The sequence below is a fragment of the Protopterus annectens genome, chromosome 7.part0 (assembly GCF_019279795.1).
Source record: "Protopterus annectens isolate FY-2018-M chromosome 7.part0, PAN1.0, whole genome shotgun sequence".
In the NCBI taxonomy this organism is placed as follows: Eukaryota; Metazoa; Chordata; order Ceratodontiformes; family Protopteridae; genus Protopterus; species Protopterus annectens.
Window position 1 is genome coordinate 1,459,422,161 of NC_056739.1, and position 72,089 is coordinate 1,459,494,249.

Consider the following 72,089-nt stretch of genomic DNA (forward strand, 5'->3'; position numbering starts at 1 on the left):
CATACTGCATTCCTTGGCTACCTACTCAGTAGTGGGGCATCTTGCATGTCACGGGCCTTCTGTATCCATTGGTTCAGTAGGTCCTGCTTCCATCTCTTCAGGTCTGCATGGTGGTGACGGGCCTGCTCACCAGTCCGAGGAATGCTTGTGGCACTGGTGAGATCATGAGCTAACCGGTTCCAAGCCTCTGCTTTGTACTCCATCCCTTGGAACTGGCCCTGCAGGAGTCTTGACTCATGACGGTGGACAAGGATCCAAACCATGTATTTTGACTCCTCGATGCCCCAGCGTTGTGCTTGAAAGTGAGTACCCTCTCTAGCACCAGCCATTCTAACTGCAGATGGGAGCTACAATCAGTTATGGTGAGTATTCCCACCTATGGGGCTTAAATATGCAGCATTTCCCACACTTTTTTGTGATTGGCCGTTTTTGAAAAATCTCGGCTGACTGCAGACCTGCTTAGCAATGATTAATCTACCATTTATAAGTATATGTATGTTAACAGTGGCTGTTTATCCTAAGCTGTCATGGCTTAGTGGTTCAGTACTTTGATTATGGTGCACAGTGCCCTGGGTTTGAACCTTGTCATTGCTTTTTATTTTACTACTGTCCAGACAGGCTAGGGGGTGTGGCTGTGTTTAGGCAACTTTGCTCTACGTTGCTCCACGTTGCCCTATGGTGCGCTGGTTGGCGTGGCACGCACCTCCATGCAAACCGATTGTGCTGGGTAAAGCGCAATTTAGCTATGGGCAACTATATTGTGCTAGGTAAACACTGCTTACCTATGGGCAACTATATTGCGCTAGGTAAAGTGCTGCTTACCTACGGGCAACTATATTGCGCTAGGTAAAGCACTGCTTAATTACGGGCAATTATATGTCAGGATCCTTTATAAATGTACATTTTGTTCACTGATACATAGGCCATTTCAATGCTTTTTTGTAAAATTTTAATCATATATGTCAGGAATACTTTCATATAAATTTAAAACATAAAATAGAAAGGGGAGTGGTGGGACTCGAACCATGAATGCCTCCTCTTTGTGCAAAGGCTCTACCACTACGCTGTTGCTGTTTGGTTTCATTTGCATAGACATTCCTTATTATGCTCTTCAATGCCGAGATTGCTAACTGCAGCTAAGCAATGGGCACACCCACGCAAACACGCGCAAATACGGGCAGCTATATCGGGAATTAGAAAAAAAAAATTTAAGTTTTACTTTTTGTAACTGTACTGGGGGTTTACAATGTCAGGGAGTGTAGTGTTGGGTACGTGGGCATTTGAGCGGACTCGTTCATGTGTGTTGACATTACACAATTCAGACACTTGCAGGGGCATGGACCTTTGGACTGCTCGGCAGACGGACATGCCCCCTGCCTTCCTGCATGGTCCGTGTTAGACTTGGAGTGGAGTCAGAGTGCCCTCATGAATATGCATGGCATGCTGACGTCATACCGTTCAACTGCAGTCTCCGAGTAAGACTTATTTAGTCTTACATGGAGGATTCGTGAATCCGGGGGATTTTGTGTGTGTGTGTGTGTGTGTGTGTGTGTGTGTGTGTGTGTGTGTGTGTGTGTGTGTGTGTGTGTGTGTGTGTGTGTTCATTCCTGATCTATTATTAATGCTTGCCATTACCTCCTTATATTGTTGTATAGTGATATGGTTAAGGTACTGGAAGAAGTAACATACTATAAAGATTTAGGCATCACATTAACAGCTAAATTCTCATTTGAAAACATACAAATATAATAACTTTGAACCACTAAAACAATTAGGTATCATCATGAAACATTTTGACTTAAGACACACCAACTGCTTAACATCCATTTATAAGCTGTATATAAAGCCATTTCCTGAGTATAATAACATCTTTTTGGACTTATAATAAAAATGAAGTGAATAAACATGAAACGACTCAAAAGAAATTTAAAAGATGGATTCTTTATCCAAAAAGAAGGGATTATAGTGTAAGATGCAAACGCCTCAAACTATACACACTGAAGTATACCTATATTAGGAGAAATTTAATTTTTGCAGATAAAGTAATTAGTAATGGATACTTGCAATTCATTTCAGATGCAGAAATATGTCAATGTAAGCCCTCATTTCGAGACAGCAGTTAGCAGCTTAATATATATAAAGCAAAGGTAAATTTAATGTATTCCTTCTTGAACTCATATTCATCAGCATTATGGAATAAGCTACCCCATATGTTAAGGGAATCTGAAAATATTATAAAGTTTAAGCAAAATCTGGACATATGGGTAGAAGACAAGATGTATGATGTGCATTTACAGGAACTGATGTTACTAGATGGTCTTCAGACATGAGTACCTTAATAAGCTTATTAATGATAGCTTGCTTCTTCTTCTTGCAAGAGGAAAAGTGATGTGAAAGCTATGCTGGTAAAAAGAATTAGGAAACTGCACCACATCTCCTACCCTGTTTTTACATTTTGTTTATGATGTGTCAGTGAAGGGAAGGGAAATGTTTCAGTGTCAATGAATGAGGAATATAAAACTGTTGAGATGATCTGATGCAGCAGAAAAAAATCAGAAAATCAGAAGTTTCAGTGCCCATGGAGGAAAGAAGCTACAGACATGGTGTATATAACTGAGGCTGACGTGCTTGATAGATCTATTGAAAACTGGACCATGTATTTGAGAGGCTGCAGCAGTGCTTTGCTGTGAATGATATACTCAATGATGAACATGTCCCTCTGCTACTAAGTGCCATGGCAACAATAGCTTACAGCCTTCTTCAAAGTCTAACTGCCTAGACAGGCCTACAGACAAAGCGTCTAATGGATTAGTCTGAGTAATGTAGGATCACTTGTCACCCAAGCCATTGCTAATGATGGGACATTTCAGGTACCAAAAATGCAATCAAAATGAGAGACAGGGAGATGACTGCAGCTTATGTGGCAAAAAAAAAAAAAATATATATATATATATATATATATATATATATATATATATCAGAACATTGTCAGTTTAGTGATGGCTTAAACAATGTATTTTGTGATTGTTTGGCATGTGGAATCGTACAAGAAGGAATCCAAAAGTGATAAGTAACTGAGGCAGGCTTGACATTTAAGCAGGAAGTGGAAATTGTGATTTCAATGAAGGCTGCAGTTAGACACACTACTGTGATAAAGTGGAATCAAAAGTAGTAATGTAGATAAAATAGAGGAAATAAAAAGGACAAATCATAAGCTATGCTATCATTGTGGATGTAAATGTCATTGTTCTTCTCAGTGTAAATTTAGGAATAAAAAGAGAAATAACATCATAAAGTGGGCTAAATTCAGAGCTTGTCCTAATCACAACGCAAAGATGACTGCAAAACAGAAAATGTCTCACAGAGAAAAGAAAATATGCATAATGTTTTAGAAGTCACTGACAATGTCCCTGAAGGCATGTTAATCAGTCAAGAGTTATTTAGTATTAGTGGAAAAGTTAAGCAGGTGATCTCATCAGAGAATGGCCATGTAGTTAGAAATGGAGATGGACACAGGGTCGATTGTTTTAGTAATGCCTCAGAATGCAAAGAAAGCACTTTTCAGCAAAGAAAAGCTGCACAACTCTCCCACTCTTCTGAAAGCATATTTTGGTTTAAAGTTTACCCCTTTTGGGGTAGCCTGTAATGGTGTAAGATAAGGTGTAAACCTTGTACATTTTCCAAAATTGTATTCAGGAGCTTCAGTGACACCCGTCAGCATGTTAAGGGTAAAACTGTACTTAAGGAAAATGTGACTCCAAAGTTTCACAAGGCACATCCAGTACCTTACATTATCTGACTACTCACTGCAAAGGTGCTGGACTGGCTGAAAGCACATGGGATATTTTCAGATTACACTGGAGTCCATGGGTGACCTCAGCCACTCCTATGTTAAAGTATGATGGCAATGCTAAACTGTGTTGGGACTCTAAGGTCTCAACAAATTCTGTGTTAGAATTGGATAAATATCCTTCACTAAGAACTGAGTGAATTTTGCCAATGTGTCTGGCGGGTAGTGTTTTTCAAAGGTGTATTTAGCTGATGCCTTCCTTCAAGTGAAGATGGAAGAAACTTCACCAGTGTCCCTGACAAGCATAAAATGAATGTTCTCAACCATTACTACAGATTGATGACTGGTATTGATTCTCCCCCAACTCTCTGGCAATGGGGAGAGGATCAAGTCTTCAGCCTGGGACTCATTGTTATGTTAATGACACCATCATCACTGGAGCTACAGATGAAGAGTACATAGAAAACCTTAAAAGGGTCCTGAGAATATTTAAAGAGCATTGCCTAAGAGCTAGGTCTGATAAATGCAAGTATTATAACCATGGGACATTTATAAAGTATTAAATGTCAAAGGATTCCACAAGTGCTAGAATAAAACTGAGGCTCCAGAACAACACGGTGTTTCACAACTGAGATTCTTCTTGAGGTTTGTAAACTATTACAGTAGGTTTTCCCAGAACTGGAAAGTGTGCTCTATTTCCAAATGAGCTACTACAAGCTGGAATACAATGAAAATTGACTAATGAATATGAGCACTTATTTCTTGATGCAGCATATTTGGTCACATTTGATATAGTCCCGGCACATGGCACATTATAACCCCTCCCTTCTGGTGACGATGGTGAGTGATGCTTCTTGATACGGGATTGAGGCAGTAATATCATATCTTATGGAAGATGGCAGTGAGAGATTATAGTGTTTGCTTCAGGCTCCTTGTCTGCCGCTACCAATATATATGAACTAACCGGTAGGCAGGCATTATGTCTCACATGGAGTGTAAAAAGATTCAACCAGTACTTATAGGGAATTTACTCTTCCTACAGAACACTAGTTGGTATTCCTCTCAACTTCTTTTCTCAAGAATTCTGAGCAAAGTCAAAAATAAGTCAAAGGCCCAAAATCAGTACAGTTTTGAAATATTACCCTAATTGATCTAAAAATGTAATAGAACAACAGGCGTTGCATCAACATTCATTTTCCAGGTGACAAGATGTGTGAAACTCTAATGCCAGGCATTACTGGCTGACTGTAATCATTAGTGACTTACTAGAAAATCAAACATTTTATGAGTGACAGGGCAAAAATACATGGCAAAATCAGGGATGCCATGCAAATCAGGAGAAGATGAGAGGTATGCCAGTAGCTGGACTCAATTTTCAGCCAAAGAAGGAAATTACTGCCATAGTGGCTGCCAGAATACAATGATGGGCATTGCTTTTGAATAGAAGCCAATATGATTGAGTATAAATATGTCATACAAATGCTAACAGCATGTCTTATCTGCTATTGCAAATCATAAAAGATGATCATAAAATACTACATATGTTTTGCTTCAGGTAAATCAAGAATCATGTGTCTGATGGTCACAGCAGAAATGGTAAAAACAGAAACCAGACATAACCAGATCTTTGTCATAAATGTATATTGCAACACAAAATGAGTTGACTGCCAAATGCAGATCTCTGTTTGCTGCCTGTTAGGATGAATTTACCTTAAATTCTGGATATATCACTTGGGGGTTCAGGATCATCATACCTACTAAATTACAATCTAAGGGGCTCCAAAAGATTCATAAAATCCATCTTGTAGTAGTGATGATGAAGGCACTAGCTCAATGGTGTGAGTGATGGCTGATAACCGGTCAAAAGAGAGACAACAGTTGGAGATAAAATGTTTGGCTGTCAGATGGTTCAGAATGAGCCAGAATAAGCACCACATCACCCATAGGATTGGCATACATCACTCTACTATGGATCCATGCTGATTTTGCTAGATCGTGTAAATATGTTTGCTGGGAGTTGATGCATGCTGGAAAGAGATAGAGGTCTTTACATGAGCTCCACCATGTCTGGGTTCACAATCAATAATTAAGGGATGATTTTGCCAGGACTGGAGTTCCACAGCAACTAGAAAGTGACAATGGCCCTCAATTTACTACCAGTGATATCCAGGTATTTATCCATAAAAAGGACAGTTGACATTTTACATCTGTACCTTGCCACCCAGCAACTAAGGGGCTTGTTGAGAGGTTTGTACAAAGCTTAAAATGAGCACTTTGAACCATGGCAAATGGCAAGCTTACCCACCAGCAAAAGTTGGGTATTTTTTTGTTTGCATATTGAAATGTCATTCATGGATAAGGAGAAAGTCATTCATGGATAAGGAGAAAGTCACGGTTAGTTGTCTGTCAGGAGCCAAAATTTGCCATATCACACATGCACTCAGGGTTCTCAACAACAGGTACTGTTATGATTCTGTTATAGTCCATGTTGGTATGAATGACTTGAGATGTACCTCCCTGGACTATATGAAGAGAGACATGATTGAACTCACTGAATATGTGTCCCAGGGAGGTATGTCCCTAGCCTTAAGCAGCATTCTACCGTCACCCGGAATGATGCCTGAATACAAACAGAAAATGATTGACTTTAACAATTGGCTTAGTTTCTGCTGTCATTCCAGGGGGATCCAGTACCTGACAGCCTGGGAAGATATGATCGACAGACCATGATGCTTTGCTAGAGATGGTCTGCATCTGTCTCACTTGGGCTTCTGGCAAAGGCCCTTCCCTCCCTCATAGTGCCTTTTTTAGGAAAAGTCCTGAGGTCGTTAAAACTAACATAAATATTTCAACAAAATGCAAATTAAAGGTCATGCTGCTAAATGCTAAGAGTCTAAGAATGAAACTGCACTCATTGCAAGCATTCTTAACCCTGGAAGATGCTGACATTTGTGCAGTCACAGAAACCTGGTTCAAAGCTGCAGAGAGCCTCCCAGCCTTACCTGGTTACTCATCCTATCATACATTCAGACCCCAAACTGTGGGCAGCAAAGCCAAAGGAAGTGGAATTTCAATGTATATTAAAGACACACACACATCCAGCCTGGTCAAACAGTATGACACACAGGAGACACTCCAGGTGGAGTTAACCATTGACAAGACCCCTATTCAAATCATAGCTAGCTACAGGCCCCCAAATTTGACTCAGGATGCCCTCTCCACCTATCTGGACCTGTTTGACTCTATCAAGATTCAACCCTTTACCCTGATACTGGATGACTTTAACTACCCAACCATAGATTGGAAAAACTGCTCATGCACGCAAATGCCCAGAGATTCCTTGATTTTATCAATGCAAATGCCTTAGAGCAGCTAGTTGCTATTGCCACAAGAGGTGATAATATCTTGGACGTGGTATTAACCAACATGAGTAACCATTGCAGCACCCCTACAGTATCATCCTCTTTAGTAATATCCAACCATAAAATGGTCACTTTCAAAGTCAGCATCTCCCCTGACCCCCCCCCCTTTAGCCAGGATCAAACAAAAAAAATTCTCCAAAGCTGATTACAACCTCCTGAGGCATGGTATAAAGAGCTTCACAGCCTCCTCCCCCTCTTTTGGAACTGGCACCAGTGTCTAAATCTACACCAAAGTACTATACGAGCACTTGAATAGATGCATGGAATCATGAATACCTGATAGTACAAAATCATCATCCACAAGGAAGAGTATACCTGTCTGGTGGACATCTGCAATAAATAAACTATATAAAAGGAGAAAAATTGATGTCCAGGACCAAGAAGGAGCAGGTGCCCAGTTGGAAGCAATCTCTCCTTAGCCTGAACAAGCAAATAAGAGCACTAGTGAAATCCTCTAAAGCCAACTTTGAGTCCAAATTGGCCACATCTACTAGATACAATCATAAGGCCTTCTTCACATATGTCCGCAATCTCAAAGGAAGCATCCAGATCTGTTCAGAACTGGTGGTCAAGGACACCACATACACAAATGCTGCAGATATAGCCAACCTACTGGCTGACAGATTCAGTGAAAACTTCACCCCTCTGTCCCCCTCCCATCAGTAAATCAGGACATCCCCAGTACCTGCCCCTCCCCTAATCTCTAGGGAACAGGTCATCACTGCTTTCTCAAAGGCAAAAAATACAGCCTCCATGGGACCCAATATCATCCCAAGCTACATCCTACATGAACTCAGGCATGAACTTGCAGCGCCATTAGGCACCCTATTCAACCAAAGCCTGAGTATTGGCTTTGTCCCAGCCAACTGGAGGACAGCCACTGTCATCCCTTTGCACAAAGGTGGAGCATCCACCAATCTGGGAAATTATAGACCCACCAGCCTAAGTAGCCTGATTTGCAAGGCCATGGAACAGATTATCATGGACCTCATTAACAGGGACATTGGCATCATCCAAACACCCGACCCCACACAGCTTGGCTTTGTCAAGGGGAAGTCACGTCTGTTAAATCTGGTCGACTTCTTTGAGACAGTCACCAAAGCAATGGACAAGGGCCACTGCAAAGCACATCGCCTACCTTGACTTGGCCAAGGCCTTTGACACTATTCCCCACTTGGGCATAGTAGACAAACTCTCTCTACTACATATTAATCCATATGTTATCAGATGAGTAGCAAACTGGTTTACTGATAGATCCCACTGAATCAAAATAGGGGAAGCCACCTCAAGCAGTAGACCCATAATGAGTGGCATACCCCAGGGATCGGTCTTGGGGCCTCTATTACGGATATACTTCTCTGAGGTGCAGGCCAAAACCAGTGGGCTATGGCTGACCAAATTTGCAGATGACTTCAAGTTGGGCTTGGTCATCAATTCCCCAAGTGATGTGGACGTCCTCCAAGAAGGTCTCACCCAAACAAATGACTGGTGCCAGAAACATGGCCTCAAGCTGAAGGTCAAAAAAATGCATCATCATCCCCTTTAGGGAGGGTGATGTCCCTACATATTATCACATTAATAACAATGTCCTAAGCACGCAATCAGTCATGAGGGATTTGGGCACCCAGGTTGATAGTAACCTGACTTTTTAGCACCATGTTGCTTCTGTTGTACGGAAAGCTTTCTATATGGCGCACCTCATACGTAAGGGTATCTCATCCAGGGACAAGGAGGTCATAACATTCATGCATTCTTCCCTTATAAGGCCAATTATTGAGTACAATGCCCCCTTTGGCATGTACCTTGCAAAACACATGCAGCAGCTGGAGAGACCAAAGAGGTTCCTCACCAGAAGAATCCAGAGCCACAAACATCTACCCTACACAGATAGGCTAAAAGCAGGTCTATAATAGAACACCAAACATTTGAAATGTTGAGTGTTCTACTATCGACCCATTTTCAGCGAACCCTGAAAATATCGAAGAAACAGAAAACCAAATTCTTTCCTAGGGAAAGAATTTGGTTGTCCATTTCTGTTGCTTTGGTATTTTCAGCGCTCAGGTGGAAAGTTACGGGTCGGGTTCAGGTAAGTATGCGATTGTGTGGATGTGTGGGTTAGGGCGGGTTAGGTGAGTTAGGGTTAGGGCTCGGGTCAGGTAAGTGTGTGATTGTGTGGACGTGAGGGTTAGGGCAGGGTAGGTGAGTTAGGGTTAGGGCACGGGTGAGGTGACTGTGTGATAGTGACGGACCTTAGGGTTAGGGTTTGGATTAAGGTAAGTGGATAGTTAGTGGTGTATGTATAGTTTAGTGTAGGTTTAGGTGTACGAGTTTAGGTGTATGTGTGTGGATTGCTGTTTGTTTGGTGTGCTTGTTTGTGTGTATGTGTTGTGGAACAGCAAATTTTTTCCCTAGGAAAAAATTTGCTGTTCCGAATGTTGGATGTTTTGTACTTTTGATTGCTAGGGTTCAATATTAGAACACTCGACATTTCAAATGTTCGGTGTTCTAATATAGACCTGCGAAAAGCCCTGTCTCTCTACTCAATTTCATACAGACTCCTCAGAGGTGACCTCTGTCTGGCATACAAAGCAATCTCAGACCCCACCTTGATGGGACTACTTCATATCCGCAAGTCAAGCTCCACTCAAGTAACCTGCACGTGTGACCTCAACCTGGTCTGTGAAATCAATAGGACTTGTTGGTGGGACATATTTGTGTCCCAGAGACTACCCCATCTGTGGAATAAACTCCCTCTCTATGTCAAGCAGAGTACCTCATTATCCCTTTTCAAGCACAACCTGGATAACTGGATGGGAAACAGAAAATACACCCCTTGGATTTCACCTGTGTCCCTGCTTGACAGGGCCTTTGGGTGCTGACTTGTCTAAAGATGGACTAAACTCTTGGCTAAGGCTTATAAGGGCCTCAGAGCCAATAGCCTAGCAACTTCTTATGATCCTGTAATCCTATTAGAGTTCTCAGTCCCCTCCCATCCAGCTTCTTTCAACTAATCCCCCCCCCCCAAAAAAAAAACTCTTGGAAACAGTACATCATTTGAAAATGCACTATATTTTGTATAATCCTTACATCGATACTCAGTATCATTGTGGTGTACTGCCTTCTATTTTCATAGGATCATAGGATCATAGGAGGTTACTAGGCTATCGACCCAGAAATCATTTCAAGCCTAGCAGTTTCATCTCAATGTAATACCATAGATATTCTAGTCAATACCCAGGGCTGTATTTTTAAATGACTGCTAATGTCCAGAAGGGTTGTGGGCACCATTCCCAGTAAGAATTTATGGTGCTCCATCTATTCGTCCATGTTCCTTTTGAACAGTGTCATAGAGGTGCTCTGCTTCACATGAATTGGAAGCCTATTCCAAAGATGCGGCAGTTGCTGGGAGACAAATCTTCCCTCCAGCATATCCTATTCAAGTTGCAGGTCATATTTAGGACCCTGGAATGAGTAGCTCTAGTCCCATTTGATTTACGGATGTGCAACAAATTCATTAGGTTTAGGTCGGAGATTGCTCTGTAAGCCAGACATAAATCTCCCCTAAGAAGTCCATATGATACAGAGTATAATGACAGGGACTTTAGTCGGTCTGTGTAAGGCAGATGCTGGAGTCCCTTGATCTTCTTAGTTAGAAAACTCTGTGGTCTCTCCAATTGCTGTAGGTGTTTTGTACAGTACATGCCACAAGAGGTGTTGTACTCAATTATGGGCCTGATTAGTTATGAGTAAAAAGGGGTTATAAACTCCTTTGCTCTACAGGCAATGCCTTTGCTAATCAAGTGTGCTACATAGAAAACCTTCCTTACTACAGTAGAGACATGGTGGTCAAAATTAAGGTCGCAGTTTACTTGTGATCCCAGATCTCTTACCACTTCATAGGTACATAGGGTATTGTTGTTAATTTGATAGTGTGAAGGGACATTGTTTTTACCAAAGGGAATGATGATGCATTTCTTTGCATTCAGTTTGAGACCATGACTAAGAGTTGGTCTGCATAAGACCCTCCTGAAGTATACTGACATCATCTGGGAATTGAATAATTGCACCCAGTTTGCAGTCATCCGCACACAGTAGGGGGCCCAGCACTGTCCCTTGTGGCAACCTGCTGGTGATGTGGAGTCACCCACTATGATATTTTGTGATCGGTTAATGAGCCAGTTGGCAACCCATCTTATAACAAAGGGTTTACACTCAGTTTGCTAAGTTTATTGATAATCCAGTGAGTGTGGGATTGTGTCAAAGGTCTTTGCCAAGTTGAGGTATGCTGTGTGCACAGATTTGCCCTCGTCAATTGCCCTGGTCATATTTTCAAAGAAATACACCAGGTTTAACAGGCAGGATCTGCCCTTGATGAAGCCGAATTGGGTCAGATCCAGGGTTTGAAGGTCACCTATATCTTTATTTGTGAGGTCCATGATGATATGTTCCATGGCTTTACAGATGAGGCTGGTCAGACTTATGGGTCTATAATTCCCTGGGTCTGTTGCTAACCCACCTTTGTGGAGGGGAGTAACTATTGCTGTTCTCTATTCCGCAGGAACAAAGCCAGTGGATAATGGTGATGCTAGTTCATGTTTTAGTTTGTTTAAAAGACAGCCTGGGATGCCGTCTTGTCCAATAGAGACTCTGTTTTTTGCCTTAGACAAGGCTTTAATGGCCTGCTCTTTGGATATATAGGATGGGAGGAAGTTGGGGGCAAGGTTTGTGATAGGTTTGGAGGAGATATGAAATTTTCACCAAATCTGTCCGTTAGCAAGTTTGCTATCTCTGCTGGATCAGTGTGTGTGATACTGTTAATCACTAGTTCAGCACATGCTTGGGTCCTATCTTTTAAGTTACACGCAAACATTACAAGCCCTTGTAGTCTTTTACTTATTAGAATTATGGTACTTTCTTCCTGCCAAGCCAACTTATTCCAGCTAAATATCATACCTTATCCCCATCTTTAATATTGCCTTCCCATTTCAACCTATTTTAAAAATACAATATTTGCTAATCTCCTGCAGACTTTCCTTAGGTTTCATCCTCTCTTTATGGCACGGGACACCCCTTATATTCTATGGGACAACAGAACACCTTCTCCCTTCCCCTGGTCCAAGCCCCCCCCTTCCTCCATTATAGACTGGACAACAAGTTTGTCCTTTGAAATGTAAGTCTCTGCTTTATGTGTGAGGATGGAAAGATGCTCTGATTTGTCTTTGGGCCCAGCATCATTACAGCTGGTGTCCTACATGTCTTGATACCTCTCACATAGTGTTCTCTGTAAAAATTGCTACAGTGTCTTTTGTACTCCTAGGCTACACTCCTTTTTGTACTACAGGAGATTCACCGCACCACAAAGACCTCCTCTATGGCTTCTTCTCCATTCCTTCTTTGTAATCTTTGTCTCCAGTCCATTGCCAATGTAGTGAAAATCCCCAAGACTCTCAGAACTCCTCTCTCTCTATTGCTTGTACTTCCTGCATCTTGGTGAATACCTCTTTTTCCTTCATATCCCATCTCCCAGTACACCCTACCACCAGCTTGAAATGCAATAGTACTTAGACTTGAGAAAGAATCTCAAGATGAAGATAAACAGCAGCAGTCCTCCTCCTATAAATTATAAAACATTATCATCTGCATCCTTCTGAGGAAGCCCTTGTGGTGTCTATCTCTACTCATTATGCCCCCCAAGCACACCATTGTTTCCTGGCCCCCTCTTCAGGCACCTGAATTTGATATAATAACAACACATTTTAATGCAATGAACTGGTATCCCCATCAGATTTCTTTTACCACCATATATATGACCATTGGTACTATGATAGAATTCATATTCCCTGTAACCCTGAAGAAAAAATAAAGCATGCATCAGTAAATTAAGGGATTCATTTTACTTTTCCATATAAGCCCTCTATGCTGACTTACTGTGAGCTGTTCCCTGTTTTTTTATCTTAAATGCCACAGTTTTGTGTTATCAACTTTTCATTTTCCTACCTGCCATTATGCTGGTTTGCCATTTTATAATTAGTCCCCTCCAATTAAATGTCTAACTTGACAAAACCTTTACAAAAACATGACACTGTTAATTACTTACTTTTATAACTATTTTCACATTATATGTGTGCCACTCTCTAAATGTCATCTTTCCACATCAACAGACAATAGAGTGTTAGTGTTAGTTTTGTTTCCCATAATCAAAAGGTACCTTTACTCGTTGCCTGCTCCTTTCTGAGTCTGATATACTCTAGGCAGCCAAACTCAATATGAACGAATATCTCAGACTATAATGGCAGAGTAAACAGAGCCTATTACCTAGTATCTACTACATTTGCTAGCTAAATCTACTCTTTCACCTGTATTTTACTGTACTGTTACAGGTATCTCTTAACTTGCCCCGTGTTCTCTGCATCTTTCTGTCACCCTTCACTTTGTCATCATATGCATGTGTAAAATATTTACTGCAGCAGTCTAAGACAGGTACTGGTAAATTCCATACATTTTATTTATTTAACATTTGACTTTCTATTTCTATTGCAATTCTGGCTACCGGGTGATAAAATTATCATTTTCATTAAACTAACATTACCCAGACTTCTATCCTTCCTTTTTTCATCCTTTCTCTCTCCTTTCTTCCAATTAAGGGTTGCCACTCTCCAGCACATTATTGTCATAAGCTTTCTTTTACTTCAAACCACAACTCACCGTATGGCTCCTAATTTTGCTGAGGGTTTTTTCTCCTGAGCTCCTCCCCTTTTAATGTATCAGTGCCACCATCTACTACTTCATTCTTGACCTCCATTAAAAACACTCCACATTTGCATATACATGTTCTTTGCTATTCTTATATTTGGCACTGCTCCCTGCAACACATCCTGCTATGGGTGTCTATACCTGCTGAATTTCTTCTACCTCCTCTCATTGTCATGCTGGGGAAGAAACCTGTGTCCTCAGTGTTATAGCTGAGCCTTAACAAGCACCATGGCCTCTGTGTATTCTCACAAGCCTGTCTTCATCCCTCCAGCACTACAGTCAGGTAGACTGGTCATGCTGCTAACTACATGAGTACCATCTCTTTTTAAGCTCCATTTGAACATCACAGTAAGAGCAAGCCTCTTCATATGTAACTGTTGTGAGTAGCTCTTATAGAGCTTAATGTTATCTATTTTAATATCCTTCAACACTGGCAGGTTATAGCCATTTTTGCAGTGAATAAGTACAGACAGCTCCCAGTCTATGGGTTTATCTGCCAGTTGAGCCCAACCCATTCAGAGAATCTAAATAAAACCAACAGTAGATGCTGTGAAGCAAGACAAGTAACAAAAAAACGAAAATCTGACAGTTGGAAGAGATGTTTTTGGATAAAATCCTCTATTTCTTCAGTTCTGTCTTTCCCAGGATTCCCATAATCCATCCACTTTTCCTTAAACTTTTATTATCAAATCTAGTTTTGCAGCCCTGACCATTAGCTTTTTTTTTTCTGGAGCCCTTCACTTCTGGTTTCTTCAACTTTGACAATGCTTTCTCCTGCTATAGTTTGCCTTTAGCTTCTCCTGTTTTGCTGTAACTAATCTTATGTTGTTTATGTGACTGTAAAGGTCACCCTGGCAATTCCCCTCAATCATTTCCACTATTTGTCTCAGGATCAGCGTGACATTTTTAACTCTGCTAACAACTTTTCTGGCACTTTTTCTTTCATAGTTCAGACTTTAGAATTCCTTACTATTCAGCACAGCCTTACTAGCACTTTTTCCACACCAGCTGAAACAGACAGAAGTTTAGTCTGTCACACTGCACTCAAAGCTATACTCCAATGAAACATATTCCAAAATAGTCATATCCCCATTAGCAATGTAGTATTTCAGTCCAACTCTAACATTGGTTTGGAATTTGTGATTATGCATATACCACAAGAGCATTCATTTGTAAAAAGCAGGCCATACTATATTAGAACAGAATGTAGCACAATGAAATTAAATTCCTGTTTATTTCAAATGTAGAGCTCTATATCATTTATGATGTTTTTACCTTTTCACTGCGTTTTTTTTCATGTGCACTGTTAGTAGTATTTCCCACAGCTTTGAGAAGACGGCATCATGTTTAACTTACACTATTTTCTCCTGACTGCTGCTGCGGTGCCGCCTCATGTTCTTTACTATTCATCAGCAGGTGTGTTTCTCAGTAGCTACAGGCATGCATTATGCTTCAGTGGCTCACTTACCCATCATGCTTAGCTGTAGCACTGAATGACATCTCAGAGATTGACCAGTATTTTCAAGATTTTAAGATTTTAACAAAAATTGCATTCCAGCAACAGCTCTCCAGACATGCCTACCACCTGGCAATTGTCTGCCATTTTAGACCACAGTAAATTATAAATAAAAGAAAAATAATAAAGCAGCATACATCACCATTTCCCCATCACCTAATAAATAAAATAAGATGGGTAAATGCTGCATGGGTTGTGTAACAATGGAGTTACACTACAAGAGTGGATTTAATAGAAGAAGGTATCATAGCTTAATAAAACAAAAAAGGAAAAAGGATACATTATGATATGGACAGTAAAAATAATAATTATTAAAATAATAATTATTAATAAAAATAAATAAAGTTAATTGTTAAATGTCATACATGATATTTATCTTTGAATTCTTTTACAGCATACATTGTCTTTTTAGATAGAGTAAGGCAAGCTATTTAGTCAATATGCATGCAGTCATCCTTGGCCCTCACTCTACTCCTAGTATGTTTAGCTGAATAAGATACACTCACCTGTGTGGTATTACGTATTGTGTGCTGCACTGCATCGCTACAGCTCCCCACATAATTCCCATGTATAGTTTTCTAGCATACCATGTGGATGAAGTAAAACCCGGTAAACCTCATAGTTCAACAGTATTATTGAGGGAAACAAGGCATGTGACTCAGAGGTAGAATCATTCATTTGAAAATTTGTCTGTGTGGATCAGGTTATGGAGGGAAGAAATGACAGATCATTTAAGGGATGCATATTTGAAGTGAAGCATGAGTACTTTAAACTGTTGGAAAAGTATGAAAATTCAATTTCTTACCTGTAGTATATGCAGATTTTGCAAACAAAAAACTAGGATTGTGTTTTATTAAATGTGTGTATGCCTTTAAATCCTGCATCAGAGAGGGAAGTACCAAGACAAAATTACAAGATATGCAACAGTTTCTGCATAAACCTTAAATGGTCCTACACTTGGCTCTTTGAGGTCATCAAAGGCTGTTCTCGGGTTGTAAAACTTCATTATAGCAGAAATCTGCTTTTCTTTGAGGTTTGCGTTATTAGCTGCTTAATGTCTCCTGAAATTTGTTGCTCTATGCATTACACACATCTGACAAGCTGTGCATTTCTGATGGAACCATTAGAACAGCTCCTTTAGAAATCAAAGTGCTTTAGATAATTAGTCAAAATTGTTAGAATAAAATAACGCTCATCTTCTTAAATTATCTTAATGGGCCTGTATTAATAAAAATACATCAACTATGTTAAACAAAATCAGTGAGCTGCTTTTTGTAGGCTGCAATTACTGCATGGTTTCCTCTATAATTCTATCTTGAAATATTATTATTGGCAATCTATGTTGATAAAGGTGTGATTGTTCAAGGTACTACATTTTAGAATTATTACATAAAGTTGATTAATACTCAAGAATCAGAGGAATTTTTGCATGTTATTGAGAATGCTTTGACCTAAATCATATATTTTTTTCACATGCTACTTGCTTTTATGTTCCTTTTTTTCTGATAACTGGAGTTTCTCACCTGTGCATTGGTTTTCAATGTGTTCATGTGTAGAACCAAACAAATGCTAGTTTTGGGCTACAAAGGTTTTTGCAGCATGGCAATTTTGAGCAGCTAAAGGTCAAAACTCTGTGTCCAGTGCTCATGATCTTGATAATTCCATGAAACTGTAGCAAAAACAGTATAATTTGATGAAATACAAGGCACAAAAACTTTAAGTAATTTTCAGGAAAAATAATGAAAAACTAGATAAAACCCATCAGAAAACATGGCATGCAGTAATTACTTTAAAAAGAGCTTCAAAATGAGTGACATGACGCACTAGCTCTGGAATTCGTAAGGATTGGCTCCACCCACACTAAATGGCAAACACCAGTTGGTCAATTAGTGAGAAGGAGAGAGTAATCAATTCAGAGACACGGGGTCTCATTATTAACAAGTTTGACAGCACTACTGTTCATCTTACCAGCCCATGCATTGCAGAAGCATAGGCAACACTCCATACATACACACACCACATGCACACACACACACACACACACACACACACACACACACACACACACACACACACACACAAAGAGGTCACTTAAGGTTAATCATTTGTTTAAACTGAGGGGGTGGAGCTAGGAACTAACCATTCTATTTAAGGGGTAAAATGAAACATTTCATAGCTTTACCAAAAAGGCTCATCCAGACTCTGCTACACTTTGCTGTGAATGAAAGGTTAGTTTGCTTTTAGTTTTTGTATTTTGTATTACTTTATTGCCTTTCTATATTTTGAATACTGTGGTTTGTTTTCTTTACCTTGTGTTTTAATTGCATTCAGCTTTAACAGCATATTCCAGTCTCACATAGACCTCCCACGACAGCAAACCAAACACATAAACACATAAACACACAAAAACATACACACATAAACACACAAAAACATGCACACATAAACACATAAACAGACAAAAACATGCTCGGAGGCTCTAAATAAAAATCTGCCTAAGCAGCAGAGACCTCCAAAGCAGACACCCAAGCAACCGCTACCCCAAAACAAAACACGTGCAACACATAGCTCACAAAGCCAGTGTGCCGAACAGTCACAGCCCTTAAGGCTAAACAACACTCCTGATACACTTGTAATAGGTGACTCTATCGTCAGGCACACTGATGTCCCGCTCACCAGGCTGAACAAGGAGAAGGTCATGGTGAGATGCCTGTCGGGTGCTAGGATCCGCTACATAACACAAGCACTCAGGTCACTCCAAGGCAAGTACAAAAATGACTCAGTCATTGTCCATGCTGGTGTGAATGACCTGAGACGTACCTCCCTGGACAACATGAAAAGAGACATAGAGGAGCTCTCTGAGCATGTAGCCCAGGCCGGTATGACCTTGACCTTGATTAGCATCTTACCCTCACCAAGAATGATGCCACAATATGAAGACAAGATGATCAATTTCAACAAATGGCTTAAGTATTGGTGTCATTCAAAGGGGATCCAATGCCTGTCAGCCTGGGATGACATGCTCGACAAGCCACGATGCTTTGCTAGGGACGGCTTGCACCTGTCACCCCTGGGCTTTCAGATATTGGCAAAGGCTCTTGCTACCCCCATAGTGCCTTTTTTAGACAAGGCTCAAAAGACAAACCCACCTCCATAGGTATCACAAAGGATAAGAAACTAAGAGTAATGCTACTCAATGCCAGAAGTCTAAACCTCAAGATGCATGCACTCGAAACTCTCCTTAGCATGGAGAACATCGATATCTGTGCAGTAACAGAAACCTGGTTCAAGGCTCCCGAGAGCATCCCAGCACTACCAGGTTATACCTCATACCATCCTTTTTGGCCCCAAAACTTGGACCAAACCACAAAAGGAGGGGGAGTATCAATATTCACAAAGATACCCACACCTCCAGGTTGGTGGCACAGCACAAAGCATCAGAGACTATCCATGGGCAACTAACAGTGGATAAAACTGCCTTCCAGTTTATAGCCTGCTACAGACCACCCTCCCAAACCCAGGAATCCCACTCGGCCTTCCTGAGAACACTGGAAAATATGAAGGTCTATCCAAACACCATTATATTGGGTGACTTCAACTACCCAAACATAGACTGGGAGCATTACTCTAGCTCCAAGACCCTAGCCCAAAGGTTCCTAGAATTTATAAACTCAAATGCTATGGAACAACTTGTTACCACTCCCATAAGAGGGGAAAACATACTGGACCTGATCATCACCAACATGGGGACTCTATGCTCCAGACCAGAAGTGTATCCCTCACTGGTAAGATCAGACCATAAACTAATCTCACTGGATATTCACATCCCGACCCCACCCCCTGCCCAGAAAACCACAGTGAAAAACTTCTCTAAAGCAAATTTCACACTCCTCAAAACTGAGGTGGAATCCTTCAAAGCCCCCGAGCCTGTGGAAAATATGGCCCAGACCGCAGAATCCTTTATAAACGCATTCTATGAACACCTTCAGGAATGCATGGATCATGCAATCCCAAATAAAACCAAGACCCAATCCTCCAAAGGCAGACATCCTGTCTGGTGGACCCCAGCCATAAACAAACTATACAATAGAAGGAGGAAGCTACTACATGATAGAGCAAAATCCCAAAATCCCAAAAAGGGAAGGCATCTCTGATCAGTATTAGCAAAAAACTACGGGCACTCATAAAATCGTCTAAGGCCAGCTTCAAGAGAAAAATTGCACAGGACACTAAGGATAATCACAAGGCTTTCTTTAGTTATGTTAGGAACCTGGGTGGGAATTCCCAGATATGCTCAGAATTAGTCCAAAATGACAAAAAATACACCGAACCCACAGACATTGCCAACATCCTAGCTGACAGGATCAGTGCAAACTCCCCCCCCTCCCCTCCAAAAGGGCAAATATCTATCCCAGCAGAGTGCTGACCTCCTGAATCTCAGATGCTCAGGTAAGAGCTGCCCTCTCCAAAGCAAAAAACACAGCATCAATGGGACCAGACGGTGTCCCGGGCTGCGTCCTACATGAACTCCAAGAAGAGCTAAACCCAAACATAAAACTACTGTTCAGTCTCAGCCTTACTAAAGGATATGTACCCAAAGAGTGGCGTACAGCAACAGTGGTCCCTCTCCACAAAGGTGGTGCCTCAATGGATCCTGGAAACTATCACCCCATAAGCCTGACTAGCTTGGTCTGCAAAGCTATGGAAAGGATCATCATGGACCTCATAAATAAAGATATTGGGGACCTACAGACACTGGATCCTACCCAGTTTGGCTTTGTTAAGGGCAGATCCTGCCTCTTAAACCTGGTCAATTTCTTTGAAACAGTCACCAAGGCCATTGACGAGGGGAAGGAGGTCCACACAGCCTACCTGGACCTCGTAAAAGCCTTCGATACAATACCCCACTCAGGCATTATAGATAAGCTCAACAGCTTAAATATAAACCCCTATGTCACTAGATGGGTTGCAAACTGGCTCAAGGACAGAACCCACATGGTTAGAATTGCTGGAGCCATGTCAGACTCCAAACCAGTTACAAGTGGCATCCCACAAGGCTCAGTCCTGGGACCTCTCTTGTTCGGTATATATTTCTCGGAGGTACAGGTCAACACGGAAGGACTGTGGCTGACCAAGTTCGCAGATGACTGCAAACTGGTGCCATAATCGACTCTCCAGCCGACACAAGCATCCTCCAGAGGGGCCTCGTAGGGGCAGACAACTGGTGCCAGAGCCAAGGCCTCAAGCTAAACACCAAAAAGTGTATAGTCATCCCCTTTGGCAAAAACAAAGTGCACACAAATTACCACATAGGTGGTAATCCATTAAGTACAGAAGAAGTAATTAGGGACCTGGGGACCCAAGTTGATAGCAATCTCTCATTTGACAACCACGTGGCCAAAGTGGTTAGAAAAACATTTTATATAGCCCACCTAATCATGAAGGGATTCACATCTAGATCAGGGGAGGTCATCGTGCCTCTTTACTCATCCCTCATCAGGCCCATAATTGAGTACAATGCCCCTTTTGGGATGTACCTTACCAGACACCTGCAGCCACTGGAAAGACCCCAAAAGTACCTCACCAAGAGGATCAAAGGGCTCAAACAGATGCCATATGCTGCCCAGTTAAAGAAACTCTAGCTCTACTCAGTGGCATACCACCTGCTCAGAGGCGATCTGTGCCTGACGTATAAAGCCATGTCCAACCCAGAATTAATGGACATGCTGCACCCCAGAAAATCCAAATCCCATCGAGCTACGCACTCAAGAGACTTGAACCACAGCACTGAAATAAATAGGACATGCTGGAGGGACAGATTCATAACCCAGAGGCTCCCTTCACTCTGGAATAAAATCCCAGTCCAGGTTAGGCAGAGTCCCTCATTGACTCTCTTCAAGAAGAATCTTGATGAGTGGATGGGAGATCGTAGGTTTACCCCGGGTATCACTTCTGTGTCACTGTTAGAAAGCGGCACAGTATACTAACCTCGAAAAAGGGCATAGCAAAATTAATTCAAAATGGGTGGCAAAAGCCAAATACACTCTGGCTAGGCTTATAAATGTCCTAGGGCAGATATCCTAGTATGAACCTATGAACCTATGAACCTATTAAAACTTCAAAGGAGACCACAGCTCTATCTCTTCTGAGTTAGGCAGAAATTTTTTTCTCGCCCTCCCACCCGGTTACAGTTGTCTTGTTAAATACCACTGTCTTTCTAGTTGCCTGCCTCTTATGTTAATCTGACCATATATCTCATTTCCTCTCTGCTTTCACTGGCTTGTGTGAGTAATCACAAAATCATCATTTTTGAAATCCCTCCCCTTCAGCTATTTAAATTTATTGGACATCCTACTGTATTCCATAGTACCAGAATACAAAAGTGGCCACCCCTTTCAATCCATCTTGCTGTTTTAAAAATAGTAACTCTCCACTAAAGCTTAACTTTTTAAACAGGTAAAACTTAAGGTACCTACGTTCACATCTAACTTCTCTAGTGCATACTGCAGTGTGCATTTTTTTCATCTTACCTTTAAGCATCCCTGTGACTAGCACTTGCTCTAATACCTGCTGGAAAGCACTAGGAAGACTTAAACTGATACAAGCACTCAATTCTCCTTGTTAATAAGGAGAAATTAATAGTAGGCACTAAGCCTATAATGTCCAAGGGTCAGCTTCCGGTGATTTCTCCTGTCCACCTGGTGAATCTGGGCATACTGCAGCAATGCAGCAATTGCCTCATGTACACAGACAACCCTCTCCTCCTACCACCCAACACTACAACCTGTGAGAGATGCACTTACTTAGCCAAAATGGAAGCAAAGCTCTCTCCACCCAAGATTGTGCTAGGCAGTCAAGAGGAGAAGGTTAACACCCACACTACACCTCAAGCAACACATAGCCCTTCTAAACCCACACCACTAACACCCACATATAGCAACACTAAATCCACATATGCAGAGGTCCTTAACTGTAACCTGCCCAAGCAACAAGGACCTCTGAAGCTGAAACGCAAACACCAATCACAACCAAAGTGTCACATAGTTCACAACACCAGTGTGCCACCCAGCAACAGCCCCTAAGGCAAGACAACGTACCTAACACCAAATGGAAATGCTCAGATCTGCTCTGAGCTAAAACAGAATGGCATTAAATATACTGATCCCAAAGATATTGCCAATATTCTGGCAGATCGATTCAGTGCCAACTTCACCCCCCTTTCACCTCCTAAATCGCCCATCTCAATACCAGAAGTTTGCCAAATTCCGGTAATAATGGCCACACAGGTAAAAAACGCACTCTCCAAAGCTAAGAATACAGCATCCATGGGACCAGATGACATCCCGGGCTGTGTACTGCATGAACTACAATATGAACTGGCACCTCACCTAAGTGTCATGTTTAATCATAGCCTCACCTCAGGTTTCGTGCCCACTGAGTGGCGCAGAGCTACAGTTATCCCACTCCACAAGGGGGGATCCACCTTGGATCCTGGAAACTACTGTCCCATCAGTCTGATGAGCCTTATCTGCAAGGCCATGGAGCGTATTATCATGGAACTTATAAACAAAGACATTGGCAACCTTCAAACACTGGACACCACCCAGTTTGGGTTTGTGAAGGGCAGATCTTGTCTCCTGAACCTGATTGACTTCTTCGAATCAGTCTCCAGAGCCATGGACAAGGGTAAGGTGGTCCACACAGCCTATCTAGACCTTGCCAAGGCCTTTGACACCATCCCCCACTCTGGAATCATAGATAAACTTACTAAGCTGGGCATTAATCCCTACGTCACCCAATGGGTTGCTAACTGGCTTACTGATAGAACCCACACTGTAAAAGTAGCTGACTCCAAATCCAGCTCCAGATAAGTGACAAGTGGAGTACCTCAGGGTTCACTCATGGGACTGCTCTTGTTTGGCATCTACTTCTCTGAAGTACAGGCCAACTCTAAGGGACTCTGGCTAACAAAGTTTGCAGATGACTGCAAACTGAGAGCCATTACTGAATCCCCAAATGATGTGGATACTCTACAAAAGGGCCTTACAGATTTACTATTCATTTATACTGCTCACTCTAATACTGTCTATCAGGGACCTTTTTTCTATATATATATATATATATATATATAAAATATATATATATATATATATTGTTTTATATTTATATTTTATTTTTTTCATTTCATATATATTTTTTTTTTTTTTTTTTTTTTTTTATATATACATATTTTTTTTTTTTTTTACATTTTTTAAATAAATAATATATATATTTATTATATTTTAGCTATTTTTTAAATAAATATTAGCTTCTTTTCTATTTCTTTGCTAAAATTTGTTAAAGAGAAATACAGTGAAGTTGATTTTTTTTTCTATTCATGTTTCTTTTAGTATTAGGGCTATAGAGCTATAGATATAGATATAAGTTTGTTTTTTTTTTTTGTTAACATTTTTATATATATTTTTATATATATATATATATATATATATATTTATATAAATGTTTCTGTACTTTTTTTTATATTTTTTTGTATATTTCATATTTATATATAGAATTTATCTTATATAAGGATGCAATGCCTAAAGATTTTATGCAAAGTGGAAGTTTTCGTTTTAACTTGTTTGTTGTATGTTTGTTTGTTTTTTACAATTCAGACAAGCTGCTTTTACAATGGATATAACATTATCGTGGTGGTCTTCATACTGGTGTTCTTCTACTCTACAAAAGGGCCTTACAGAAACAGATGCTTGGTGCCAGTGCCATGGGCTCAAGCTAAATGCCAAGAAATGTATAGTTATCCCCTTTGGGAAAAAACATGTATCCATGAATTACAATATAGGTGGCAGTACACTAAACACCGAAAGTGTAATAAGAGACTTAGGGACACAGGTGGACAGTGGTCTCACCTTCGATAACCACACCGCCACAACAGTCAGGAAATCCTTCCATGTGGCACACCTCATCACTAAGGTCTTTTCATCCAGAAAAAGGAGGTCATTGTCCCACTGTACTCATCCCTCATTAGACCCATTATAGAACACAATGCCTCGTTTGGTATGTACCTCTCAAGACATCTGCAACAACTAGAAAGGCCGCAGAAATACCTCACTAAAAGAATCACAGGCCTAAAGCAGATGCCCTACACTGACCGCCTTAAAAAACTCCAGCTAGACTCTGTCACATATCGTCTACTCAGAGGCGATCTCTGCTTAACATACAAGGCCATGTCAAACCCAGAGCTGCTGGACATGCTACACTTAAAGAAATCCCAATCCCTCAGAGCCACACACTCCAGGGATCTAAACCTTGTTACCACAATAAACAAAACATGCTGGAGGGATAGGTTCCTGACCCAGAGACTCCCCAGACTCTGGAATAGATTGCCCATACATATCAAGCAGAGTGCCTCTTTGGCCCTCTTCAAAAGGAACCTTGATGATTGGATGGGAGAAAGGAAATTCACCTCAGGGATCACATCAGTCACCCTGCTAGACAAGGGTCCAGGGAAGTAAATAGTGTGGGAAGAAATAGCCAGGGAATTGTTATGGCTAGGCTTGTATAGGTCCTAGGGCTGATAGCCTAGTACCAACTTATGAACCTATGAACACACACACACACAGTCATCATCCTCTATCTTCTTCCCATAGTTTGACCTCCTACACAGTGATAACACATCACATGCGCACACACACACACACACACACACACACACACACACACACACACACACACATATCCATTCAGCTGCATTCATGTAGCTACACACATGCACACACACATGTGCACGCACACTGCACATAAACACATACAAACACACACATACATGTATGTCCACACACATAAACATACCCATGGTTCAGTAATACCTACCTGTACCTCAGCTAGTCTTACAGGAGTGAAAAGGTGAAAGTCATGAAAAAATGACATTTACCTTTTCCTCCAAAAATAAATAAATAACTCTGCAAAATACCCATTTAAAAGGGAGAGCACATGGCAAATTATCATTAGCCACTCTAACAGACTATCATATTAGCATGCAGCTTCCCCAGTGAGACCACTATCCAAAACAAGGCCACCACTGGGGGAAAATTCAATCAGAAAGGCTTACTGTGATGCAGAAACCTTTGAGTTGAAGAATTTTACGTTGCAGTAAGCCTTTTTGAATCCCAAGGTAAGTTGTGAACCATGCATGCATTAGACAGGGCAGATTTTTTTTTTTAAGCTAGAAAGGGTCTCATACCCCAAAAATGAAGATGTGTTTTCTTCATCTTTATGCCTGAGGATAAATACATGATAAAGGTGACACTGGGACCCAGAGAAACAAATCATTTTGTGCAAACATGCTAAGCAGTTTTTTTTATTTAAAGTAAATAAACTTCCTTAGCCACATGACAAAGGCATTCTGTGCAACATAGCAAAATAAGACTTTCATAACCCATGAGTTTATTCATTGAGGAATATAGCATAATTCATTAATTTCAGTATTTAGATAGAAGTGACTTCAAGCCTGAATATCTTCTACAATACATGACATTGAAGGTGACATACTGAACTTCAGTCTACAGCAAAGCATAACTCTTAACTGTCTTCGATCTTCAGAGATGTCCCTGATTTTACATCAGAATATCACTTTGTGTGAGTTTTGTAACAAAACAATGTTAAATAACAACAGACATTACAGTCTTCATATTCTTTACAGAAAAACATACTAAAAACAAATCCTTTTATTCTAAAAACTTTCTAATTGAATACTGACAGTATCTCAATAGTGTCTGATTATGGACCATAATCTTTGATTCTAGTGAAAAAAGGTGTCCTGTTTGTTTGCAGTGTAAGTATACTGGTCTTCCTTAGACCCTTTTCAGCCACAACCAGAGCTACACAGGCAAGGTAAAAGCAAATATATATTTACAGTAGTCAAACAGCCAGCATGCTTCAGTGGTCAAACAAGAGCTCCTGGAAAAAGCCCTAGAAACACAGGGAGTGCATAGGAATTCAACAGAAACAGTGACTGAAGATCAGAAATGAACACTAGAACCTAAAGGTGAGAAGCAGAGATGTTAACTACAGAACCACCGTGCAAAATGACTGCAGAGCTGAAAAGCTGGAGTTTCTCATGATTTTAACATTGCTTTCTCTTTAGCTATCTAAACTGCCTTGTGTGTACACAAACTGTCATGCACTTTGATTTTTCCCACTAGTGTCTTCATTCATTGATTCCACTCCTTAATGCAGAAGCCTGGCTTATCACTGGATTGCCCATGGGTCACCCCCACCACACCATGGTAAAAGCAGGGCCCTGAGTCTACAACAGCAGCAGCTGAGATAGGAAACATTCTGCTTTTTCATCAGTAGTGTTCTTTTGATTAGAAGGGGCACTGGAGAGAGGAAGAGATATCCTGTTACTGTAATATCCCCAAGCACAGATTCTCTTCACTAAGGAAAGGGAGCTCAGCTTTGATAGGTAGAAAGCTCATTTCAGCTTTACTTATTGCCTTATCTACAGTACCGCATAGCAGGATATTAAAACATATTAATCTGTTTCTCTTTCTTCCAGCCTTGTGTCTGAGAAGCTGCAGGAGGTGTAAACTGTTTACTACCCTAGCACATTAGATAGCACAAGAACATTTCATTTCATGTGTGTCTAATTGCTCAGCTACAAATAAAACAGACTTACATTTCAATTTCTTATACTTATTCTGATTTTCTGAACTCATCAAAACCAGAGTCTTCTATTTCTCCTACTTTGTATCGCCATCTGACAGCATCCTTATTCTGTTCTACTTTCACCTCAAACAAAAAATCCCTTTGCACATGTTTGCATCTCAGAACATCCACGGACATTTGAACATGTCTGCAGCTCAGTAGAATCATTTTCTTGGATTCAGCAAACTTCCATGCAAGAATAGCTTATTCTTGCATGGAAGGAACCATTCCTGTGCAGCATGACAGTGTGCCGTGCATATTCATGAAGGCGTGCTTCCGTGCTATAATATGGACATGGTTCTGTGTACAAGCACAGGGGGTGTGTCTGAGAGCAGTCCTCTCATAATATACACACCCCCTGCATTCCATAATTGCCATACGGTAATGTAAATGTAGCGAGAGTGTCCGGGGACACCAGTCAACACTCAACCTCACAAGAAATCTAGACAAAGCCATGAAAACAAAGGGACAAATAGGGATAAATGTGAGATATGAGATATTGCTCTCACAAACTTATAAAGTCAATAGAATGTCAGGCTTACCATTAGCATGAATTACCCAAAAGGTATAGGTTCATAGGTTCATAGGTTCATACTAGGCTATCTGCCCTAGGGCATTTATAAGCCTAGCCAGAATGTGTTTGGCTTTCGCCACTCATTTTAAATGAATTTTGCTATGCCCTTTTTCAAGGTTAGTATACTCTGCCTCTGTCTAACAGTGACACAGAAGTGATACCTGGGGTAAACCTACAATCTCCCATCCACTCATCAAGATTCCTCTTGAAGAGAGTCAATGAGGGACTCTGCCTAATCTGGACTGGGATTTTATTCCAGAGTGAAGGGAGCCTCTGGGTTATGAATCTGTCCCTCCAGCATGTCCTATTTATTTCAGTGCTGAGGTTCAAGTCTCTCGAGCGTATAGCTCGATGGGATTTGGATTTTCTGAGGTGCAGCATGTCCATTAATTCCGGGTTGGACATGGCTTTATACATCAGGCACAGATTGCCTCTGAGCAGGTGGTATGCCACTGAGTAGAGCTGGAGTTTCTTTAACCAGGCAGCATATGGCATCTGTTTGAGCCCTTTGATCCTCTTGGTGAGGTACTTTTGGGGTCTTTCCAATTGCTGCAGGTGTCTGGTAAGGTACATCCCAAAAGGGGCATTGTACTCAATTATGGGCCTGATGAGGGATGAGTAAAGAGGCACGATGACCTCCCTTGATCTAGATGTGAATCCCTTCATGATTAGGTGGGCTATATAAAATGTTTTTCTAACCACTTTGGCCACGTGGTTGTCAAATGAGAGATTGCTATCAACTCGGGTACCCAGGTCCCTAATTACTTCTTCCGTATTTAATGGATTACCACCTATGTGGTAATTTGTGGGCACTTTGTTTTTGCCAAAGGGGATGACTATACACTTTTTGGCGTTTAGCTTGAGGCCATGGCTCTGGCACCAGTTGTATGTTTCTATGAGGCCCTTTTGTAGGATGCTTGTGTCAGCTGGAGAGTCGATTATGACACCCAGTTTGCAGTCATCTGCGAACTTGGTCAGCCACAGTCCTTCCGTGTTAGCCTGTACCTCTGAGAAATATATACCGAACAAGAGAGGTCCCAGGACTGAGCCTTGTGGGATGCCACTTGTAACTGGTTTGGAGTCTGACATGGCTCCAGCAATTCTAACCATGTGGGTTCTGTCCTTGAGCCAGTTTGCAACCCATCTAGTGACATAGGGGTTTATATTTAAGCTGGTGAGCTTATCTATAATGCCCGAGTGGGGTATTGTATCGAAGGCTTTTGCAAGGTCCATGAAGTATAAAACTCAAATGTCTGACATTATTTACTAACTGCAATCTTTAATGCTTTGCCACTAATCTGCCAGAAAGCCACAATTCTATGACAAATGGACCAAAACTATAAGGCAAAAATCTGAACATTCTGTGAAGATCTGTACAGTTGATAGGTATAGCAGACACTGTTAGTGTCCATGGAGCATACCTCTCAAATGCAATGCCTGTCATGTCATCACCGTTTGAAAAGCACAGCCCCCCACAGATAATGTTGCAAAAAGCAATGTACATACCCCTACATTGCAAAAATAAAATACAACAGTTTAATTATTTTTTCAGTCTGGAATAAGGTTTAAGTGTAGCTGAGCAGGTGTGCGCATTATGCAGCTCTGCTCAGCCTAGCTTACACATCATAAGGAGCTAAATAGGAATATACTTCAAAACATAGTGTTGTGGCAATAGCAAAGTGGTTAGAGCATTTGCTGTGCAAATAGTTGTTCATGGTTCAGTACCCAGTGAAGCCAATTTGTATTTTACATGTGAAAGCAGTACATAATTTATTTTTTTAATAATTAGGTAGTAAATAACATATATTTGTTAACCAGAGTAGTGTAGTAGGTCCAGATGTGAAGTGTCAGTGTAATAAAGTTGTGAAACCCCCATATAAACACAATTGCCCCATACAGTATAGTCTTATAAGAATAAATGTAATGAAAGCACATAGGGGATGTCAGGGAAGGTAAACAAAATTATAATATGTCAGGAATGATGAATCAGTCCCATACAGCTGATAGTCTATAAAATAAAACATAAGCAAGTCAAAGCATTGCACAGCTATGCTTACCGGGTGTAAGCATTGCTTAAATATGAATGCTAACCGATGAGTAGCCCAGCTAAGTGGATTTGCCCATTGGTAAGCAGTGCTGAACCTGCCCCTTGAAGCACTGCCAACCCTAGCTAAGCAGGTTTGCCCGTGGCTTAGCTTAACTCAGCATATTCAAAACCGTCCAATCACGGCAAAGTACGGGAAATCGGCCATATTTAAACCTTGTTAATGGGAATACAGCTCATAACTGGTTGCAGCTCCTCACTATGGGCAGTATGTCAGGTGCTGGAGAGAGCATGTGCTTTCCGGTGCAGCACTGGGGCATATAGGAGTCGAAGGTAATGGTAGGACTCCTTGTTAAAAAACATAACTTGAGACTGCTGCAGGACCAGTACCAGGGCTCCCAATACAAAGTGGAGGCCTGGGAAAGTCTGACCCATGATCTCACCAGTGCATATATATATATATATATATATATATATATATATATATATATATGCATACATGTCCCAAAATGCCCATACAAACATATGCTGTTGATAGAACACCCATAACTGAGGCAGCATGCACAGTTGGATACAAAAGGAGCCATGACACTTACATCTACCCCCCCCCACAGTCCAAATAAATAAGTGAACAGTACACTGCTACAAAATCATGATAGACCATACACAATGGCCAGACATACAACAACCTCTTAGCAAAACAACTAAAATGTCTGAATATAGCAAAGATAAATACAAGCAGCCAGTAATTCACAAATGTTTATTATACTCTGATGTCCTGGCCAAAGCCTTCAAGGAGTAAAACATTACAAGAAATACATGCCTTAATCACAAGAAGCAATTAACACTTGATTACATAATTAAATACACAGCCTGCCACCATCCACACACCATCCACATGGAAGATGGCCGCTGTCAACCCTCTATACAGAAATGAATGGAGAATAGAGGATTATGCAATCAAGTGTCCAACATTGTGGGGAATATGATAGCTCGGGGCCAGGAGTGTAATGCAAGCTATAGCCATGATAGCTTGAAGGGTTATTGTATAGTGTGGATTATTTGCAAGTAATAGCCACTGTTGATGTACAATTTGACAACCGTATGAGGTCCTGTGATCTTTTTCCTGTTTATTTCTTCCAGGTAACATGTAGAGGCCTTGCCTACCAGCATTCTCTGTTGGGGAAACTGACATCATCACACAATATGTGATCGGACTTTATGCCCTGTTATTTGGATGGAGAGCAGAAGATGTGCGGGAGAGGACTGCCCTGTGGAACAGTCAAGTCCACAGGATAAATGATGCTGGCCTGCACAGCAGAACTTATGAGAAGGTGCAGCGTCGAGCCACTGACCTCATCTGCCATGCCCATCAATGGGATGCTGCTGTAGCGAGGGACCGGCTAGACACAAGTGGAGGTCCAGTCATCCAGCCCCCACTGACACCCACCATGGAGCTCCTCATCAACCTTGGGGCACCTGCCCAACACACAAGCCATGAAGCTGAGGAAAGCATTGTGGAGGTGGGTTGCACACACACACACTGGACGAGGACCATGCAGGTAAGGGCCCAGTGGGGATTAGTACACTAATGTATCAGACATACATGTATATGTATTGTATCTATATCCATGTGTCAGGTCCGATTGTAGTTGTGAATGGGGTTTTCTAATGCACAGCGGTGCACATCTATGGTGAGGACAGAACATTGTGTATTATTGGGGTTAGTACTGTAAATGTGCAGACATGCTGCATCCATCCTGTACCAAGGCCACATGTGAGTCTGTTGACAATAACTCCTTCTCACAACTACCTAGGACCCTCTGGTCTGCATATGGGACAGTAGCCTGAAGCTGGTGAGTATGACATTGTTCTGTTGTTGCCTGGCAATACCCCAGGCATGTGAAAGGCATGCAAGTTACTATGCACACAACCATCAGTAATAGCTATATTGCTTTATGTAATACCTATATTGCTTTTTGTATATATTCACTTGTGCTGGAGTTAACTGCATTGCATCACAGTGGTCACCACTGGGGCCTATCTGACATGAATTCAACATTCCTGTAGCATACCTCAAAACTTGTCAGTGCAAAGATGTCTGGACAGAGGCCAGCAAAATGTGCTGGACAAATGGCCTAAGGTAGGGACATGTGTGACACATTAGTGGTATGCAGTGGACATAAATTGTATACACACCCCTGTTAAGATGCAAGGTGTTCCTGTTACATACTAATTAGGACCACAATATGTCAGTCTACACCTCTTCCAGCATTTAATTGACACATAACATGAACAGTTCACTTATGAAACCAAGCATTTGGACTCATGTATTGCACCTACAAGGCTGGCCACCTGTGAGAGTGGCAGACATCATATCAGCATGATGTTTCAGTCAGGTATGATACCTCATGCTGCCATATGTGTCAGTACACTCACTGTGGCCTATTTGGCTATAATATCACATACATGGGCATTATTAAGGCACACAGACCACTTTCAACCACGTATAGGTTGCCAACATATGGATATTCCACACACATTTGTACAGAGGACTATACAATAGTTTAACCTGCTGCATGTGAGGCAGATGCTATCACACTATATAAAGTAATGGCAGTGGGAGGTGGTCACCAGCCATGTATAGTACAAACATCAAAATGGTATAAGCCACATAAGATATGATCCTCACCCACACACAGAAGCAGTTGCTAACATTGAGATTAGATCTTGTGTCTATCTAGGTATTTCTACTATAGTGCTACACAGTTATCAGATGCACCACAGAGCTTATACATTTCCGCCTAGTCCAAAGGTACTTCTATGGTGGATAACATCAACACGGCTACTAAACTGGAGTGAGGGGAAGTGTAAAGGGTAGTACACAGGTCAAAAATGGTGTAAGCCACACACTATATGATTCTCACACAAACACACATCCAAACAGTGGCCAGTAGGGTGATTAGAACTCCTACCTACTTAGTTATTGTTACTATAATGCTATACAGTTATCAGATGTGCCACAGAGCTTATACATTTCCACCTTGTCCAAAGGTACTTCTAAGGTGGATGACATCAACAGGACTACTAGATTGGGGTGAGGGGAAGTCTGAAGGGTAGTACACAAGTCAAAAATGGCATAAGCCAGACAGTACATGATTTACCCGTACACACTTGCCAGTACTGGGATTAGAACTCCTACCTATCTAGTTAGGGCTACTGTATTTTTAAGCAGTTACCGCATCCGCTACAGAGCTTACTGAATCTTCCTTTGACCAAAGCTGCTGATAACTGCACAGCTGAGGTAAAGTAATACAGGTGGTAGAAAATCTGCCTTCTGTTCAACCCTTACATCATGCTAGTTCTTTCTGTCTTGCACTTCAAATAACATTATAATTTGGCACTTTACCAGGTTATTATATCAAGAAGTGTGGCTCACCTGGGAGCTGTCAGCAGTACTCGTTCATCACAGAAGTAGCCCCAGTACTTACTAGTTATGTCCACCCCTCCTGGCATGTTTGAAGGGCAGTTTTCAGTGCTTTCACCCATTAACCTGGTGCACTTGTCCATTCTGAGGCACTGTTGCAACTGCTTCATGTACATAGACAACCATCCCTTCTAAACTCCAAAAATTCAGACCTGTGAGAGATACCCATATATCACACAATGTGGACATATGCACTCTCCAGCAAAGACTGAACTAGCAGGTCAATAGGATAAGATCAACACCTGCACCACACCATGTGGAACACATAGCTCACCATGACACCCACTTCAACAGCCATGACATACAGTGAAAGGCCACACACCCACCTTCCCAGAGGCACCCAATTGACATTTACCCAAACAGCACAGACCAGCAAAACAGACACCGACTCAGACACCATGACATGGCACATGCCAAGGGACACATATTTAACCTACACAATGTGCCCCTCAACCTAAGCTCCTAAGGCTAACCAACTTGCACAATACAGTGATCAAGGGTAACTCACTACTGAGCTACACACATATCCCACTCACTAAGTTGAATATGGAGCAGATAACAGCCAAATATCTATCACATGCCAACATCCAACACATGACACAGCCATTCATGGCACACATCCCTGGACTACATGATAAGAGACATGGTTGAAATCTCTTATGTTGTCCAGGCAGGTGTGACAGTAGCCCTGAGCATTGTACCGCCATCACCCAGAATGATGCTGTGGTACTATCAACAGATGATTGACTGCAACATTGATTTACATGTTTTGTGTCATTCTCAGGGGATCCAGTACCTTTCTGCTTGGGATGACATGATTGACAGAACCCAATGACTTGCCACAGATGCCCTATATCTGTCAGCACTGGGTTTCCAGGTACTGGCTAAGTGTCTTGCCACCCCATGATGCCTTATTAGGCAGTGTTCCTAATGTAATTACCACCATAACCGCTAGACTTGTATGCAATCTGAGGGTCTTGCTGCTCAACAGTAGACATCTAACTGTCAGGATGCAGTCACTCAAAGCACTCAGAGTGGAGGACACATGTCTGCTGTAATGGAGAGGTGGTTCACAGCAGCAAGCAGCAACCCTGCAGTATCAGGCTATGATGCATTCCACAGCTGTCAGCCCCCAAACATGGACCACACCACATCTCCACAGGTGGTGTTGTCTCCATATTCATTATGGCTAGGAACACCTCCAGACTAGTTTGTCAGCATAATGCATTGGAGATACTTCCAGTACAACTGCCTTGGGGTAATACTGCAATCCAGACCATAGCCTCCTATGGGTTCACATCTATGTCCCTAGACTGTCAATGTATATTCCTCAACACCCTGTCATCTATGATGGTCCAACACAACACTGACATAGTATGAGACTTCAACTACCCCTCCACCACCTGGGGAAAGTAGCCAAGCACCAGTACAGTGGCCCAACACTTTCGAGATTCATCATATCCAATGCCCAGAACCAGCTCATACAGACCCCCGGTAGAGGATGCAACAACATTGACCTGTGCTGACTACTTAAGTATGGGACTGTTGCTTATCTACAGTTGTCAATCCCTGCATGGTGAGATCCACACAGGCTGTAATCAACATTGAACTCAACATGTTAGCCACACCCTCCACAAAGGTAACTACCTTGCAAAACTTCTCCAAAGCTGACTTTGCAGCCATGAAAACAGAGGTGGATGACTTCACTGCACCCATGGCAATGGGATATAGCTGCATGACTGCGGAATCATACACATAATGCACTGTACAAACAGGTACATGAATGCATGGTACTAGCCAAAGCCAACAGAACCCAGACACTGTCCTCATAACACAGGGAGACAATGTGATGGTCCCCTGCCATTACTAAAGTGTACATCAGAAGGAGGACATTGTTGCAGTGAAAGGTAGTGTCCCATGACTGTTAAACTCCCTTATTAGCCTCAAACACAACTTTGGATCCATCATGGAATCCCCTACAGGCATCTATAATGGCAGACATGCAGTAGACACTGACGACAATCACAACAGCCTTTGACAATTACATCAACAACCTCCACAGCATGTTGGCCACAGTCTTGGCAACACAGTCAGTGCCAGCTTTACCCCTCCTTCCCCCACAAGTGAAGTGCTGAGTGAATGTGTCCTTACATGCTGTATCCTGTTTCTGTTCTAGGCATCTGTCTGTCACCAGGATGTGGCCCTGCAGCAAGACCACTGGGTATGGCAGTGTGGTAACACATCCACCATGTCTTAGGTAGGGTACAACTATATCTGCACAGAAATCCCTGATCTGTAACGCAGTGATATGCCTCACAGATTATAGGACTGAGGGTTGTACATAGGTATATGTTGGTTTACATCTGTTGTAGACTGGAGAATGGTATGTGATGTAGTTTTGACACACCTCTGATTGTTAATAACCACAGCCACAGGGGATATTCATCAACCAAACACACTGAGATTACTATTCACACACACACACACACACACACACACACACACACACTTTCCAGTACTGAGATCCATAGGTTCATTGCTTCATAGGTTTGTAGTAGGTGAATGGACCTGAAGGCTCTACAAGGGGGTTGCCAGTGATGTGCCCTGCTTTGCATGTATGTGATTTATATTCCATAACATGGACAGTGTCTGCATTGTGCACATGTCCCACATGCATGTTCTTTGAAGTGTGGAAGTGTGCTTGAGGTCTCTGGTGCATGTTGTGTTGGCAGACTGGTATCTTCAGAAGTAGCATTCCTGGCCTAGTTTGGTTAGACATGGCTGTGTAACTGAGGTAGTGATTGCACCTACATAGACAGTATGATATGGGGATTAATTGGGGTTATTGGAGTCTGTCCATACAAGGCATGTGTCTAAGGCATGGTATTCCATTTGTGGGGTATGTGTACAGACTCAGCAGTTGTTGCAGGTGTCCAGTGGAGAACATGGCAAAAGGGCCACTGTACACATTGATTGGGCTACTGAGGGGATGGAGCAGGGTGCCATGTCCTTTTACTTGCTGGATAATACACAATCAGTTAGGAGATGTGACACATCAAAGTACTTTCTGATGTCAGTGACACTGTTGTGGTCAACAGGCAGCTGAGTGTCAACCCGTGTTCCCCATTCTGTTATAATAACATCACTGTTCAGTGGACTACCACCAAAGTAGTACTTCATGTGAGCCATGGTGTTCCCAAAGGTAATGGCAGCACATCTCTTGGCACTGAAGTAATGCCCAGGGTTCTGACAACAGTCATAGGTGTCAAGTGGCCTTTGGGCGTGATGTCAACATCACATGGATTGGGAATGCTACCACCCACCTTACTGTTGTATGCAAACATTATCAGCCAGGGTGCCTTTGTGTTCTCCTGCACCTCAGAAGGGTAGATCCCAAACATGAGAGGACATGGGTCCATTCCCTGTGTGACACCAGTCACGTCTGGTCATCGGTTTGACATGGAGTCCACTCCAATCACACTGTGGGTACTATCTGTAAGGCAATTTGCAGGAGAACTACTGATATAGTGGTTGCTGCCTAGTCAAGTGTGTTTGTGTATGATTCCAGGGTGGAGAGTGGCCTCTGAGTATTAGAAAGGTTGCCTATATTGTTAACTAATCCATATTGTCACATAGTCATTGTACATGGCGCACTTAGGGCTGTGGATTGTTTACACCAACCTCTATGGTGTTTGACAACAGTTGGCCTTGTAATGTGGACATTGGGACATATACTAGGTCCTCAATATAATAATTTAGCAAAACCCACCTCCCAATGGATCCTGTCCTTACACAATCACACCAACACCCAGACAGGATACCGATAACAGACACAGACTTGCCAGCACTGAGTTTTGGACTCATACATATCTATGTATTGTCACTACAGTGTTATGCATTTATTGCATGTGCCACTGAGCTTACAGGATGGATGTTGTCCCAATGTACTTCTAAGGTGAGGAACATCACCAGCCCTTGTAAATACTGGCATTGGGTGATGTAGTGGTGAGAGATTTCATAAAACATTTTACCCTCCACATATATTTAAATTTGCCACCAATGAGATTCGAACCTCTATCTAGCAATGTTTTTAGACCTTTATGTTATGCATTTACCACACACCACTGACCTTACATGGTTTAGGGTTGCCAACAGGTACTTCTAAGGTGAATGATATCTGCAGGACTGCTAAAGTCAGGCACTGAAAAGTGTACTGGGTGTAAATGGGGACAAAATCTTTAAGGTACAGACACACACACACACACACACACACACACACACACACACACACACACACACACACACACACACACACACACACACACTTGCCAGGAATGAGCTTCAAGCACCTACCTATATAGTTAGTGTTACTACATTGTTACACATTTGTCACACTCGCCAGAGAGCGTATAGGTAAAACAGTATGCAAACATACCTCTAAGGTGAGTGACATCAGCAGCAGTGCTAAAGGAGGGGTAAGGGAAGTGTATTGAACATGAATGACCTCAAAATCAGGTCTCTACAAAGACACAAACACACTGTCTCAAACAAACACATATTTTCACAGTTGCCAGGACCGGGATTAGAACTTCTACCTAACTAGTTTGCTATGCTACAGTATTACACAGTTATTGCAAGCACAAAACAGCTTATATGTCATAAAGCTGTCCAAATGTATCTTTGAAGGTGAATGACATTAGCAGCAATGTTAAAGAAGGGGTAAGGGAAGTGTAATGAGTGTGTATGTTCACAAGATCAGTCTCTACAAAGACTCACACTCTCTCACACAACCACACACATTTTCACAGTTACCAGGGCCAAGATTAGAACTCCTACCTAGCTAGTTTGCTACACTATAGCATTATACAGTTATTGCAAGCACCACAGAGCTTATATGTTGAACAGTTGTCCAAAGGTATCTTTGTAGGTGAGTGACATCAGCAGCAGTGCTAATGGAGGGGTAAGGGCAGTGTAGTGAGTGTGAATGGCTACAAAACCAGGTCTCTACAAAAACCCACAGACTTTCTCACACAAACACATTCATTTTCACAGTTACCAGGACCGGGATTAAAACTCCTACATAACTAGATTGCTACACTATAGTATTACGCAGTTATCACAAGTGCCATGGAGCTTATTTGTTTGAGAGTTGCCCAAAGGTATCTTTGAAGGTGAGTGACATCAACAGCAGTGCTAAAGGAGGGGTAAGGGAAGTATAGTGAGTGTGAATGGCCTCAAAATTATGTCTCTACAAAAGACATACACACTCTCTCACACAAACACACACATTTTCACAGCTGCCAGGACAAGGATTAGATCTCATACCTAACTAGTTTGCTACACTATAGTGTTACACAATTATCACAAGCACCACAGAACAGGGTTATTTCAGGGTGACTGATATCAGCAGGAGTGCTAAAGTAGGGCAATGGGAAGTATAATGAGTGTGAATGGCCTCAAACACATTCATCTAGAAACACACACACACACACACACACACACACACACACACACACACACAATTTTACACTTGACAGGACTGAGATTACAACTACTACGTGGATACTTATTTGTACTATAGTGTTACACAGTTATCATAAGCACCACTGAGACTATAAGGCTGAGGACTACCAAAAGGAATGTCTACAGTGAATGTCATCAGCACATCATGTGATATAGGCCAATGGGATGTGTAGTGGGTGGGAGAGGCCTCATAATGGGATTCTGTCTGTCGCTGTCTCTCTCTTCCCCATTTCTGTGTGTGTGTATGTTTGACATATTATATTATGTCAGCCTTAGATATGTGTGAGTATTCCTATTCAGTGTGTGTGTGTGTGTGTGTGTGTGTGTGTGTGTGTGTGTGTGTGTGTGTGTGTGTGTGTGTGTGTGTGTGTGCGTGTGTGTGTGTGCGTGTGTAAAGTATCAATGGTGTGCAATTTGACGTGTGTGCACAGACATCTGCAAGTAATGGATATCTGTTGTCCACTGTGTTGTCAGACATGGGCTTCATTTCTCTAAGTGTAGGAGCATGCTCAGTATGACCTTCTATATTGAGCATGTGCATCCATTCCAGGGAGAGTTGGACTCCAGTTCAGGGTTTTGTGTGCTACAGCTACACATAGCAACCTGTTTCTGCAGGATATCTGTAGATAGGTTACCAATACGGAGACACAATGGGCGTAACATATGGGGGATACTGTAACTATTGCTGTCTGTGCTGCTTGTGTAACATGGTTGGTTGTTGCAAAGATTTTCTGACATATGTACTGTTTTACACTGTGATATATCATGTCATCAACTACTGACAGTTATCATTCTTTGCTCACAGTTATTTACCAAGGAAATACAAGATGAATGAAGCTGAGACCAATATTCTGAGGCATATAGACTACACATTCTAGCACACTCCTACCATTGTGGAGGGGTAGCTACAGACAATAGACTGCTGGTTCTGTGTAAATTGTCCAGCACCTTGTTAGTATGCTGGCTGGGGATCCCCTTCTTGTGCTTTTCTCAACTTAACAGAATGGCCATATCCTGCTGGGACCATACCTCTCAGCTGTACAGATACACCCAGGTTATCCAGAGGTGATAGCTTCCAGAGCTGCCAGCACACACGTTCATGATAATGCCCTGGGCATTACACATCACCTGGCAGTTGATGGAGGGGAAGCCCTTGCAGTTTATGTAGACCCTACCCCACTTGCCAGGTGGTGCTTTGGTGTGGATGTGCGTGCAGTCTATAGCACCAACTACCTCAGGGTATTCTGCTATATGGTGGAAGAGATGCATACTTCTGGTCAACACCTCATGGGTGGTGGGGAAATATATGTACTCATTGGTATGTGGTGTCATGGCATCCAGGAACTGGTGGAGTACCCTGGATGCTGATGCCTGTGAGACCCCCATGTTATCACCAGTTGGTCTTTGGAAGGTACCTATTGCTAGTATTCTTAAGCTTACACATACCTTGGTATCCACTGGGATGGGTTCCCCTCTGTTGGTTCTGTGTGTGAGGTGAAAACAGCACAGCTTGACGATTTGCTGTAGAATGTCCCTGTCCACCCTATAGCGCTCCACTATCTCCAGCTCATGTAGGCCCTGGTAGGTTACCCTGGGTCTGTTCACTCTTCTCCTCCTCTATACTGTGGGTCGGTTGTCAGCATTCTCCTCCTCGCCACCCTCAGTGTCTAACACATATTGATGGAGTAAAGCAGCAGCAGCCTCTAACATTTTTAGTTAGTTTTGCCAGTTAAAAATCCCCCATCTTTGTACACCGGTGCTGTAGAGTTTGTGGTAAAAAACAGTCTGAAAGATGTTTGCATAGTTTATAGTAGTGTGCTGGTCTGCTGCATATGTAATTGGTTGATTCTGATACATTCCACCTGCCAGCTATGCTAGTCCTCCTTGATTGCCTTCCTACTGCTGTTTCCCCTGCCCAGTTCCTCCCTGTTTAAGCCCCGAGGTGTGCACCGCATACCCAGTGCTGAAATGTAAACAGTGCTGCCATTTTTTTTTTTTATGTTTAAAACACACCCATTTAGGCTATGTACACAGTGCTCTGGCACATCTAACACACCCCTTTCCATAGCTGTGCTTAGCTAAGGGAAAACATGGCCCACAGAGCTCCAATGAGCTTACAGCAAGCCTGACACACACCCTTATGAAGTCATTCAGTTCTTAGACTTGCACTATTGTATTGCTGCACCTACACGGTTAGGTACAAGCTGACACTTTGAAAAAATATGTGATTCAGTACAACTCCCCTAGTTACTGCACTAAAATGGACCCTTTCCCCTTGACAACCAGTGCTCCCTGGTATTGTTTACATTCTGCATGCCATTGACTATAATGGCAAAATGCATATTTAACTTAAAATTGTGTTTTCCCATTTTTTTTTTTTTTTTTAAATTTTCGGCACAATCCCGTTTGTACGCCACTGCCCTATGTTTGAACGGCCGAGATCAGCCAAAAAAAAAGTTTAGTTTTCATAATTATTAATCACTTTTTAATGCCAATGGTGTTATACTTGGTCATTGGCATGTCTAATACATAATAAATGCTTTTTTCATGAGCTGTCATGCCTCCATTTTGTCAGTTGCAGAAATGTACTCCGTTATTTTCTGAATACAGTTCTGAAATGACACTGTTCTAGCATGGAGACATGGCAGCTTGGTGAATCACTAAATCACCTTATTTGCATGGTTTTCACCAGCAAATGAGGTGATTTGCATGCCGCATGGTTTTCCATGCTAGAACAGTGTAGGGACGCTTGTGCACGTGAAAACGACACTGTCCTCTATGCAGGAGCTCTTACACTGTTCTTGCATGAAAAATCGGCCTTCCTGAATCCCAGAGATTAACTTTGTGGGGCTCATACTAAAATCTGTTGCAAGAGCTCTATTTCATTGCACAAAGCATTTCAGCCCTTGTAAGCATCTGACAGCTGAAACTGATGGAATATGCCCGGCTGTAACATTAGTACAGGTCATGTAACTTATAAACCAGTCATACAGGCCAACTCACTGTAATTTGCTGGTGGGATAGGCATCTACATCCTTTCTTTAATAATCTCCCATTTCTATAGGTAGCCAGACAAATTAGTTAGATTTCCTGAAAAGCAGATGTATGAGTGACATTATCAAAAAGAAAATTATTCACTGATCTGAGGTTCGTTCAAGTCCTGCACACCAAAATAGATAGGATTTCTTACATTTTGTCTGATGAACTTTATGTACTAACACTAATAAAACAATTTTAAATAATAAATCATGATAGCAAAGCATGGTGATACCTCAAAACTATAAAACCAGAAGACCCTGTGAATGCTGCTGTCTCCATACTGATAAGAATACGTTGGAAAAAACTGCAATCCTTGATATACTGGAGCAAATTAAAGTACACACACAGACAGCTTATAGAAAATACAAAACGAAAATAACATCTAATAAGAGGAAGGGTCAAATCAAGCAAATCACTTTTTCCATTGTTACATTATGGAAGACCTGCAGAGGTACTTCCTACTCTAAGTCAAAGTTTGGAATAACTGCAGCTACTGATCTCCCATGTTAGCCTTCATGCTTTCTCAAAATGTTTTTATCACTTTTTTTATTACCTCCGCTCCTCATTTGAAAAAATGTGCTGATTACTTTCTAAAACTTAATATGAATAAAATGATACAAATTGAATTATCACACACATAACCTTATTTTAAATATATTTTGGCAAACCGTAGTCTTTCCCCACCTTCATGGATTATGTTAGCAGTGAGAAGCAAGAATATGAGCCAGAAACTGGGCAGTAGGATGCCTCTGTAGAAGCTTTTCTGCTTCCCACATGCATGATCTATAGTTCAAGCCTGCTCTCAGGTTGCTGCCTTTGTGTTATTTTAGAAGCATTAGGATGACTGGATACACTAGAAAAGGTCAGATTTTTTTTTAATTTACCCTTGGCCTTGTGGCCTGGGCCATAGCTGAAAAAGATCCAGTAAGGTGTAATTCACTTACCTGGTTATCAAACAATTAAAGAAATAAAGAAAGAAATGTGTTAAGCAAAATAACACAGATGGTCATTTACACTGAGTATAATACAGATCATTTTCTACCAGTAGAGGATAATAGAAGTAGAAGATGATAAAATATGTAATACTTGGGAATAATTTACCAACAAGATCTTTTTTGAGAAATCTGTAGTTTCAGTAAGCAGCTGGTCTTGAATAAGAATTATTCATAATCAGAAAATGCTCCAGCTGTTTGATTTTAAAAGGGACTGTCATACTAAAATCAATAATATTATGATAAACCATATTTAGAAACACTTTATAGTCTGTGAAAATACCTCAACAAGCATTAGGGCTATGTTAAAACAAGGCAAAGAAGTTATAAGGGCAGTCATGGAAAGGTCAGAAATAAATTCTAACATGAGTCTAGGTACTATGCTAAATGTAGCAATGATGGTTTCTCTGACTGTATGAGGAACTGAAGGGCAGAAATCAATAATATAATATACCGATAAAAGGCAAAAGAATATTTTTAACTGTTAACTTGCATAAAGTATAACGTCTGAAGGTTTTTGCCACAATTATTCAATAGCAAATAAATACAGATAAAGGGATGAGATAACATAACACATATCTTAGATAAAGCTGGAGAAACAGTAGTAAATAAAATCAAGAATGCTAGATATTTGGCACCTGATAATTATCTAGTGTCTGTAACAAATAAATACTGTGTGGGGGAGGGGGCAGATCTTACACAGAAAGTATGATGGAGGTAACATTGTTAAGCTGCTATTCAGTATACATTATTACCTTTATTTTCTGATATCTTTACTTAAGTAATTCATTCAACAAAAGCATTTCCATTTAACAAAAACAGTTGTGATCATTTTTTTATATTTTGTGAATTTGTAACATTTCCCTTGAGAAGAAATAATTCATGACGCACGTCTATTTTTGTGACTATGGGACATTTCTAAATCATTAAGTGTTTGAAATTTTCTGTTATTTCTTATAATCTAGATACTTCTGATATGTAGTAAGAGCAATGTGCTTTTTCTCCATGCTTTAAAATGTTTCATCTCATGCATCATGGCATGGCAGCAGTAAGAAGGCGAAAATATTCTTTTCAAAATAAATGATGTACCTTAAATAGCATCCTTTTAAAAGTAAACAGCCTGTCTCTATATAAAAATTGCCCAAGAGTCATAATGCCAGCTATGTGAGAAAATAGCAAACTGACTTTAATCACTACAAAAATGCCCAAGAAATTTAATTCAATAAAATTAGATGTATCAGTAAATTAATATATTTCTGGTCTGATAGTTAAATACGCTTTCTGACATATTTCCCTCAATATTCAAGCTTCAATCACACATGAAGTGATTGCATGCTGTAAAAACAAATTAAACTATTGCACAGTGTAAATTAACTTAAATGATCTAGCAAACAAATCACTTCAAACCAATATTATATTGTGGGGCCAACAAATAGATTTGAAAATACAGATGCTATGCAGTTTGTCTAAATTCGCTTGCAGCACTAAACCTAAAATTAGATTTCTTCATTAACGTTGATCTAGAACTTTGTATGCTCATCTCACAAGACTACAGTAGTAGTAGTAAACCAAGCCATATTATAACAACATTTCTGGATGTTAAAGAATGATAGAATATCTTGAAGACAATATGAATTAGGGTGTAAAACTCCAGTGTGATGTATAGATAATAGAATGCTCAGTGGAAGAGACAAGTATGCTATAAATGATTCAGAGATACCAATTAATAATACAGCCTTACTTTCAATGATTAAAAAAAAACAGATCCGTTGGCAGGAAAGAACACCAGCCTTAATTTAGCAACCAAACTGACTAAGCGTTTTTACCCAGAGTTGGGCTTCATCAGAGTCAGTGTAAAACAGCACCAATAACATTTATATAGCAATTAGTGTTAATTAATTGGACAAATTACATTCTAAATTGTTAAATACATTTAACCCCCAAGTACCCAATTTCCTTCAAGTAAAAAAGTTTCCACATATTATGATTTGGCTTGATGTCCATGCTAAAGCAATAGCAAAGTTAAAAATAAAAATAAATAACTCACTCATTTTATACAATGAAGAAGTAAAACCTAACCATAAATTTAATATTAAATGAACATCTAAAATGTACATACGTTATAAGAACTGTGATTTGTATTTTAATACACATGCTGTTGAAGTGTTGTCATTGATACTCAGTGCATTAGATGCATCCATGCATAGCTTCCATAAACATTCCCTAACTTCCTGTAAAGTTTTAAGATCTCCCCCAAAATCACATTTTGGCAGTCTATCAATGACAAAAAATAAAAATCTTTTAAAATTACTACAATTCTTACTGTGGTTAAATAGGGCATTAGTAGATTTTTTATTTTGAATGTCCCTATTGTGCTCAAGTGTTCGTAATCTCAACTTTTTTGTGGTCATACCCACGTAAAATGCAGTACAGGATAAACATGTAGCCACATACACAACCATACTTGTGTTACAGTATCTAGGACATTTTAATGTTTTCTTGTAACTGCAAATCTGTACATATGGTCCATCATTAATAAATTTACAAGTGCCTCATGTACCGCATTTACCCATCCTAGCAGGTCTCTGACTGGTTGTCCAAGAAGTTTTTTTCAAAAAGATCTTTCAAATTTAGACCTCTACTCTTTTTTTTACTAAATAATTTTTATTATTTCAAATAAGATGTCTTAAGAAACATTGCATGAAATAAAGATAAATAACATATTTACAATTCTAAAACATTACTAACTTCAAACCATTATATAACTATTTACATTGGTGTCTATGCAAATAACATTGAAATTCTATATTATATAAAGTTAGAAACATAAGATGATATATCTTCTTCGATCTTTTTGAGTATTTCCAGTACTTTCATCCAAGAGTAATAGTAGGAAGTAGATATTTTAGTTCTGTTCTTCACTGTTAATATTTCCATGTGAGCAACTGTTGTTAAATTCTCAAATTCCTTGAACGTAGGAGAAGCCTCATTTTTCCAGTGTATAGTTATGATTTTATGTGAAATTGCAAATAGTGACCATAGGATTTTGGTATCTTTTTTTGGTACACAGTATGGAATAGGAGAGTTGAATAAAATTAAAGACTTTGTTAATTGAAAAGTATCATTATAAACAGTCTGAAAAAAATAGTTAATGGATTTCCAGTACATATTGAGACATATACATTCATAAAAAACATGTTGCCAATCTGCTTTTATCTTGGTATGGCATCTCCAACATTGATCTTCAATAGAATACATTTTGGCTAACTTATGTGGTGTATAGAAACTTCTGTGTATATATCTCCAAGTGAATAATTGCCAGTATTTTGATAATGTAGAACATTTGGAAGATTTTAGAATATTACTTTTTTCTTCTTCAATTGGAGGATGGTTGTTTATTAAAGTATAATAATCCCAGTATGATTTTTCATGATAGTTTTTTGATTTTTAACAATTTTATAGATATTAGACAAATAACCTGTACCCTGATAAGGCTGTTTTGTGATAAGAATAAGGTATTCAATGAGTTTTGGAGCCTCATGTCTAACTGAAGGTTGCATTTGTTCTATTTTATTTATAAGAAAATGCCTTAGATTTTGTAAAAACAACCAATTGTCTTTATTTATATTATAGTTAGAAATTATCTGTTCATTTGTTAGAATTTTCCCTTTCTCTATAAATTGATGCCAATAGAGTAATGTTTCTTCTTTAAGTATATTTATTTTAGATATACAGAATGTATCTAGAATATTTGGTGTAAAAGCTATAGGGAAAATAAGAAAAATCCAAGAATTAATATTTGGTATTTTGTTTATATATGTTTTGTACACTGAAAGTGTAGAGCTTATATAGTTTGATGGCAATTTATTAATATTATTCATTTTCCCTAAAAAATAATCTTTTAACATCCATATGCGGGGTGATGATATTACTGTTAAGTTGTCTTGTATGTGATTATAATTGATTTCTATGTAAATCTGCTCGTGGGCTTGTTTCCATATTGGTGTGTATGAATTATTTAACCATAGTATTATGTTTTTAATAACAGATGATGTAATATATAAAACAATATCCGGTAAATTAATTCCACCATCTTCCCAATCTGGTAAATGTTTATTTAAGGCTATACAGGGTTTATTTGGAAACCACAGAAAATTAAAAATTAGTTTATTTATCTTTGAATAATATATTTGGGAGGTGGCAATGAAAAATGTTGTATTAAGTATAATATTTTGGGAAATATGATTATTTTAATAAGATATAATCTGTCTGCTGTTGAAAAGATATATTTATTCCAGTAACCAATTGTTTGTTCTATTTTGTCTAGTATTTTATTATATTTAAATATTAGAGAATCTGTTAATCCATTGAGTAGATTTATTCCCATATATAATAATTTACTTTCTGTTACAATATATTTGGAAAATCTTTTGTTTATATTATTTTTTTTACAATTACAGGGCATAATTTTAGTTTTGTTTTCATTAAATTTTAAGCCTGAAATATTTTGAAATTTATTCATGGAGTTAAATAGAACATTCAAAGACTCATTTGCATCTGAGAGAATTAATAGTATGTCATCAGCAAAGAGTTGGATTTTAAGGTTTAACATTTTATTAATACAAATGCCCTTTATGTTATTGTTTGATCTGATTTGATTTGCGAAGGGTTCAATGAGTAATGCAAATGACAATGGTGATAAAGGGCAACCTTGTTTAGTTTCCATTTTGATTGTTATAGGGCATGATCTATGCGATCCTAGTTTAACATATGCAATAGATTTTTCATATAGTATTTGGATAAGATTATTAAAATTAGAAGGAAAGTTATATTCTTTTAAAACTAGTGAAATAAAGTTCCAGTTAACTGAATCAAAAGCTTTATTAATATCTAATGAGATTACATTTAAATCTAGGACTTTATGTTTGCTATAATCTATTAATGTTAGTATTCTTTTAATATTATCTGAAGTATTTCTTCCTTTAATAAAACCTGTTTGATCTTTGTGAATTAAGAAAGGAAGAAAGTGTTTGATCCTATCTGCGTATACAGCCATAAACATCTTATAGTCTATATTGAGTAATGATATTGGCCTATATGAGGAACACTGCTTCTCATCTTTATCTGGTTTGATAATTGGGGATATCAATGAATATTTCCAAGAGGGTGGTATATTCATATCTTTCTTGGCTATATCATATACTTTTAATAATAAGGATATGGCTTGATTGGGTATTAATTTATAAATTTCTGGTAGCATATTGTCTGGGCCAGGTGCTTTATTTGTCTTGAGCTTTTTAATTTGTGATTTTAATTCTGTCATATTGATTGGTTTGTTTATAATGTCTATTTGTTCTTGTGTTAATTTAATATGAATATTACTTTCTAAGTATTTTTTATATCCTTAGTAGGTGTATATTGAGTGTTTATGGAATTATCAATGTTAAATTGGAGTCTGAATGCTTCTAAAATATCATTTAGTTCCGTAACTCTTTTGTTAGTATTAGGAATAAATATTTCTTTTATTTGCTTAGATTTAATTATTTTTTTGTTCTATTAGTTAAGTGTCTCAGGTGTGCTGAATTAGTAGAGTATGAGTCTAATTTTATCTTTTCTAAGTTAATCATAATCTTATGATGTAACAATTCTGCATACTTCTTATTGATTTGAGTAAGTTCTTGAACTTGAGTAGTATTACCCTTTTGTATTTCCAGTTTCAATTTATCTGCTTTGTTTTGTTAGTCTAGCATATCTTTATTCCATAACTTCCTTTTATTTATGTAACAGGATAATATTTTCCCATATGTAACTGTTTTTAATGAATCCCAGACATATATTTCTGAAATATCTTCTGTGTAATTTATTTCTAGAAAATTTTGGATTGTTTCTTCATAAAATTCTTTGAAAGCTGTCAATTTTGTGATATAGGAAGGTATCCTAGTAATGGGATTTGAGTAAAATGGTGTAAGCTCTATCTCAAAGACTATGGCATTATGATCACATAAGGGACAATTTATAATTTTGACTTTGTCACTTTTTTGTTATTAGGTCATTGGCAACATATATTCTATCAATTCTAGAGTTAGTTTTATATCTATGAGAATAAAATGTGAAGATTAGTGAGTCTGGTTCTGCAAATTCATTTATATCTTTTAAATACAATGTATTTATAAATTTTGATAGTGCTTTAGAGATAGGTTGTTTTCTTCTTTTAGATTTAGAATCTGTATATTTTTTCATTCATTATACAGTTGAAGTCTCCTGCCAATATCAGGCTACCCTTAGTTAAATGAATTATCTCTTCAAAGTGGTGTTTGTTTTTAATCATAGTCCTGGGATTCAATATAGATTTACTAATGTATAGATTCTCTTATTTAATTCTACATACCTGATGTATCTTGATGAGTAGTAATTATTTTAGGTGTTATAGTTGAGTTGTGAAGTAGTATAGCTACTCCTCTTTTTTTTTGTTTTGTATTGCGAGTTTATTAGTACTCTGTAATTATTAATATTTAAGTTGTTTATATCTCTATCTAATAAGTGTGTCTCTTGTAAGAAGACTATTTGTGGTTTATGTAAGTTTATGTACTTGAATATGCTTCTCCTTTTGTTACTATTATTTAGACCATTAACATTTATGGATAAACATTTCATTTCCTAGTTTTGAGTTTGTTTTATGCGTGAGTTTATGTAAATATTGTTTATTCTTAGTTCCATCTTGGATACAGAATTCAAAACGTTTTTCTTGCATGATTTTTGCATATTTCTGAGTGACACCAAAGTGAGAGAATAAAAAAAATAAAGAACTTCCAAACTTGTAATTCTTAACCTTAAAAACCATTCACTATCGCTATGAAGTAATATACCTCTTTGTTTGGTTAGTGACTCTAACCAAACAATCTTTTTACCCTCACAAATAATATTTGGATCAGTTTCTCTCATCCTCTTAGTTTTTAAATAAAGATAATTGAATAATATATTAAGATAATCTAATCAGCTAAAATATATAAATATATTCTTTACTCATCTTATTGTAATTCAATAATACTTATTTCTAATCAGGTTTCAAAAAGGTACAAATATTTAGATTAAGGTAGTATCATTTCAAAATAGTTTAGGGTAATAATAAACATCATGTTAAAATCTATAACTATATGTTGCAGACATCTATGGAAAACGTTTTACTGACATTACTGTATAATACAATACCATTGTTGTGTAAATGTTTTAGACTACTCAAGTCCGAAACCAGTGTTTAAATTAGTATTTGCAAAGTCATATTGGAATAAAAACATGAATAGTTCTGAAACCACATCATATTTCATGTTTAACAATGTACAAGTGTATTAATATTTCTTTAGTAGACATTAAATATGTTCCTCTGATTGCATTTTTCAGCTTTTCAAAGACAATTCCCATGGCTGGAGACAACAAGATCAAAATTTAGACATCTCCCTTATCCAAGAGACTACTTATAACGTTGTTACTTGATTGAGTGTTTTGTTGTTAACACTTTTATCAACTTTCAGAGGGACTTTGTATAATCAAAAAAACACAGTACAGAGGTAAAACTACAGTGCACTTGACCACATTTTCAAAGCAAACATCTATGTATATCACATATTAACTCTTACAGTATACTGACACTTAACCAGTGAGTTTATCTGCTGACAATAAGTGCTGGAGATATAATTTTGGCTTACTTAACACCAGTAATTTAATCTTATGATTGAATAAAAGTTTAGAATTAAACATCCGGAGCTTCTCATTATAGTATTTAAAAAGTATACTGGAGAACATATCAAAATAATGGAAGCTGCTAAGATTTAAACTATTATGTATGAAAATGTTACAGGTTAAAATTCCTGATCCACTTTGCAGTAAATAGACAAAATGTATTTAAACTATGGGGTAATACCTTTATTATGTCAGAAAGGTGATTAAGAAGCTTGTTTTTCCTTTAACATCAGAGGATAGCTATGGTGATCCATGCACTGCAAGAGTATTATTTATCCTGGTAATTGCTTTATGACTGTATATAGAAATATTTAATTCAAATAATTAACTGGCATTACAACAATGATTCTCAGAAAAAGTTGTTTTACAGTTAATGACTAGATAGAATGCATCATTGAGAGGATACACTTATCAAATGTCAAGTGCTTTAGCTATAATATGTGTCCCCTCAAATTAATCCCTGATGAATTTACTGCTTACTAAACTTGCAGACTAATATTGGTGTCTTTTCATGTAGTCATACTGGAACATGAAAATACAGGTCTGGTGATCAGGAACAATCAGGCTCTCAACTGCTAGACAATGCTATACATTTGTCTGCAGAAAGGTTTGAGAATTACAGTTGCATTGTCGAGCATTTTTGTTTACACTAACAGTAACATGATATACCCACATACACTAATATTGTGTCATTCTTGATAATGCAAAAAGCCAGGTAATATAAGAAGTGTGAAGCCACAGCCAGGTAACATAATAAGAAGAGTACAGCTGCAGTCATTATTCAGATGAGTAAATGGGAACAGCATGAGCCATCTCAGGATGGATAGCTCGCTGAGTACCTGCCACAATGTATATTCACAATGCATGGTAACTTAGTAATAAATTAGGGTGTGGGCTAAGCCTCTCTCTCTTCTACTCAAATTGGATTTAATACAATATGTGTGTATAACACAGATGCTTCGACAAAGTTCAAACCTATATGGGATATAAATATTGTATAATTGACACATTGGGTTAAATCCTCTGTTGTTATGTTATGGGTTCAGGCGCCTAGGCAGCGAGACATTTCCCTGCAATACATTTTGGCTGGGGACACATGGCGGAAGTGACATTCAGCTGCAGGGAAATATGGCTGTTTGTTTTCCCCCTGTGAATTTGGTTATTGAAGTTGTAGGTATGACAACACATTCTTCTCTTTGCCCACAGGGAATTTCCAAACAGCCATATTTCTCTGCAGCTGAATGTCACTTCAGCCAAGTGTCCCCAGCCAAAATGTATTACAGGGAAATGTCTCGCTGCCTAGGCGCCTGAACCCTTATGTTACTTATTATAGTTGTTTATATGATTATTGCTTTTACTTTCTCTATCTAGTATATTATACTGTTATTTAAATGCTTGATTTGCTAAATGTACATTTAACCTTCTTGTTGCATCCCATTTGTCCACTTGAAGGCATATTTTGGTAGCAGGACATTCATAGTATTTTGTAGGAGCACCAGTGTGGCAAATGGCAATTTTCCTTAAAATAAACCTGCCCATTGCTTGCCATTTATTAGTTTCTTTAGAGAATATGTAAAACAGCAGTGATTCTATTTGCTGATGATTAATTTCTGCTCTTTAAACTCTGCTATACAAAACATAGTAAGGGATAGCTAAAATGTCTGAAAAACTAAACTGACAGAAAGACAAGCAGATATATATCCTTATCTATCAAGGTGCTAAAAGACATCAGAAGCCATAAGCTGAAAGTGCTTCAAAAATATATATTTGTGTATATTTAGATGAACCTCATATGTTATTTACATTTCCTTAGAAGGAATTTAGATTCCTGTATCTTTAAATGTGAACCTAGCTTATTTCCTGACTAGACGTCAATTAGAAAGAGTCAGGGGATGGTGTACACAAGTAAATGTGACAAGCAATAAGTAACTCGAGTTTCTAGTGATGTTTGTGGTGTTAAATTGTCTCGAGAACCAAGCGGGAAAAGGTATGTGTTTTTTCTTTTTTATTTTCCCTTCTCTTACTTCATGACAAACTCATGTAGTATGCACGTGAGCACTCTAGTTTGCGGAGTAGTGTTCACAACTATCAAACTTTGCATTTTAAATATGCTATGCCTTATTTCTCTACAAAAGAAAATACAACAGGATATCTAAGCTAGTCACAAGCATCTCTAACTCCGGATGTCCGGAGCCACAACACACCTGACTTATAGCCTTAAAATATCACTTAAAACATATGTTTTTACTGTACTATATCAATGTGTGCATATGGGTCAAAGGCAGAACATCTTTTAAGATTATTTAAAGTAGTCTTATAATACATCTAAACTGAAATACTTAATTTCAAAAGCAACACATTTCCGCCCAGCATTAGCGTTTATCCAAACAGGGACACTTTTAACTTATAAAAAGTAATGCCGTCAGGGGTGTAACTGATAATAAGTTATATAGCAGCCATTACTGTACCTATTAAGCAATATAACCATATACTGATTAAAGTATTGCAAGTTAATGAAGACTTTATAAAAAGAAGAGAAAAATAAAAATCACTTACAAATGCCTTCTACCAGCACCTACAGGACTGCATGGATCAGGCAATCCCAAACAAAACTAAGACTCTCTGTACCAAAGGCAAGCATCCAGTCTGGTGGACCCCAGCCATAATCAAGCTCTACAACAAAAGGAGGAAGCTACTACAAGATAGAGCAAAATCCTTGAAAGGTAAGACACCTTTGATCATTATAAGTAAAAAACTAAGAGCTCTCATAAAATCATCCAAGGCAAATTTTGAGAGAAAAATCGCCAAGGACTCTAAAGACAATCATAAGGCCTTCTTTAGCTATGTTAGAAACCTAGGAGGAAACTCCCAGATATGCTCAGAATTAGTTCAAAATGATGTGAAAATTACTGAACCTACACATTGCTAACATACTGGCTGACAGGTTCAGTGCAAACTTCTCCCAAAAAAAGGAGATATCTATTCCAGAGGATTGTAGCCCCCAAACATCTCCAACGCCCAGGTGAGAACTGCCTCACTAAGGCAAAAACACAGCATCCATGGGACGGATGGTGTCCCCGGCTGTGCTTCATGAACTCAACGAGGAATTAAACCCACAGTTAGGACAGCTGTTTAATCTTAGCCTCACCTCAGGATAACACCCAAGGAGTGGGCGCCGCACTGTGGTCCCACTTCATAGGCGGTGCCTCCACAGACCCTGGAAATTACCGCCCATTAGCTTGACAAGCCTTATCTGCAAAGCAATGGAGAGGATCATAATGGAACTCATAAATAAAGACATAGGAACTTGCAGACTTTGGATCCAACCCAGTTTGGCTTTGTCAAACGCAGTTCCTGCCTCTTAAACTTGGTTGACTTTTTCGAGACAGTCACCAAGGCCATTGTTGAGGAAAGGCAGTCCATACAGCCTACCTCGACCTGGCAAAGGCCTTCACACAATACCCCAGGCAGGTATCATCGAAAAACTCATCAGCATGAATGTAAACCCATACATCACAAGATGGGTTGCAAACTGGCTAAGTGACAGAACCCACAGGGTCAGAGTTGCTGGAGCCATGTCAGACTCAAAGCCTGTCACAAGTGGTGTCCCACAGGGCTCAGTCCTGGGTCCACTCTTGTTCGGCATCTACTTTTCTGAAGTACAAGCAAACACAGGAGGGTTATGGCTGACAAAGTTTGCAGATGACTGCAAACTGGCCATAGTCGAAAACACATCTGACACAGATATCCTCCAGAAGGGCCTCACAGAAATGGATAACTGGTGCCAGAGCCATGGCCTGAAGTTAAATGCCAAAAATGCATAGTCATACCCTTTGGGAAAAACAAGGTTACCCTAGCTACCATATAGGTGGCAATCCACTGAGCACAGAAAAAGTCATCAGGGATCTGGGGACCCAAGTTGACAGTAGCCTTCGTTTGACACTCATGTTGCTAAAGTAGTTAGGAAAACCTTCTATATCGCCCACCTGATCATGAAGGGATTCACATCTAGATCAAGGGAGGTCATCGTCCCCTGTACTCATCACTCATTAGACCTATGATTGAGTACAATGCCCTGTTCGGAATGTATCTGACCAGACACCTGCTGCAGCTTGAAAGGCCCCAAAAGTTCCTCACCAAAAGGATAAAGGGTCTCAAAATATGTCTTATGCTGCCCGACTGAAAGAACTCCAGCTCTATTCTGTCTCATACCGCTTGCTCAGAGGTGACCTGTGCCTGACATATAAGGCCATGTCAAACCCAGATTTGATGAATATGCTTCACCTCAAAAAATCTAGATCCCTCAGAACCACAAGGGCGGCGGAGACTTAAACCTTGACACGGTTATAAATAGAACATGCTGGAGGGACAGATTCATCACCCAGAGACTCCCTATGCTGTGGAACAAAATCCGGTACATGTGAGGCAGAGCACTCGCTGGCCTTGTTCAAGAGGAATCTTGACCAATGGATGGAGATATAGAATGCATCATTGAGAGGATACACTTATCAAATGTCAAGTGCTTTAGCTATAATATGTGTCCTCAAATTAATCCCTGATGAATTTACTGCTTACTAAACTTGCAGACTAATATTGGTGTCTTTTCATGTAGTCATACTGGAATGAAAAAATACAGGTCTGGTGATCAGGCTAGACAATGCTATACATTTGTGCAGAAGGTTTTGAAAATTAGATTTTGCATTTTGTTTATTTTTTTTTGTTTTAACAGTAACATGATATACCCACATACACTAGTATTGTGTCATTCTTGATAATACAAAAAGCCAGGTAATATAAGAAGGGTGAAGCCACAGCCCGGTACCATAATAAGCAGTGTACAGCTGCAGTCATTATTCAGATGAGTAAATGGGAACAGCATGAGCCATCTAAGGATGGATAGCTCGCTGAGTACCTGCCACAATGTATGTTCACAATGCATGGTAACTTAGTAATAAATTATATAACACAGATGACAAAGTTCAAATATATGGGATATAAATATTGTATAATTGACACATTTATGTTACTTATTATAGTTGTTTATATGATTATTGCTTTTACTTTCTCTATCTATTATTATACACTTGAGGGCATATTTGGTAGTAGGACATTCATCATATTTTTTTTGAGCACCAGGCAGTGTGGGCAATGGCAATTTTCCTTAAAATAAACCTTGCATGCCATTTAGAATATGTATTTGCATTAATTTCTCTCTTTAAACTCTGCTGTACAAAACATAGTAATGGATAATAATGTCTGAAAAACTATCAAAAATATATATCTGTGTATATTTAGATGAACTCAATGTGTTTATTACATTTTCTTAGAAGGAATTTAGATTCCTGTATCTTTAAATGTGAACCTAGCTTATTTCCTGACTAGACGTCAATTAGAAAGAGTCAGGGGATACACAATACAAATGAGTAATGTTCAAATTATCAAACTTTGCATTTTAAATATGCTATGCCTTATTTCTCTACAAAAGAAAATACAACAGGTTCTCTCATCCAAACAGGGACACTTTTAACTTATAAAAAGTAATGCCGGGATGTAACTGATAATAAGTTATATAGCAGCCATTACTATACCTATTAAGCAATATAACCATATACTGGTTCAATATGCTATAAGACTTTATAAGAAGAGAAAAATAAAAACAACAAATCACAAAGAGAGAAAATAAATAAATAAATAAATATACAAATAAATAAATAAATAAATATTTGAGAACATTATTATGCATTGATTACTCTGATTAAGAATATGAAAATAATAGATGGATAATAATGAAAAATAGAGTAATGTTTAAATTATGCTTAGTATATTGATATGATTTGAGATAAATGTATTTAAATTTATGCTAATTTTGACATTTAAAGTATAATTGAAAACAGTACCTGTTTTGGTGGAACTTGAAGACAGTAAGAACTTTTCTTTTGTTGTTAGCATTATTATTTAGATTTTTACAGAATATAACATATGTAAGATTATTTGTCCTTTAGTTTTTTTTTTTTCTTTTGCTCAACCGTTTTCCAATTATTTACTTCAACATTTCTTTTCGGTGTACTTATTGTCCAGTCCATAGATTCTTCATGTGTTAGGATGTTGTTGTTGGTAAGGTATTTTATTGCTGAATCTACTGTTTCAAAGAATTTTATTCCATTTGGTAGAAAAACTCTCATTCTTGCTGGGAATAAAAGATGGACTTTCAATTGCTTTTTCTTCAAGGTTTTTATTATTGGTAGAAATTCTTTTCTTTTTGAAACAACCTTTGTAGAATAATCATTGTCAAATCTTATTAATGAATCATTGTATTTGATGGGAGAATTTGCCCAAGCATTTCTTAATATAAGATCTTTATCTTGTGTAGAAAAAAAGTCTCACAATTATTGATTTCGACTTGTTCTTACTTGGAGAAGAAGTATTTCCAAAAGCTGCTAGTGATCTATGCGCACGTTCTATACCATATGAAAGAGCTTCAGGTATTTTTGTTACATCTGGTATCCAGGTGGTAAGAAAGTTTATCATATTGTCCCCTTCAGATTTTTCTGGTAGACCATATATTATAATATTATTTCTTCTTGTTCAATTTTCCATATCATCAAGCTTTTCCAGTAAATATGTGTTCTGTTGAAGTAAGAATTCAGTTTGTTGTTCTTCTATTTGGACTCTAGTGTCAATGTCACTTAATGACTGTTCAATAAGTGATATCTGTCCTTTCTGCTGTGTAAACATATCTTGAAGCTGTTCCAGTTGTTGTGAGCACTTTTCTTTAAAAGTTTCTATTTTATTGTCCATCTTGTCGATTTGTATTGTAAGTTCCTGTATATTTGTAATGAGAGACTGCAGGTCTTTTTTGAGAGAAGAGTCTTGTGCTGTATTCCTTAGATGACTCATGCTGTAAAGCTGATATTGGTGCTGATTTTCCAGTAATTAATTTGACACGAATTATTCAAGTTCTGACAATAAAGTTTTCCTTATAGATGCTCAAAGTTATTAGAAATAAGTTAGTAATAAATATTTCTTCAAATTAAATATTATTTTGTAAAATTCTTGTCAGGAATTGTATTAAGGTAAGAGAGCTGAAATGAAGTGCAGCTATCAGTTCAGCATCCTAGCCATGCCCCCCAGACCGCTACTATTAATAAACCTTGGAGCACACCCAATTACATTTTTTAATTCCTGAGTGAAACCACTATCCCATACAGTGTGTATAATATTCTTAACCTTTGTTCCTGTCGGGTTGTGCTCAATAACCATACCAGAATGGTAGTTCTGACCGGCATTGTTGTTGTCATGTATTGTATCAAGATTTCTATTATTATCCAGCAAAACAGGCCTAAAGTCATTAGTTCTCCTTCTCTAAATTTCTTTGCTAACATTAGTTAGTAAATCAGAAGAGTACCCTCTCTTTCTGAACATATCTATCAACTTGTCAAGTTCAACTCTAAAACAAATATCTTGACTAACTATTCTGGACATGCGTATCATCTGCCCCTTGACTACATTTTTCATTTGATAGTCAGGATGACAGCTGTCATAATGTAAGAATGAAATACTGTATGTTTTTTTATGAAAAATATTAGAATGTATTTGACCATTTTCTTTATATAACTGCATCCCCAAAAAATCAATTGTAAACTTCTGAAATGACTTGTAAATTTCAAAAATGTTGTTGTTTCATTCAGATAGCCAATGAATTCATCAAGTTAATGCCTGGAGCCCCTCCATAAAATAAGTATATCATCCAGATATCTCAAATACGTCAAATTTTGGACATATACTCAGACTTAAATACAAATTGCTTCTCCCATTCACCCAACACAAGGTTGACATAAATGGGTGTGCATCTGGCTCCCATCGCTACCCCAGTCATCTGTTTATAATAGTCACCATAAAACAGTATGTAGTTGTTGAGTAGTACAATCTTCATTAGATCCACTAAGAGGCTTCACTTTACTTGATGCACTTCACTGTGGTTTGCCAAACTATTACTAAACCAATCTAACCCAATTTGGTGGTGGATGGGGATCACAGAAAACAAATTAATCACATCCACTGTTACAAACCAAAATTCTTCAATACATTCCACCTGGATCTTCCTAATACAATCTAGGCAGTGCCAAGAATCTTTTAAGATGTGTGGTAAATTATCTAATATATTTTTACTTATAATATCTATATATGACGCAAGGGGCTCTGTTTTTGAGCCTCTAGCTGCCACAATAGGCCCAAAAGGTGGACAGTGAAAGTTCTTATGAATTTTGGGAATTCCAAAAATAGGATGTTCCACTGAAAGATACTTAAACTCATCATTAGTAATAATCCCCTCACACATGAATATATAACTGCCAATCAATTTTAGTATAGACTCTTTGTACATCAAATTTAGATACCAAGTCATAAGTTTCTGTATCATGTAATAATAATTGCATTCTGCATGTATATTCAGTGTTTGACATAATAACAACCACCACCTTTATCGGGTTTCATCACCCTATATTGGTTACTTTGTATTAATTATTTTAAACAGAACTGCTCAGCTGTAGATACATTTTTATTTGGTGTTGTTCCATGATCTAAACACTTTCGTAACTGTGTTGCACATAGACGCTCAAACACCATAACAGAAGGATTGTACGGTGGTATAAACACACTACTTCTTTTAAGAGTCAATTACCTTTTGTCAATATCCACAGTAGAATTATTCCCAAAAAATAACCTTAAATTCAAAAGTCTAGTGTACAGTCTCAGATTAATAAGCAGTCTCCCAATCTCATATCTGAAATTAGGAATAAAGGAAAACCCTCTTTTAAAAAGACTAACATGATGTTCAGAAATCCTAAAGTCAGAATAGTTGTAAATCTTGAAATCAGTATCACCATGTTGCTGAAAATTCTTAGTAATACTCATATTATCAATATCAGTATGTTCAACATCATCATAATAATCATTATTATGAATAGAAAACATGTCAAATGCAGACTCATCACTGTGCATATCATCGTAAATACTTGAACTCAAATCTAGTTGTTGTAATTCTCCTGCCGGTTGTGCCAGTTGTTGTACCTCTGTCGATGTGCCCCCCCCCCCCATATCACCCCTTTGTTGGAATTTTTTCCTCTCAGGAGTCTCATGTCTGCAAAATTCTGATACTGCGCCCGGTTCCTTAACTGGTCTGAGCACCTTAATGGTGGTTGATTGTCTAAAAATGTGTCTGAATTTTCTCATGTATTTGTCTGCACAACCTGCAGTTCCTCATTGAAAGCCCCATTTGTCTCACTGTTCACACTGTCTCTACTCATATTATCACTCCTTTGTGAAGAGGGCTAAGCTCTTTTTTCTTTATATTCAAGAGTGTCTCTGACAATTTTCTTTTGTTTCCTTTCCAGCCTTGTTTTAACAAATTTATCTACATCAAACAGAATTTTGTCAAAACGTGCCTTATTAATCTCAAACAACAAGTCATTAAAAATGCTGCGCTTTAAAGTCAACAATTCATTTTTTAACTTGGATAATTTAACAGTATTATCGTAGAGTTTCTTCCGTTCAATTCTCAGCTGGAGTGCGGGGAGTGCCTTCTGTGTGAAGTCTGCATGTCCTCCCCGTGGTTGGGTAGGCATTCGAAAGACATGCATAAATAGGTGTGCCTTCGTTGAAGGTTGAACATCGAGCTGGCACCTCGGCATTTGTGAAAATCTACTGCCAATCATTAGCATACCGGAGATCCGTTGTGGCGACCCCTAACCGGGAAAAGCCGAAAGACAAACATTGTGGATAATTATCTACATTAAATCCATACCTGTTTGAGCAAATAACAACAAGTCCTGGTGTGCTTCCATATTTTCCTGTATACCCATAGGTAACTTGAACATTCTAAGTCCCCTCGGTACCTGGTTTAATTCAATAGAGCATTCCAGGAAGGCATTGTCCATTTGCAGTCATTTAAACTTCCTAGTAAGCTTCTCAAATAATTCTAGCTATGAATTAAAATTCCCAAAGTTTGTGTTTTGCTCCAAAGAAGAACCATTACATAAAACAGGGGGTGCAAGAAGTGTTTCCAAGTCCGGTAACACAGGTTCCTGACTAACACATCTTTCAGACATTATTGACCTTGTCGTCTCTCCATTAATCCCTCTGCCATCAGCCCTTGTTGAACCAAAGCTGCTGGAACCTGGTGATGTGTGTAATATCAATAATTCAGATTGGGAGCTAGTAATAGTAATAGTAATGTTACTGTTGTCACAAACGTTACTGGAGCACTTGGCTTGTAGCAGTGAAACAGTTTGTCTTGATAGCACTGTGTATTGAGCTATTAAATGCTCCATCAAGTTCGTTCAACTTGAGCACCCACCACAAGTAAATTTTAAGAGCTATTCAGCTCAAACAAATTAATAAAGAAAGCAATCAGCTTTTCAGCTCCAACCAGAAGCCAATATAGCTATCAAGTAACACAAAACCAAGCATACACTGGTGTAGCAGAAAGTACATATAAAGAGCTATTACAGCACAAATGAATTAGCAATAAGAATGAATAGCTTTTCAGCTCAAAGGAAAGCCAGTGTAACTCACCAAGCAAACGAAACCGCAAAGAACTACTATCCAAAAAAAAATTAAAAACTAATAAAAAAAAAAAAATCCATTGGCAGGAAAGAACACTAGCTTTAATTAAACAACCAAACTGACTAAGAGATCACACTCAGAGTTGGGCTTCATCAGAGTCAGTGTAAAACAGCACCAATAACATTTATATAGCAATTAGTGTTAATAAATTGGACAAATTACACTCTAAATTGTTAAATACATTTAACCCCCAAGTAACAAATTTCCTTCAATCAAAAACTTTTCCACATACTATGATTTAGCTTGATGTCCATGCTAAAGCAACAGCAAAGTTAAAAATAAAAATAAATAACTCACTCATTTTATACAATAAAGAAGTAAAACCTAACAATAAATTTAATATTAAATGAACATTTAAAATGTACATACATTATAAGAACTGTGATTTGTAGTTTAATACACATGCTGTTGAAATGTTGTCATTGATGCCCAGTGCATTAGATGATTCCAGGCATAGCTGCCATAAACATTCCCTAACTTCCAGTAAAGTTTTAAGATCTCCCCCAAAATTGTCCCCGGGATTCATGAAGCTTGCACCATGTGCCACAGTAGCATCGGCAATCTAGCGCCAAATATGTCCGTCGAGCGATTCAGGTAAGAGCTGTTTCCATGTGCACTATCAGCGTATGCCAGAGCTGCACAGTTCTCATGGCGCTTGTATGCTAATTACCCCATGTACAGCAGTGTAGCATACAAATGAAGGTATATAGTGATTCATAAAGTGGTGCAGGCATAGCGTATAAATGCAGAAAAGTAAACCAAAAAAAAAAAAAAACGGTTTACATTTTTTCAAACAGAACATCGGAGCCATGAAAGCAGACCAAACTTATGTATTACAATGTTAACATATGCCAATGGCTAAATATACAGCCAATGGCATAAAAAACATGCACAACACATAAAAAATAACATTTAATGTCATGGCCACACTAACGCAAAGTACAACCGCAGTGCATGGGTGCACAAACAGGAACACAAGGAAAATATATTTAGATGTCATAAAACTGCAATGTAACATAAATCATGGTTTCGCCATAATAGTCAGTGGTATGCGTGCTACACCACAACCAAGGCGCAAGGGTTGCTAAGGGTCTGTGACAGTGTTCCGCGCAGTAACTAGGAATTAGTAGTCAATGCCATGCAAATGAGTCAACTAATACTGAATCACAAACGTCCTGCCGGCATAAGGATGTACCACACGGCGCAGCGGTACAACACCGAGGAGTGGCCTGGATGTAAACATGACATCATGAGAGGTGTGTTCAGTAATCCAGGTTGCCTGTTGCTAAGCAAAGTCGCAGGATAGGGGTGTGTACCAAGCCATAGCTATGCTTAGCTGAGAGCACACAAGGTGACCGAAAGTGCATGTGAACGTGGATGAAAACACGCTCAAAAGCAGGAAACCGGGCACACGCGGTGCGCAACTTAAGTGAAACAGGAAGGTTATGGGAAGACAATAAGGAAATGCTGCAGCATGGTAATTGGAGTACAAATGAGTAATTAACATCTAGAAACTTACAGTGGGCCATAGACAACAGCTAACAAGGCTGCTAACAGCTACCTGTAGAACAGGAAAGGGGAGGTGCCATACAGCAAAGAAAAGAGAACTGTCACAACAGAATAAAGCAAACTTGCTGTAGATCAGCTACATAACACATTTCCCAACACAATCCTGGGTTGTGGAAGCATGAAACAAGAAAGGCAGCAGCTGGATGCATGCCTGACAATGGGAGGTAAATTGGTTTGAAAATAGAAGTAAAGAGCAATAGATGAATCATGGCAGACAAGCGTAAGTCAACACCAGAGGCCCCACAATAGCAGTACCTGCTGTAAGACCAATAATTAAGATACCCTGCAGCTGGAATAGCACAAACACACCTAATTACACCAGCATCATCCATTGCACAATAGCATAAGGTGTGAAAGCCCCCAACACACACTTGTGTATTCCCAGACACTCTGCACCATTGGTGTATACAGACGGGGAACTTTTAATATGTACATGTTTGGGGCTGCCATAGCTTTGATTCACCAGCATGTTTTGGAGACTGACAGTGGTGTGAAAGATGATGCTGACAACCATCTCAGGCACCGGAGGAGGAGACGAGTGTTGTGACCCAGGGTAACCTACCAGGGGCTACATGATCTGGAGATAGTAGAGCGTTACAGGGTGGACAGGGACATCATATAGCAACTTGTTGAGCTGTGCCACCCATGCCTCAGAGCCAGAAGTAACAGAGGGAAACCCATCCCAGTGGACACGAAGGTGTGTGTAAGCTTGAGAATACTAGCCACAGGTACCTTCCAAAGGCCAACTGGGGATATCATGGTGATCTCACAGGCATCAGCATCCAGGGTACTCCACCAGTTCCTGGATGCCATGTTACCACATGCCAATGAGCACATACACTTCCCCCGAATGCAGGAAGAGTTGGCCAGCAATATTCGTCTCTTCCACCATGTGGTGGACTACCCGGAGGTACTGGGTGCAATAGACTGCATGCACATACACATCAAGTCACCACCTGGAGAGCAGGGTAGGCGCTACATAAACCGCAAGGGATTCCCCTCCATCAGCTGCCAGGTCATGTGCAATGCCCAGGGCATTATCATGGATGTGTGTGCAGGCAGTCCTGGAAGCTATCACAACTCCCACATCTGGCATATCTCACAGCTGTATCAGGTATTTGCCAGGGGGAACATCCCATATGCCACCTGGTGGGGGATGCTGGCTATGCACTGGAACCGTGGATGATGACACCCATCAGAAATGCACACACAGCCAAACAAAAATGCCATAATGAGGCACACGCAGAAACCAGAATCATCATAGAGCACGTGTTTGGGATGCTGAAATCACGGTTCCATTGCTTGGACATATCTGATGGAGCCTTGCAGTACTCTCCAGGAACATGTCCCCACATCTTCATAGTATGTACCATGCTACACAATATGATCCTGCAGAAACAGTTGCAGCAGGGACAGAATGGTGAAGGCCCTCACAGCCCACCACCATTGGCCAAGGGACCCACAGGCACAGGGGGGCACAGACCACGAACACCCTGTGCTAGCCCCAGTAGGCAGACGGAGGCATGCCAAGTATTCCCATGCCTTGGCAAAGAGGAAACATATAGCACACACTGACAGTGTAGACACTCATGGACTGACACCCTTCTCCACCTGCACACACAGCAAAATGGATGGCACACACACGACCACCTGTAAATTGTCATGTATACTGTGTGCATCCTACATAGGTAGCCCTCAACTATTGTACACACAACCACCATTGGCCCAAAGTAAGTCAATACCTGAACAGTATATTAAGCTATCAGCATGTGTCCATACTGTATGTACAGGTTCATAGATACATAGGTAGGTACATGCCCAACTGCTGAGGCCACTCATAAGCATAAGCAAAACATGCCTGCTGTCACAACCCCATCGATCAACTAACTGTCCCTCTGTGGAGCAGAGCCACTTGCAGGATCCCTGGGGTGTAGCTACTGTTCACCACCCACTCCGCAAGGATTCCCTGGAGTATTAGTGAGGGGTTTTGTATAATGTAATCAGGGATGTGTTTCCAAATAATGGGGAGTATCCCTGACAGGAATCTTCACAGATGTGTACATGTTACATAGTATACCTTAAACACAGCTTGCATATATTGGTAGTTCTCCACAGAATAATAAACGTGTGGAACACGCAACCGCTGAAATGTGCATTCGTCACCCTTGCACTACCAGTGCTTGCTCTGAGAGGTAAGATATCACTGCCAGGATTAGAACACGCAACCATGTACACATTCATCATAATAACATACCACTAAGCTACCTGAGATGTACCAATGGCAGTCGTGTATACTGACAGGATAAAACACAAAAGGTAAGAATGTGTTAAAATAGGAAAAAAACAGCATGTACACAATGAAAGGTGTATGTTTTATTATATATATATATATATATATATATATATATATATATATATATATATATATATACACACACACAATCATATATAGAGAGAGAGAGACAGAGAGAGAGAGAGAGAGAGATATGTCGATAAATGGGGATATACATATATATGTAGATATATAGATAGGTTAACAACATCTACATAACCATGGAGGTACATATAAATGGGCTACCTACCACATACCGACTGCTTTACATACCGACACATGTAATCCCGAGGCTTAAGATCCGAAATAACACAATACCAAAATACCAGATGCACGAGGTGTAATCTCACGATGTTAATGGACAGTTAGTCAGTGCTTCTGGTGTTGAGGTTTGGGTAGGTTATTGTGTATGTATGTTTCTTAGGGCTGTAGTGTGTGGAAGTGTATGTTCTGTGTGTGGTGTGTGTTGTTGGGGGACTGTAATGTGTGGTTGTGGGTTAGCTTTGTACGTCTGTTTGCATGACCTAGGATGTAGAATATTAAAGTAGTGGGTGGTGTGTGAGGCACAGACACCTACATGGGGTGTGTAGGGAGGCTTGGCCACCTGCTCATATGTAGTTTAGGATGGTTTGTTTGGATGCGTAGGGTAGCATTGTGTCTGTGTGTGCATGTGTGTGTTCCATGTTCGTGTTACCTTTGCGAATTACTGTCGATGTCGGTAATGTGGGGTATGGGAGTCTGTTCCCAGGACTGTGTGCATTGGAACACTGTGGTTTCAGAATTCTGTAGGTCTCCCGTATACAGAGGTTGAAGTGCTCACATATGTGTATAACATAGACCATAGCAATCACACATTCTGCCACTACCAACCTTTATGAACAAAGGATATGGAGAGTATATGCCTATATACCATTACAAATATGTTCTATGGACATGAGCCAATGATAGTGTTACCATCTGTTCCACTTTGCAAGAGACACTCCCTCTTTGGGCGGTTGTGTACTGACCAAATATATTAAACGTGGCAAATGTCCTGGGATTGTAGGACATAATTATGTCCCATATGTACTGTAATAGTTGCATACAATAGTTATTTCTGTATCTAAAGTACCTACATGGTACAGGAAAAGGGATAAGCTACTAAACTGGTACAAGAATAAGCTTATAATTAGGCAAGAAAGGAAAGTTCTATCCCTTGTACTGACCGTGGGTTTGTGTCAGCCTGTAAAATCAGATGTGTGTCCTGAAAAGGACCCACTATGGACATATGAAAAGGTGGCAACCCTAGCCAAAGAGGGTCAGTCACCAACACAACTATGATGACTGCAAATACCTATGACAGAAATACACAGCTATCATGTAGCAACACATTATTACATTCAGATGTATTACCGAAGGGATTAAAGGACTAACATCACCTGCATGCTATACAGGAACCACATAACAGTGCCTTAATGAATCAGCCTGCAAATACCATTGTATTAGTCCACAAAAGGATAGGTGTTCAAATAGGGAAGGAACTCTCACACACATAGCGATTATGTATAAAAGCAGTTCCTACACACCTACATTTGCTAAGCACACCCACCAACATCACCCCCACTCCCAAGCATATTACAATACAAACTGTAATAACATCACAAATCATTCGCACACTGTACGACATCTGCAGAAGCCTTAACGTACCTTGTCAGAGACATACTAGCATGGCCCTAAGTGAAATAGCAGCTGTTATACAATGGAACAGCTGCTGATGTAATAGGGTTTGATTGCACTAATCCCGTTTCAGAGGGTTGTGCATATACCGGGATGTGTTAGCAATTAGTGAGTAACAGCACAGTATGCTACACTTGTACACCAAATCAAGGATGTCTGGTGAGTACACTGTACACCACATAACAGTTCATCCATAGCCATATGGCCTTGAGCTGGCTAAACATCCTTGCCAGACTTAAACATCTGCAGAAGTATCAGGTACAAACAAACCCTGCATAAGTAGCACTGTTCCGAAATATCACAGCTGTACTCACATGTAGAACTAAATCATCTAGCCATTACACACAGTCCACGGGAGTCATGAAGCTAATATATCTCTGTGTGTCTCCATATAGCTGTTGAAATATATCGCAATAACACATCTATGCCGTCTCCCTCGAAAGTAAGGCAAACGGACAACGCTAAAAGGAGTACTCACTTATACACCACTGTTGCCATGGCATCGGCTAATGGAGTAGCTGCACAGCTGATGTGCATCCAATTAACTACTTTGGAACAGCAATTGGTGGACAGGATACCACATGTTACCGATATGTAACTAGAAAAGGATGTGTCATCACACATTCAAACCATCTGTATATACCAGCGGAACATTACAAATAACATTGAAACACAAACCAAAAAGGATTGAATCAGCTGTTGACAATACATCGGGTTACTATTAAGTTATGTAGAACAGCCAGTATGTCTGTGTATGTAGTACTATTCTGTAGCATTTAAAGTGCACACAATCCATATAGTGGAAACAGTTATCTTGTAGTGATGTATTGTTGAGCATAGTCACGCTTGTAGTATGTGTGTGTACTGCTATAGGTCACAAGGCAAACAATGCATACACCACAAGGGATGCTATATAAAGGCTTTGAACAGAAATACTCCTCACCAGCCGACGTCAGTGGCAGGGTTGGTCCAACAAGTATGTGCTATAACAGGGGATAGTATATGTTGATATATTGTAACTGTAGCCATATGTATGGGTGTAATACAGAGAATAACATGTGGAAGGTTAGGCCACTGTGCAAGTATGTTTTGCATTGTGGGATATTGTGCCAATAACTGTGTAATGTACAGTATTGTAGGCAGATATGTATTACAAGCTTCATAGCATTACTGTAATGGTAGGCAAACAGTAGTTATGTCAATCGGCATTTACAATACACAATACCAGGATACATATGTCTTTTAGTGAGCCGACAGTTTATCAGCATGATAGCAAAGTAAAATGGAAGAGCTATTTAACTATCCATGCACATAAGACATGTAATGTGTGCAAAGATAGGTACTAGGCTGTCTTACCAAGGGTATCTGTAAGCCTAGCTAGCGTGTGTTGTCATTTGCCACCCTCATAGGTTGGTTCCCTGTGCCTCTGAATGGCAGAGCCAATAGCTCCCTGTGCCTCTGTCCAGCAGAGCCACTGCAGTGATCCCCAGGTACATGTCTGTCTCCCATCCACATGGCAATGTTTCCCTTGAAGAGTGCTCGTGAGGGGCCCTGCCTGATTTACATTGGAATCACATTCCAAAACATAAGGAGTGTCCGGGTCAGGAATCTATCCATTCAGCACGTCCTACTCATCGTTGTGGTTAGGTGTATATCCCAAGAGCATGTGGCTCTCAGGGGCTTCTGTTTAGGTGGAGCATATCCAGCAATACAGGGTTGGACATGGGTCTTGTATGTCAAGCAGAGATCACCTGTGAGTATGCGGTATGCAACTGAGTACAGCTGGAGTTTCATAGGTTGGGCGACATAGGTCATCTGTTTGAGGTCAGTAATCCTCTTGGTGTGGTACTGGTGTGGTCTTCCAAGCTGTTGCAGTTGTCTTGTAAGGTATATCCCAAATGGGGTGTTGTATCCTTTAATGGGTCTGATATGACATGTGTAGAGTCACAATGGCCCCTCTGATCTGGATGCAAACCCATTAGAGATTAGGGGGGCCATGTAGAAGGATATTCTAACCACCTTGTCATTATGGGTATTGAAGGAGAGATTGCTATCTACTGGTGTTTCCGGATCCCGTATTACTTTTTTTGTATGTAGGGGACTAGCACCTATGTGGTAGTCCATGGGTAATTAGTTATATCCAAAGGGGATGACTATGCACTTTTAGGCATTCAGCTTGACGCCATGATATTAACACCAGGTATCCGTCTGGTGCGACCCTTCCAGGGGGTGTCTGTAACAGCTGGGGAAACAATTATGTCCCCTAGTTTGCAGTCATCCTGCAAACCTTTTCAGCCAAAGCCCTCGTGTGCTTGTCTGTAGGTCAGAGAAGTATATACCAAACATGAGGGGTCCTAGGACTGAGCCCTGGGGGATGGAAGTTGTAACTGGTATACAGTCTACAATCTGGTATACTAGGGTATGCAACTCCTACTGTGTGTGTTCTATCCATGAGCCACTTTGCAAACCATCACATGACATAGGGGTTAATGTTCAGGCAGATGGGTATGTTGATAATACTAGAAGGAGGAATGGTGTTGAAAGCCTATGAGAGATCTAGGTAGGCTGTGTGGACCTCCTTACCCTCATCTAATGCCTTGGTAACTGTCTCTAAGAAGCCCAACAGGTTTAGGAGGCATGGTCCGGCCTTAGCAATGCCAAACAGGGAGGGGTCAAAGGTTGGGAGGTACCCAATGTCTCTGATAGTGATCCATGATGTGCACCATAGCCTTGCAGACCAGGCTAACTAGGCCTATAGGGAAATAGGTCCTGTGGTCCATTGTGGCACCACCTTTGTGGAGTGGGATAATTGTTGCTGTTTGCCATTTAGGGGGCACAATGCCCGATGTGAGGCTATTATTGAACATGGTGCATAGGTGAGGAGACAGTACAATCCAAAGTTCATGTAAAATGCAGTCTGGCATGTTGTCCAGTCCCATGGATGCTGTGATATTGCCTTCAGAGTGTGCAGCTTTGAAAGGGATCTGTCAGGATGTTGCCAATATCCATTGCTTCTGTAATGTTCATGCCTTTGTGCTGTAACTCAGAGCAGATCTGGTTGTTGACATTGAGGCTCTGTGGTTGTTGTTGGTATTAGTTGTGTTAAAGTTTTCATAGCTAGCTTTGGAGGATCGTATAAGGGATCTCACCTTCTTACTGAGGCTGGCCAGGGATCTCCTCCACGCATGGTATTGTACTCTCGTTTGCAACAGTGTCTTCCTCCTGCAGTACAATATGTTTATGGCAGGGGACCATCAGATTGGTTTAGTTAATTATGAGTATAGCATCCTGGTTCTGTTTGGGATAGCACAAGCCATACACTCCTGTAAGTGCATATAGAGTGCATTTGTGTAGGATTCAGCAGTTGTAACAGTACTGTCCATCTACATGGGTGTCATAACGTCCACCACGTCTGCCTAAAGAAGCATGTAGTTGGCCTTGTAGACATATTATACTCTGGTTCACTTAATGGGGGGTAGGTGCGGGCTGTGGATATCAATGGTGTTCAGCAGATGGTCTGATCAGACCAACGAGGAGTTGGCTTCACGTGTGGAGCACCAGTCACTCATGTTGGTAATGACTAGGTCCAGGATATTGTTGCCCCTGGTGGGTGTGTGGATATGTTGAGTCAGGGCATTGGTGTTTATGAATTCCAGAAACTGTTGAGCTAATGTGTTGGTACACAAGTAGTTTTCCCAGTTAATGGTAGGATAGATACAGTGAGGCTTATGTGATGAGTGTGGTGTTGTGCAACTGTGTACCTTCTCCACATGACAGTCAGGGTCAGGCTTGGTTGGAGAGACCTTTACCTCCAGTTTGGCTAGATGAGTGCATCTCTCACAGGTTGTAGTGTTGGGTGGTAGGCAGAGAGGCTTGTCTGTGTACATGAGGCAATGTGTACATTGCCTCAAGATGTCCAGATTCATCAGACAGACAGGTGACAACACTAGCAGTTGACTCTTGGACATGCCTGAATATAGAACTACATTCACCTAGATAAGTGAGGAAAGTGAGGACAACAGTTACATTACTCTATGCAAGTGAGAAACGTATGTACAAAACCTGTTCACCCTTACCTGTAGGTGATGTAGAAGATTGAGTGCTATAGTAATCATTAGCTTATGTACTGTTTCCAAGTCCTGAACAAGTGCTTAGCATGAATAAGCAATCCAGATTGGGTCTTGGATAATATAAAAACTCGGCCCCCTACCCCAACAGGTACACAAGCATATATCCATGTACACCACAGGGCCCCTGTACCCACAACTATGCAGGTACAAGCTGTACTCAGTCTGCATGGGACCTGTCCACATCACAGGTTGTATCATACACATATGGCAAAACAAGATGCTCTCCACGTATACATCATGTAAAACATAGCTCCATGTCAGGTTGTGTACACACTGAATGGTGCACACCAACAGGTATCACAACCCAACAAAGGGGGAAACACCACTGATAATGGGAATTACTGCACTACTACCCTGCTGAATCTGGTCCGGAAGGCCATGAACCTTGATCACTTAAGTGATGGTAGCAGTACAGATGTAGATGACAGTATGGTTGATGTCACACTGCATATCATAACCTTGCCAGGTCATAGGACATCATCACCCATACTGTGTACCACCTACAGTCGGTATACTAGATGTACATTCCTATGTCACAGGAGTGTTTAGCAACAGGACTGCTGGCAGAAACAACATTACAGAAGGTGTTTGAATAATATGTGATCATCACACCAGTGGCAGCTACAGTATGTCAGGGTTAATGAATTCTATTCCCCCCTATTGTAGTCCATACCTCACAGACAAACAGAAGGCATTTGCCTATTGAAGTATGTGAATGACTATGACCTAGGAGCAATAGCTGACTCGCATTGTCATCCCTATGTTAATAACCCTGTACCCATGAACTACCACCTAGGCAGCGGTCATCATAATGGACACTTGTGTGTGAGGAATGCAGCTGGGCAGTTGTCTTTCCTGTGATAGCTACATCACCATGCATGTCAGGGAGTCATATGTGGCAACCCTAATAATAATAGGGTGCCATTCATGAATATAGAGATCATTGTCCAGCCATACAGACCACTCAAGTGACCCATATCAGATCACATATTTCCTTTAAGGGGTATTGGCCATGTGCAGATGGCCTACACCAGCCTTCCCATTCCCCATCTCCACTATGTAGGATGACGCATACCCTGAATAAATCCATGTCCAACCCAGTGATGTCGGACATGCTACACGTACTCATCCTGATC